The 72,089-nt window shown below is 36.4% G+C and overlaps 2 protein-coding genes and 1 pseudogene across 2 annotated transcripts; 2 read left to right on the forward strand and 1 right to left on the reverse strand.

Annotated features, from left to right (window-relative positions):
- The first annotated feature begins 5,569 nt into the window (after positions 1-5,569).
- LOC139867342 (uncharacterized) lies at positions 5,570-6,983 on the forward strand. Its single transcript, XM_071855711.1, has one exon. The coding sequence runs from the start codon at positions 5,701-5,703 to the stop codon at positions 6,718-6,720; it is 1,020 nt and encodes a 339-aa protein (XP_071711812.1). The 5' UTR covers positions 5,570-5,700; the 3' UTR covers positions 6,721-6,983.
- Positions 6,984-21,044: 14,061 nt separating this feature from the next.
- LOC139867726 (senescence-induced receptor-like serine/threonine-protein kinase) lies at positions 21,045-23,461 on the forward strand (annotated as a pseudogene).
- Positions 23,462-24,451: 990 nt separating this feature from the next.
- LOC139866418 (probable LRR receptor-like serine/threonine-protein kinase At1g05700) lies at positions 24,452-41,726 on the reverse strand. The gene is made up of 14 exons (XM_071854654.1): positions 41,484-41,726; positions 40,106-40,196; positions 29,557-30,015; positions 28,962-29,440; positions 27,954-28,092; positions 27,772-27,843; positions 27,615-27,686; positions 27,438-27,509; positions 26,915-27,087; positions 26,615-26,820; positions 26,099-26,225; positions 25,954-26,016; positions 25,679-25,865; positions 24,452-25,091 (listed from the first exon to the last, which is right to left on the reverse strand). Exons 1-14 carry the CDS (start codon positions 41,569-41,571, stop codon positions 24,686-24,688), a joined length of 2,634 nt encoding a protein of 877 aa, XP_071710755.1. The 5' UTR covers positions 41,572-41,726; the 3' UTR covers positions 24,452-24,685.
- Positions 41,727-72,089: the final 30,363 nt, after the last annotated feature.

Genomic DNA, 72,089 nt, shown 5'->3' on the forward strand with positions numbered 1-72,089 from the left:
TTCTTTAATACCTGAGAATAAACATGCTTTAAAGTGTCAACCAAAAGGTTGGTGAGTTCATTAGTTTATCACAAACAATCATTTCAAATTATGTAATAGACCACAAGATTTCTATTTTCATTTTTCATAAACATCATCTCATATCACGCATTTCGCACAAACTGCATAGAGATAAAAATTATTCATATGGTGAACACCTGGTAATCGACATTAACAAAACGCGTCTAGAATATCCTCATCATTTCGGGACTCTCATCGGACATAATAAAATCGAAGTACTAAAGCATCCGTAACCCGGATGGGGTTTGTTAGGCCCAATAGATATCTTTAGGATTCGCGTCAATTAGGGTCTCTGTTCCCTAATTCTTAGATTACCAGACTAAAAAGGGTGATATTCGATTCGATAATCCAACCATAGAATGTAGTTTCGATTACTTGTGTCTATTTCGTAAAACATTTATAAAAACAACGCATGTATTCTCAGTCCCAAAATTATATATTGCAAAAGCATTTAAAAAGGGAGTAATGAAACTCACGATACGATATTTTGTAGTAAAAATATGCATACGACGGAACTGAACAAAGCAAGGTTGGCCTTGGATTCACGAACCTATAACAAGTATATATATTAACACATATAATCACATAAATTCTCCTACATAATATTTATATATTAAGTGTTGTAGTTATATATACTTTATTTATATTTTATATCTTCAGTTATATTTTATATATAGTTATTTTGTAAATAATCAATATTCATACATATAGTTATATTACAATATATATATATATATATATATATATATATATATATATATATATATATATATATATATATATATATATATATATATATATATATATATATATATATATATTTGTAGTTGGTATTATATCAAAAATCAGTAATTTATTATATATAATATTTATATAATAATGTTATTATGTTTGTAGTAATAATAATAATACTGTAATAATAATAATACTAATGATAATAATAGTGATAATAAAAATAATGTAAATAAAATTATATATAAAAATCATGTTAATGAAATTAATAATAATAATGATAGTAATAATGATAATAATAACGATAGTTATAATTTTAATTAAAAAGGTTAATTTTAATGTTAATAATAATAATAACAATAATAATAATAATAATAATAATAATAATAATAATAATAATAATAATAATAATAATAATAATAATAATAATAATAATAATAATAATAATAATAATAATAATAATAATAATAATAATAATAATAATAATAATAATAATGATAGTAATAAGTAAACTACCTCAACAAAGTAGTTCTAAAAAAAATGCCCAAGTCCGAGTTTGAACTCGCGACCTCCCGTTAACATCCTTAACCAAAGCTCTGTCTGTTTCATTTATGATTAATATGATGCTTATATTTTATAACCCCTTTTCTTCCTGTTTCTCTTCCTTCTTCTTTTTCTAAAAAAAAATTGCCACAATCGGGACTTGAACCCAAGACCTCTCATATAACACAAACACTCTTAACCATCCGTCCATCTGTTTCATTTCTGTTATTATTACCCTCACTAATTTATTTAACTCGTATTGACTGTTTTTTCCTTATTTTATCTTCAATACCATATTATCATCATTATCATCATCAATATCACAGCTCAACATCATCATCTAAACATCATCAACCTATTCGTTACCCATCAAAAAAATAAAAATATATCGTGTATGTTATTATCATCAACATCACCTTTATGATCCTAATGTTCATCATCCTAATCAATCTCACAACACCATCATCGTTTCACCGTTTACGTTTATCATCATCTTCAGGATCATTTCTTCCGTTAGACAAAAGCAACCCAATTGGCTCATAACAATGGTACTAGCAGTAGCACAATTCGACTGAAACAGTAACAGAAATAGTAGAATGAAACAACTTCCTTTCGATGGACTTGGTTCGTTGAATAGCGAATAGAAAACAGAAGGCGAAAAAGAAGAATGGTCGTGTTTACTGTTGCAGCCACAATTTGATCATCATCTTGAAACATCATCGTTATTATGTACCACTGTAACATCATTACTTTAATCGTCACTCACCAACATCGTGGTTATCATCTTCATCGTGCATCATTTTAACCATAATATCATCACTTTACTCGTCATCATCACTTCGAGCAAGTACATCATCATATTTCATCGTTGTACTCCTGTAACATCATCATTTCGCTAATGTTCTTCTTCTTTATATCTCTGAACCAGAAACCTAAACTTACAGCAGCAACAGGGGTACTTCATGGCGGACTTAAGTGGGTATAGGATATGATGAAGGTGGTGAAGGTGATAGTTGATCGAAGAAGAAAAAAATAAAATAAAATAAAAATTGTTGCTAGTGCTCCAGTTATGGTGGTGATGGCCTAGGGTGGCGATGGTGGTTGCAGGTGGTTGAGGGTGGTGATGGAATGGTGGAGGTTGTTCGTGGTGGTGGGAGGCGACCGGTTGTGGTGTTGGAGAAGATGGAGCTCGAATGTTTGGTGGTTATCATCTAATATGCATAATATATATACATACATAAATATGATATTATAAATTTAATAATATAATTAAGATTACAACTCACATGCGTAAACAAAGACACAGTTAAACTGCCGACAGTTTTAACGGGTAATATTTCGTACTCCATTGTTAATCAGTGGCGGATAAACGTTTCCAGAAAAATCTCATATTTTTAAATTAACTATGTTTATTTATTTTGGTCATTATGGTATAAAATTCGAGCATAAACTATTAAATAAAAATTACATTAATTATTCACTCCCAATCCCAAGTAAAATATAAAAAGTTTTAAAATTTAATAAATAGCTCCTAAATACATTTTTACTAAGCCTATAATTTATAAAACCCATTTTCGGATCACCGTTTATTTTAAAATTACATAAATTCCTTTTTAACTCCTTTACTATCCATCGAATGACAATTGAGCGCTACCGTCGTTTATTAAATAACTTCGAAATCACAAAATATATATTCTATATAATTTATTTATATATATATACTCTTTAAATAATAATTATTATATATTATTATTATTTTTCAACATTGATTATAACAATTACAATATATAATATTTCATTTTATAATATATATATATATATATATATATATATATATATATATATATATATATATATATATATATATATATATATATATATATATATATATATAATTATATGCATATCTATATATTATATATTAAACTAATAATATTAAATATACTGATATTATTTTATATATTTATTTCCAACAATTAAATCATATATTATTATATATATCTATTTACAAATTAATTGTTCGTGAATCGTCGAAATTGGTCGAGGTTCAATTGAATTCATGTAAACAGTTCCAAAATTTTAAGACTCAACTTTACAGACTTTGCTTATCGTGTCGAAATCACATAAAGATCAAGTTTAAATTTGGTCAAAAATTTCCGGGTCGTCACACTCCATTGGCACTTCAGCTATTAATTTGTAGTTGTTTTTCTTGTCACAAATAACACATGATTTGTCTTCGAAGAGTAAAGAGTATCCGTGCTCCATCATTTGACCAACACTTAACAAGTTACTTGCTAGGCTTGGTACTAGAAGAACGTCATTAATAGATCGAGTGACGTTATTAGTTTGAACAGTAATAGTACCCTTGCCTTTAGTATCAACAAGCGCTCCATTCCCTAGTTTGACGCGGGACTTTACGGAGGTGTTGATACTATGAAATAGCTTTTCATCTCCTGTCACGATCAACCAAGTATCGTTCCTCTGTTTATTTGTGACATGACAGGCATAAAATAGCTGATTTTTGTTCTCCGGTATATCTTCACTTTCTTCTGTGAAGTTAACTCGATGATTTTGTTTTAAACGACAATCTTTTTCTAGATGCTCAAATCTTTTGTAATTATTGCATTGTGGTTTTCCTTTGTGAAAATAATCTTTCTCCAAGTGGTTTGTCCTTTTGCAAATACCACATGGAGGATAGGTTTTTCTTCTCGGATTGAACCCGATTTTGGGTTTTTCTCCTCCTCTCGAGTTTTCTTGAAAGTTTCTTTTCCCCTCAGTATTAGATTTTTGAGACCTTAATTTGAGTTTAGACTGAAAGACACTTTCAAGTGAGTTTTCACTACGCCGACTCAGTCTAGCCTCATATGCTTCAAGAGAACCAATTAATTCCGGTACTGACAGAGTCTCGATGTCTTTCGACTCTTCGATAGCAGTAATGACATGATCGTATTTTTCAGTCATACTGATAAGTATTTTTTCTACGATCCTTTTATCAGTTATAGAATCTCCATAGGCTCTCATTTGATTTACTATTTCTTTGATTCTAGAGTAGTAGTCTTTAACGGTCTCGCTCTCTTTCATATTTAAATTTTCAAAATCCCGTCTTAGAGTTAGTAGTTTGACGGATCTTACCTTGACGTTTCCTTGAAATTCTTCTTGAAGTATTTTCCCCGCCTCCATGGCTGTCGTAGCTCCCATGATTCGTGGAAAGATAGTCGGTGTCAAGGCTTGTTGAATATATCCTAGAGCGGCAGCATTTCTTACAACATTTTTGTTGTATTCTTCCTGTTCTTCCGGGGACAGAGTTCCGACGTCTTTTGGAGTTGTAAACCCGACTTCGACAATATCCCGTAAGCTTTGTGCTTGGAAATATGTCTTCATACGGATACTCCAAAAATCATAGTTGTCGCCATCAAAGATGGGGACGGAAATATTGTATGCACCAACGGTAGTCATGTGTACTTGAATGAACGCCCAAACACGGCTCTTGATACCAGTTGTTAGAATTGTAGTGTATTTAGATTAAGTTATTAGTTTTAATTTAGATGTTTATAGTGATGGATGTTTATGTTATGAGGGGATTTTTATAAATGTTGAAGACTTGTTTTGAAAGAAGTGATTCTTTATTGCTATTAAATTGTGTTGTATTTTTTTTTTTTTGTACATCTCATTTCACAACATCACAAGCCTATTTATAGGCATCATATACATTGGCTAGAACTATCTAGCAATTTTTAATTTTTTTACTAACTAAACTTCTAGCTAATTCTTAGATAATATCTTCCTCAAATATCTATTATATGTATCTTCTACCAACTTCTAGTTTATACATTTCTAAATATCTATTACTAGTAAATATCTAATACTAGTAACTATTAGTTAATTCTAAATTAATTTAGAAAAACATTAATATTTCAAAAAAAAAAAAAAAAAAAAACTAGGTAATACAAATAATTTAATAAAAAGTGGCCCCACCGGTCCTTACAAAAATAAACCTCATCTTTTTATTACTATTTCTCTAAGAAATTAGTACTTTTATACTTTCAAGTTGTTCCAATTGCCCGTATTTGTGCTTATTTCCCACTTTATATATATAAAAATCCTACATATCACAACTACACCATCAATGTGCATCCATGCTCAAACACACAGTCTCCTACTTTTGTTCATTGACTTCTCCATTTTTTTCAACTTTTCCAAGTACTCTTTATTGATCATCGTCACAAGAATTACATGTACGTTACATTATAATTCAAACATCCTTCATCGTTTGATCCAATTCGTCGATCATATCCTTTCACCAAAATTTCTCACGAAGAGTAAATCTAGAGCTTATCCCACATATAATCAACAATCAGACTTATTATGGAAGATTTGATTTGGGATACAAACATGTCTTTCCCATGGAGTAACATTACTAATCAACAACATCAAGAAATCGTAGAAAGCTTCATTTTGGGCTCAGAAGACATCTTCTCGAGCCCGATCCAAGATGCTAGAAAAACGGACTCAAAGATATGTTCGAGCCCGTTAACTAGCACCAACGGGCCAAGTCAAGATTCCTTAAATGCAACCTCAAGTTATGGTCTTGGTTCTATTAGTCAATATTGGCCTCAAGCTTTGTCTCATGCCAATAACATTAACGAGTGTAATAATGTAATTCCAACCAACAACACCATCGCAGCAGCCACACACACATCACCGGAGCACAAGGATGGCATTTCCGTAATTTTCTCGGATTACAAAAATATATGTAACACTAACTATAGTATTTCGTCGGGAGATTCCGCCACAAAGGATAGCGACGATGGCATTGTTTCGCAATGCTCACTAGCTAAAAGACCAAAAAGACCCAGATCCGATCCGGGTCAACCCGTTTCTTCAAATATAAATTTTGGGCAATCTTCGGAACCCGACGAGCAGGATTCCGAGGCGATAGCCCAAATGAAAGAAATGATATACCGAGCGGCGGCTTTTCGGCCGGTGAGTTTCACTGATGATGAGGTGACGGAGAAACGGCGGAGGAAAAACGTGAAGATATCGAGTGATCCACAAACGGTGGCGGCACGACAACGGAGAGAAAGAATTAGTGATAAAATTAGGGTTTTACAAAAACTAGTTCCTGGTGGAAATAAAATGGATACAGCTTCAATGCTTGATGAAGCTGCTAATTATTTGAAGTTTTTGAGATCACAAGTGAAAGCATTGGAGCAATTGGGGATGAAGATTGATTATCTAGGTTGCGGTACAACTAGTAATGCATATAGTATAAGTAATGGTATTCAGGGTGTTAGCAACAACCCTAATGTGACGGTGGGTGTACCATTTCCCATGCAGACACATTTTTTACTACCTCATCAACAGATTTACCCTAATTTATCATGATGAAGGACTTGTACTACATGCATTAGAGAGTGTACTAGACCAATAGGAAAAAAGTTTCTGTAATGAACCTTTCCCAATAAAGATTCAAGAAAGCTAGTTGACCCAAGAATTGAAATCATGATACGGTTATGATCACTTCATCATGATCATGATGATTAACTTAAAAAGATTTTAGAGATTAATGGGATTTGATCATAATTGTGTCATAATTGTACTACGTATTTCTCTGTGTTTTGATCTACTTTTTGTTATCACTAATTGCTGTTAACCCTTTTTTTACTTTAATTATGTCTGCATAATTATTTGTTTTTCTGCAGCAGGAATGCACGAGTTAATATATATAATTTCTGTATTTTATAATAATCCTAGAAAATATAAAATTTGCTTCATTTCTTTAGTGTGAAAATAAGAAATTCTCAATTTCATAATTAATTAGTAAATTATCATTTTTTATATCTGAGTAATACTTTTACCATTTTATCAAAGTATATACATCTACTAATAATCAATAATCAAAGGGGTACATGTTGTCGAACCAATTCTTTGACCAGACCATCAACTTTACAAGACAAAAAGCTTACACAATACAAGTGAGAGTATTCGATGCCAACAACTTGTTTTTTTAAAAAAAAAAAAGAAAAAAAAAAACAATACAAGTAATTATGGTACTTATGATTATGTGGAAAGGGAAAAGGTAATTGTATAATTGAAGTTGTAAAAGTTACGGAGTGATCATTGTAAATGAAAGGATTTTATTTTTATTTGTATTGTTTTGGAACGAACCTATATATAATTATATATGGAAAGTAGAGTTGGTTTTTTTATTCTATTTTGAAGTATTACTAATAACAATATAAATATAAATATTTTTATTAATATTAATAACATACTAATACTAATATTAATATATATCTTTACCAAAAAAGTTATTAATATGTTAATATTGAAATTAATATTAATAAATACACTTTCTATTCCAATTTATTATTCACAAATAAAAAATATACAATTTAAAAAATATCATTACTGGACTGTATTCGTTTTACAAATTCACCTCTTACTTGGAAGATATATTTATATCTTACATGCATATACTAAAACCATAAAAGAATTATCAATTTATAAGTAATAAATGATTAATTTGAAACAACGATAAATAACGTACAATTAATAGAATTATGACCGAGAGAGCAATAGACTATGGAGAGATGCATATGTACATGGATGTGGGGGACATTGTGTGTGAAGTCATGAATGGGGCCTTGAGCCCATGGTCAGAGCCGGTGGTCCTTGTGTCCCACCTTGATCCAACCCGAATTTAAGCGTGCCCCTCGATTATCATCCCTCTTTCTATTGCCTACCACATGCCTTCTTTTCTTCTTTACATTTGTTTATTTGATTTTATCTTAACATATGTAAAATTCACTTTAAATTTAAATAGTTATTTAAGCTCGTGTATTATTAAATTATAAATGAAATATGAATATGAACTATACCCTTTTAAATCATTCTTAGATTATTATTTTTACTTCAATGTAAATGAAGGGTAATTAAAAGCTGTAAATGATATATGATTTAGTGATGTTTTTTTGCCGATTTTAAAGTTTTCGACGTACATAATACATTTAGCTCGAGTTGGACTAATTGAATAATCGAATTGGAATGGGTTGAATAAACTGAATAACAATTGCCAAATTGAAGAACACACATAATTAAGTATTTAAGTTGATCGTACTTATTATTTTCCATTGCGGATTTGCAGTTACAAAAAAAAAAAAAAAAAAAAAAAAAAAAACTTAGTATTTGCCATTGTTATTGAGTTATTATCATATTATTTAAAAAAGGATAACTCAAACACCCCATAACAAAAAAAAGTTCACGAATATTTATATTGTTCACCATTTGATTTGAAACTATAACACTAATTACGTTAGGCTAATGATCCTTTGGTTAGTATGATATTGATTAAATGTTGATCTTTGTTTTAGTCAACTACATACACCGATTTATGATGATCGACTATAAGATAAGGGATGATAAGATGGAAACGATAAACTTGTCGTACGAAATAAAAAAGGTAGGATAAGATCATCAACTACGATGACGTCGTCTATTAAAACCCTCAAGTGACATTTGGATAATAAAAATTAAACGGTTTAAACAAAACTAGTATAAGATGCATGTATGAAAAGACTTTGAAGATATCCATTTACTCTTTTGTGGAGTTTTTAATAAATAATAATAGAGTAACATAACATATACGTATGACTTTTTATACGTATACGTATCTTATGACCGTTTCAAATATTTGGTGAAGATCATGTTATGATCTCATTTTTCATGATTGACATTGACCATGGAGTATGACTTTTTATTCAGTGTGTTATGATTGGATCAAAATAAAGAGGTAGTTTGCGTGGTTGGGGTTTCTTTACTATTTTTGGAAACTTCCGTTAAACAGATGGTCGATCATTTACGTCTACATTATTACAGTATTGATTATCTATCTAAATACGATTTTTATTAACTACAACTGGTATAATAGGTTATTTAGTTGTGCCATATTATTACAAATTGATACTCTCTAATTCTATGACATCAAATCTCCAAGAAAATTGACTAAGAAAGAGAGTTTTATTGACTGAATTTTTACATAATGCTTTCTGTTACAATCAATTGCTATTTCCCTGTACATCGACGTCATTAACCCTATTAACAAACTATGCTAATCGACCTCTACTGACACGTGGACTCTTACAACTAATTTCTGTTATTAATGACCAGCTCAACGTTCAACGGATCCATGTGGTAATCTTCGGACCATTTTGGTAAGCCCAGTTTCCTCTTGGGCCTTCTGTCTTCAACTGGATCACTTTTATTATTTCTTTTTGTGCTCAATTCTTCCTATGGCCCAATAGCTGTATCACAAATATAGTCATTAATTTACGGTTTTTTTTATAATCTATCTATCTATTCTATAGTTAATATTAAAATCCTATAATGATGATGTCATTATTAGACTAATTCCTTTATTAAGAAAAAATTAAAAAGAAAAAGAAAGAAATCTAAGCATGGTGGGTGATGTTATTAATCTAAATAATTTTGAATTAAAAGTAAATCTTATTAATTAGTTATTATTATTAAATCTTATTAATAATATTTTAATTATTAAAATTTTTTAATTTTGAATTATTTTAATTAATTATTTTGAATTGAGTACGAGAAGGTATAAAAGCTAGGCAGAAGAAAACCAATTCTAGATTTATATTTTAATTTACATTTTTAAAATAAAATGAAAACCAATATTATCTCTTATGATTGGATGTAGATTGTTTAATATGCATTTTAGGTGTTTGATGAATTGTTCAACTGACGAGTTTTTAGTCGGACTCTCTGATTCCACGGGTCATTAAACTAAATAACTTTAGCATTTACGTTCACTTAATACCTAAAGCATATCATTAAACTGTTTCATTTAAAAAAACCGTGGTTTCACGGATCATTTCACTAGTTATGAAATAATTCCTTTTTAAGCACTTTAAATACATTTCTATTTTGAATCGAATATTTCGTTTACAGAATCAAATTAGTTATTAGTAAAATTTGATCTCTAATCTAATGATATATTTTTATTTCTTATCAATTACATCTTGAAATAACCATGCAGGCTTGTCTGAGTGATCACTGAATTGCCCGATGAAGCACACCACTCGAGTTATAATCTTGGAAAGCCATTTCGTTCAAAAAAGAGAGTATGACTAGAGGGTGCGCCTTGTGCGCAATTCGTCCAAACGCAGGTCTCATACTCAGGAGGCTTGAAGCGTCTATTTTAGAGTTTTTACACAAAAAAGAAACATCTTGAAATAGGATGCATGCATTGTTTAACAACATCACATTATTTTCTTGAAAGACTAATTTAACATATATATTACGGGGGACATGGCTCTATTAATCGAGTCAATAGCAAGCTGGAGACTTGACTGCCACATAGAACCTAAATCAAATGTCAGGCAGGTTTAAAACTCATGAAAATTAGATTATACGATTTTCATGGTGTCTCACATTTTTTTCTGTTTTGTTTTGTTTTTTTTAAACCTACTTATTGACCGTATGTTCTTTCGGAAGCAATCTTTCTATCCATAGAACTTTGAGAGAAATGACTTTTTCAAAATGATGGTCGACTCAATGGTATATATTGTCTTTTTTTTTAAAATTTTTAAACAAGTGTAAATTGGCCAATTTTTCTATACTACGTAGTAGTTTTTAAACTTGTGTATATACTAAATTTATTAAATTTAAATGTTTAGATTGGTTAACCAGCTTTATCCAATTTTCTATGGTAAAAACATTTCTTTTATTAGTTGTATGTAATGTAAGGAAGTTGTGAAGTGGTTAAACGGTTGGTGGCCTGCTTCATTTAGTTCTTTAGGGGAGGTCAGGAGTTCGACCCCCGTTGGCTACATATTAACCTACAATTTCATCTTTGTCATGAATTATCACCCATGATACTTTTCCACAACGTAGTTGGGGGCGGGTATAACAACTGCGAGAGATGATCGTGTGGGTGATTAAATTCCCTCAGGTGATCCTCAACTAACTGCTTTCTAAATAAAAATGTAATATAAGCTTAGGATTAAAATATGTTTTATGCAATAACTGATACGGAGTATATTGCTACAGTGTTCAAATATGTTACTTTGCGCGATCAAATTTGTATATTGCATCAACATTTTTTAATAAAAATATTGACGTACAAGTTACAAAAAGGAGTGTGACTAGAGGGTGCACATAATGCGCAATTCACCCGGTACTAGGTCTCGCGCTCGCGGCGCTTGATTACCCGAGGTTTTATCTTCTCTGTGGGAGCCAATATGCTCATTCATAGGAGAGTTTACTCGCTTACCTAAAAAAAAATAAAAATAAAATATATTTCTTATAAATGGTCGTCTGTGGTTCGTTTGAAAATGGGTCCGGAAGAAGCCCGTAAAGATCAGGCCAGAATGTTGGCATGGGCTTTAATGATTGAAAAAGATGATTAGATTTACAATTATCAATCCAACACTCATTAACCGAAAGGATTATCCACAAGACAAAAATCAATTTATGCCAAGTCAATGACTATGACCATAACATTCCCATTCCCACTTATCAAATCAATTATGTTATTCACAAACACAATCTCCCATTTCTTAAACTACTTAAATATGCACTATTCAACATCTCAACACGTAATCAACTCAAAATATGAACCACACATCTATAAAGAGACATCTAAATATCCTAGATGGGTTGAGATAATGAAAATTGAACTACACTCTTTTTTTTTTTTTTTTTTTTGAACGGCGATTTTTTTGGTATCATTAGATCATTTTTTCAACGACCCTCATCATTTGCACGTAACATACACGTTCGGGCGGAAACCCAAACCCGATCGACGGTACCCGGGAACACATCCATTCGGGCAGTGGTTCCGGGTAGGTGTCCGTGAACGAATCCGGTAAAACTTCCCTATAAGGTCAATACATACCACCATTATTGGTGTTCAATTGGTTTAAAGAAAATCATGTCATCCCTAAAGATCGAACCCATGACCTCTCCCTATCCCATAACACAAAGTACATGGGGAGAACTGTTGGGCTACACTTGGTCAAATCACACGCAAGAGTTAACCACACTTCCAACACACAAATCACCCATAGGCTATAAATTGGTTTATAGGATAACACACAATGCATATGGATTTATGAAAGATTTAAAGCCAGTTAGTGACAAAAGGCTATACACAACAAGAAGGACTAAATTTCAAAGAAACTTTACACCTGTTGCAAAAATGGTCACGGTTAGAACTCTATTGACTAGAGCAGTTTTCAAGGATTGGACCATTAAACAATTAGATGTCAATGATGCATTCTTGTATAGAGCTCTAAATGAATGAAGAGGTTTACATGTCTATCCCAAGTATTCCAAACCTACATGCCACATCGGTATAATCCTGCCATAGTGCCATGTATTTACCTAGTTATGTATATGTATCTCTACTGGTTATGATTATTTGGTTTTGAGAAACAGAACTACATTTCTTCTCATTCATGATTATACTTCGTATATTAAGATATCCTTTTTTTTTTTTTTTTTTTTTTTTTTTTTTTTTTTTTTTACTTTTTGCTGAAGGAAGCAACTCATTAAATGACGTTACTTTTTCGTTGCTATTGATTGGTCTTAGAAAATTTTCTATATATCAGTTAACTTTTAATTAATATATTAATTTTCTATCATTGAGTTACTTACCAATAAGGTGATATGTAATGTTATTCTAGTTAATTTGCTGCTGGATCATTCTAGTTTGGGTTAATTTGAGTTCATTAAGATTTTTTTAACTCATCAAACTTTACCGGTTGCACATCAAACTATATACATTATCTCCATTTGATAGTTCTGATTCCATATTTGACTTTTCATTCTCAAATATACCATGTAAAAGTAACAGAAGCTATTATGTTAAAAAAAAAGCTGTATAATAAGTACAGAAAGTTCTGTACAACATATAGTTAATAGTTTATACATTGGCTGCTGGCTAATCATACAATATTTGGTTAACGATAAATATTAAATAGTCGAGCATCTTTCCAAAAGCTTAATCATCAACCAAAGAACTGTTCAACATATAGTTAATAATCTCAAAAACTAACAGCTAATCTTGATTAGTGGCTAGCATTATCAACAATTGCTTAACTGGAGCTAGTCAACCCCCTTATATACAAGGAAAAGTCAAATGTTAGTTAGTTATTAAACACTCACAATACAACAACAATACGTGCTAATAACATTAATGATAAATAATAATATTTTAAATTATACATACATTAAGTAGAAATGTTTTGAGTCCGTATAAGATTCGTCAGACGAGTGAGTTTGTACACCGAGTGAAGATGTTACAAGGTTATCTTTCAGTTTTGGTTCTTGGTCTGTTTCTTACATTTGTATCGGTCCGTACTGTTAAAATACAATGCAAATTTAGAATAATATGAAATTAGTTAATGTATATGGGTAAAATATCTAGATATTAATATGTATATGAAAAATATCTAGATATTAAAATGTAAGGAAAAATCTAGATATTTATGTGTGTAAGAAATATCTAGATATTTATATGTATAAAAATATCTAGATATATCCATGGAAATATCTAGTTTCTAGAAACTTCCATGGAGTAGTATAAATATAGGTGGGTGTTTCATTTGTGTAAGGTGTGAAGTTGTGAGAGTGAAATAAGAAGTGAGTTGTGAAGAAGAGAAGAAGAGTGTGAGTTAGCGAAAGTAGAGAAGAGAAAGCTTGTAAGTAATATTGTAATTGTAATTTAATATAAGTGTTTTTGTTAAGTTTCCCGATCAAGCCTTAGTTTGTGTTTAAGTTCTTAGTGCACTTTTGTTGTTCTTATTATATGGTCGGCTCTGCCGCCTAAGTAATACATGGTCGGTTATACCGCCTAAAGATATATGGTCGACACTGTCGCCTAAGTACATTGTGCACTAAGGATTTATAAAATTAAAGGCTAACCAACGTCAAAGTGTTGGTGTAGTGAGTCTAGTATAGTCTAGGTCCTCTATAGTGGGTGTGTTGGGCTCGTCGAAGCCTCCAACAATTGGTATCAGAGCGGGTCGTTCGGGACCATTGCTAGTGGAGGTACTCATCGGTAAACGTTGGACGTTTACATCGACTTGTTTTCACCAAGGCTCTAAGGGAGATTCTGTCGGAGCACAGTTAGGAACTGTGAAAGCTCATCGGTCAGGGACCAAGCTTATTGGACGTTGGACGTCATGATGGCAGATCTTGCAAGTACGAGCAGTGGAATCAAGAGTCTCAATAACCACAACTATGGTTATTGGCGGACTTGTATAGAATCCTACTTACAAGGACAGGATTTATGAGAAATAGTTGCTGGCAGTGACACAACGCCTCCACCGAAAGAAAATGCCGAAGCCTTGAGAAAATGGAACATCAAGGCCGGGAAGGCTTTATTTATTTTGAAGACTACAATCGAGGAGGATTTATTGGAGCACATTCGTGACGAGAAAACACCAAAGGCCGCTTGGGAAACTTTTGAAAAATTATTTTCAAAGAAGAATGAAGCACGCCTCCAGCTCTTGGAAAATGAGCTCGCAGGTATCTCACAAGGAAGTCTATCTATTTCTCAGTATTTCACCAAGGTGAAATCTATTTGTCGTGAGATATCTCAACTTGCTCCTGAAGAGAAAGTGAGTGATGCAAGGATGAAGAGAATTATCATCCATGGCTTAAGATCCGAGTATAATGGATTTATAGCCGCTGTGAGAGGATGGCCTACTCAACCATCATTAATAGAGCTGGAGAATTTATTGGCTAATCAAGAGGCATTAGCCAAGCAGATGAATGAAGTAACCATAAAAGACGGAGAAGATGCACTCTTCACTAATAAGAAGAAAGCAACATCTCGAAGACAAGAGGCGATAAAAGAAAGTAAGACATATGGGTGGAAAGGTCACCCAAAATCAAAAGGCAACGCTTCAGGGGGAGCTCAACAAAGAAGAAGAGATCATCGCTAACAATACGGGGAAAATGATAAGAGAAAGAATGGTGAATGCTTCAATTGTGGCAAGAAGGGTCATTTTGCTCGAGATTGTAGATTCCCCAGAAGGCGAACTTTCGAAGGAAATGTGTCCGCCGCAAGAGATGAGAAGAAAGAGGTCACATTTGAAGCAACCATTAATGAGGAAACATGGGATGCAGAAGCTGAACTCTCTGTTGAAGCTGACATAAATGATCAAGCTCTTACAACAACTTTAAAGTCAAAAATAAACTACAAAGATGATTGGATCATCGATTCTGGGTGCTCAAATCATATGACCAATGATGAGACGAAGCTGCAAGAAATGGAGGATTACAAAGGAAAGAGAGTCGTGTTGACAGCAAACAATTCAAGGTTGTCTATTTCTCACATTGGAAAGACAATAATTCCAAATGAAGGCGGCTCTCATAAGCTCCAACTCGAGAAGGTGTATCTTGTCCCTGGCCTAAAGAAGAATTTACTGTCAGTATCACAATTGACAGCAGAAGGGAATTATGTGCTCTTTGGACCAGAAGATGTGTCCGTATTCAAGAGAGTGAAGGTGGTTGGCAATCCAATTATGCAAGGAAAAAGAATAGAGTCGGTCTATGTACTATCTGCTGAAACAGCATATGTGGATAAGACTCGAAAGAATGAGAAGGCTGATCTGTGGCATGAACGTCTTGGGCATGTGGGATACAATAAGTTAAAGGAGATGATGGTGAAACGCATAGTAAATGGGCTTCCTCAAATTGATATCCGAACAGATACAATATGTGCTGGATGTTAATTTGGCAAAGCTCACCAATTGCCATTCAAGGAGTCAGTGCATCAGTCCAAGACACCACTAGAGCTAATACACTCAGATGTCTTCGGCCCAGTGAAACAAACATCACTTGGAGGTATGAAATATATAGTGACATTCATTGATGACTTCTCAAGATATGTGTGGGTTTACTTCATGAAGGAGAAGTCGGAGACTTTTCTGAAGTTTAAGAGTTCAAGAACAAGGTAGAAAGTGAGCTCAATACTAAGATTCGATGCTTACGCACAGATAATGGAGGAGAATATTTATCAACCGAGTTCAATATCTATCTTGAGAAGTACAAGATCAGAAGGCAATTAACTTCCGACCAAAACTTCCGACCATCTTTCGATACATGGTAACATCTTGAAGACTTTTTCCTTTATCTGCTCGTAGTTTTGTATTCGGATCCATCGGAGTTGAGATAGGTTTGCAATTAAGCATTCCATACTTTTGTAAAAGATCTCTCGCATATTTCTGTTGTCCCAAAAATAATCCTTCTCTTTTCTGCTCTATTTCGAGTCCAAGAAAATGTTTGAGTTCTCCAAGCTCCTTCATATGAAATCTGATAGACAGATTCTCTCTTGTTCTTTGGATCTCCTCATAGTGATCTCCCGTGATGATTAAGTCATCCACATATACTAGCACTATGGCTAGTTTTCCTTGATCTTGTTTCACAAATAAACTAGAATCTGAAGGAGCAACTGTGAAACCACTTTGTACTAAGAACTCGCCAATCTTCCCGTACCAAGCTCTTGGAGCCTGCTTCAAGCCGTATAGTGCTTTCTTTAATTTGCAGACATGGTCAGGATGGGACTTGTTCTCAAAGCCTCTTGGTTGCTCCATATAAATTTCTTTGTCAAGTTCTCCATGTAAGAAAGCGTTCTTGACATCCATCTGCCACAGCTTCCAAGATTTGCTAGCGGCTAAAGCTAGTAGAGCTCGAATTGTTGTGATCTTCGCCACTGGACTAAACGTTTCTTCATAATCCAGCCCATATTGTTGAGAAAAACCTCTAGCAACAAGTCGAGCTTTATACCTTTCAATGGAGCCATCTGATCGAGTCTTCACCTTGTAAACCCATTTACAAGATATTGGTTTTACATCTTTTGGCTTTGGAACTAAACTCCATGTATGGTTTTCTTTTAGTGCATTAATTTCTTCTTCCATCGCTTTATGCCATTCTTGACTTTGTGCTGCTTCTTCATAAGTGGAAGGCTCAATAGGTATTGATTCATCCACATGAGCAGCATTGGCATACCTCGGATTAGGTTGCCTCGGCCTTGTTGATCTCCGTAATTCTTGCACATGCTCTTCGGCATCCATTTGGCTTGGACGAACCTCTTCGGATGTAGATTGATGTACCCCAGTTTTCCATGGACTCGTTTCCTTAGAGTACGATCCATCTCCTTCTTTAATTGGATCCGATATGTGCTCTTTATGTTCTTCTTTTTCTTCTGGACCTTCTTCTAATCCATAAGATTCTGGAAGCTCTATCTTTTGAGGTGACCACCATGAAGACGCTTCATCAAATACCACATTTCTTGAAGTATGGCACTTTCCGGTATTTGGATCACAACATCTCCATCCTTTTCTTGATTCATCATAACCGACAAAAATGCACCGAATTGCCTTCTTCTCAAATTTGCTTCGTAGATGATCTGGCACGAAGACGTAGCATACACATCCAAAAACTTTGAGATGGTTGACGGTTGGTTTGATCTTCCATAATCTTTCATATGGTGAAATACATCCCAACTTTGTTTGTGGGAGTCTGTTAATCACGTACGATGCCGTCCTCATACATTCAGCCCAAAATCTACCAGGTACATTCTTACCATGAAGCATACTTCGACAAGTTTCGGCAAGGTGGCGATTCTTGCGTTCCGCCACTCCATTCTGCTGTGGAGTATTGGGGCAAGTTAATTGCCTTCTGATCTTGTGCTTCTTAAGATAGATATTGAACTCGGTTGATAAATATTCTCCTCCATTATCTGTACGTAAGCATCGAATCTTAGTATTGAGCTCACTTTCTACCTTGTTCTTGAACTCTTTAAACTTCTGAAAAGTCTCCGACTTTTCCTTCATGAAGTAAACCCATACATACCTTGAGAAGTCATCAATGAATGTCACCATATACTTCATACCTCCAAGTGATGTTTGTTTCACTGGGCCGAAGACATCTGAGTGTATGAGCTCTAGTGGTGTCTTGGACTGATGCGCTGACTCCTTGAATGGCAATTGGTGAGCTTTTCCAAATTGACATCCAGCACATATTGTATCTGTTCGGATATCAATTTGAGGAAGCCCATTTACTATGCGTTTCACCATCATCTCCTTTAACTTATTGTATCCCACATGCCCAAGACGTTCATGCCACATATCAGCCTTCTCATTCTTTCGAGTCTTATCCACATATGCTGTTTCAGCAGATAGTACATAGACCGACTCTATTCTTTTTCCTTGCATAATTGGATTGCCAACCACCTTCACTTTCTTGAATACGGACACATCTTCTGGTCCAAAGAGCACATAATTCCCTTCTGCTGTCAATTGTGGTACTGACAGTAAATTCTTCTTTAGGCCAGGGACAAGATACACCTTCTCGAGTTGGAGCTTATGAGAGCCGCCTTCATTTGGAATTATTGTCTTTCCAATGTGAGAAATAGACAACCTTGAATTGTTTGCTGTCAACACGACTCTCTTTCCTTTGTAATCCTCCATTTCTTGCAGCTTCGTCTCATCATTGGTCATATGATTTGAGCACCCAGAATCGATGATCCAATCATCTTTGTAGTTTATTTTTGACTTTAAAGTTGTTGTAAGAGCTTGATCATTTATGTCAGCTTCAACAGAGAGTTCAGCTTCTGCATCCCATGTTTCCTCATTAATGGTTGCTTCGAATGTGACCTCTTTCTTCTCATCTCTTGCGGCGGACACATTTCCTTCGAAAGTTCGCCTTCTGGGGAATCTACAATCTCGAGCAAAATGACCCTTCTTGCCACAATTGAAGCATTCACCATTCTTTCTCTTATCATTTTCCCCGTATTGTTGGCGATGATCTCTTCTTCTTTGTTGAGCTCCCCCTGAAGCGTTGCCTTTTGACTTTGGGTGACTCTTCCATCCATATGTCTGACTTTCTTTCATCGCATCTTGTCTTCGAGATGTTGCTTTCTTCTTATTGGTGAAGAGTGCATCTTCTCCGTCTTTTATGGTTACTTCATTCATCTGCTTGGCTAATGCCTCTTGATTAGCCAATAAATTCTCTGGCTCTATTAATGATGGTTGAGTAGGCCATCCTCTCACAACGGCTATAAATCCATTATACTCGGACCTTAAGCCGTGGATGATAATTCTCTTCATCCTTGCATCACTCACTTTCTCTTCAGGAGCAAGTTGAGATATCTCACGACAAATAGATTTCACCTTGGTGAAATACTGAGAAATAGATAGACTTCCTTGTGAGATACCTGCGAGCTCATTTTCCAAGAGCTGGAGGCGTGCTTCATTCTTCTTTGAAAATAACTTTTCAAAAGTTTCCCAAGCTGCCTTTGGTGTTTTCTCGTCACGGATGTGCTCCAATAGATCCTCCTCGATTGTAGTCTTCAATATAAATAAAGCCTTCCCGGCCTTGATGTTCCATTTTCTCAAGGCTTCGGCATTTTCTTTCGGTGGAGGCGTTGTGTCACTGCCAGCAACTATTTCCCATAAATCCTGTCCTTGTAGGTAGGATTCTATACAAGTCCGCCAATAACCATAGTTGTGGTTATTGAGACTCTTGATACCACTGCTCGTACTTGCAAGATCTGCCATCATGACGTCCAACGTCCAATAAGCTTGGTCCCTGACCGATGAGCTTTCACAGTTCCTAACTGTGCTCCGACAGAATCTCCCTTAGAGCCTTGGTGAAAACAAGTTGATGTAAACGTCCAACGTTTACCGATTTCCTCCACTAGAAATGATCCCGAACGACCCGCTCTGATACCAATTGTTGGAAGCTTCGACGAGCCCAACACACCCACTATAGAGGATCTAGACTATACTAGACTCAATACACCAACACTTTGACGTTGGTTAGCCTTTAATTTTATAAATCCTTAGTGCACAATGTACTTATGCGACAGTGTCGACCATATATCTTTAGGCGGTATAACCGACCATTTCATACTTAGGCGGCAGAGCCGACCATATAATAAGAACAACAAAAGTGCACTAAGAACTTAAACACAAACTAAGGCTTGATCGGGAAACTTAACAAAAACACTTATATTAAATTATAATTACAATATTACTTACAAGCTTTCTCTTCTCTATTTTCGCTAACTCACACTCTTCTTCTCTTCTTCACAACTCACTTCTTATTTCTTCTCTACTTCACACTTCACTTACTCACACCTTACTCACAAATGAAATCAACACCCATATTTATACTACTCCATGAAAACTTCTACACACTAGATTTTTCCATGGATAAATATCTAGATATTTTTACCACATAAAAATATCTAGATTTTTTCATTTTAACATCTAAATTTTTCTTCATATATATATTAATATCTAGATATTTCTTTTATATTTTAATATCTAGATATTTATATACATTACTAATTCCATATTATCTAAATTTGCATTGTATTTTAACATTACTCTCCTAACCATTCAACACAAATCATATCTAAAACACAATCAAAATTTTTTATTCTTGTATCAATTCATTTAAAATATTAATACATTGATTTTACATCATTTTTAGAATCCATTCAGAATGATTATCATATATGTATATTGTCGTAACCAAATTCTATCAGAATCTTTGAAGCATTTAGATTTTGAACCATTCAGTACTTAATCATCATGTTTTATCAAACGCACTCTTAGGCTCATATACTAAAGATTAGACTTGCAAATTATTTTATATGCATTCACTTCTTTATTATGCTGCTATATTTGATAATAGCTGCTGCAATGTTGAGCATCAAGTCAGCTTATAAAGTAACAAAAAACTGGCAAGGAGAAATATGTGCTCCATGTGATTTTGTGTGGGATGCTGTTAGATGCAGTTACAGTGATACTGTGTCTCCAAGGATCATTGCCTTGTATGTATACAATTTCAAGTCTCTTCGATATAATATTTCGATAAAATTTTAGTAAATATTTGACATCTAAAATCAGGAACTTGTCTGCTAGCGGATTGAACGGAGAAATAAACCCTCAATTAGCTAATCTTACAATGATACAAAGCATGTAAGCTAATAAGTTGACTTATATTTATTAATAAAACTGATATTTCTGTAGAAGTTAACTGTTACAAATCTATATTGTATTCTCTCTAGGGATTTGTCCAGCAATAACTTGACCAGAAATGTGCCCGCATTTCTTGCCGAATTAAACTTTCTCAAGGTCCTGTAAGTAATCTTCCCATTGAAGTAACATTAGAAGCATGCATTATTGGTTAATTACATGAAATGGATATAAAAATGTTTAATTGATTATTGATTATAGAAAATTAAAAGAAAACCATTTCAACGGGCTAATTCCAGCAGAGCTTCTACAAAAATCAAATAATGGATCATTGTTATTAAGGTTTGATACTGATTTTAGAACATCATATCTGAAATTTCAATAATATATTGCTTTATCAGTTAACATGTATTCTTTCTAATTTACGATCAGCTACCATGGCGATGGTAAAAGTGATATTAATGCAGTTGGTTCGTGTATCACAAATCATTGTGAAAACAAAAAAAGCAAGAAGAATAACAAAACTATTATTTTAGTACTAACAATAGTTCCTCCATTCTTCTTGATCTTGACTGCACTAACCGTCATTTGGGTGATTAAAAAACGAAATACTGGAAGTATAAGAAACGCAAGCACGGAATTGGAAATAAGAAAATAGCAGTTTAACTACTCAGAGGTACAAAGTATGACCGACAATTTCAATGTTGTTCTTGGAAAAGGAGGATTCAGAACAGTTTACCATGGACATATTGATGGCATACAAGTTGCTGTCAAGATTCTTTCTGAATCATCGCTGTAAGGGGACAAGGAATTTCAAGCTGAGGTAATAACATAATTGGTGCAATAAAATGCTTGCAATTAATATTAGCAAACTAAATTCTTGTATCTTATGTTCAGGATAATCTACTCCTGAGCATTCATCATATAAATATAACTTCACTCGTTGGGTACTGCAACGAAGGCAGCCACAAGGGAATCATATATGAGTATATGGCTAATGGGAACTTAGAAAGCCATATATTCGGTAATTTGACAATTTCTCATCGTTCAAAAGAGTACCTCTTTTATATCCGTTCTTTTCACCTTGAGATGGGTTAAAACACATCTATTTTTAAGTGTATGAAGCTATTATTGATTTACTAATATTTCAAATTTCTTTAGCAGATGGAAGTTCCAGTCTCCTAACTTGGGAAGAAAGATTACAAATAGGATGTGATGCAGCACATGGTCAGTTTGCATTAAATTTCATATCCTACTTGCTTGTATGTTTTGCTTCTAAGGGAAAAGGGTCGTAAACTGTCAAGGAATAAACTGGTTAGGCTGCACATATCTGAGTAAAAATAACATCCTTCCCGGGGTAGTCTGAATAGGAAAAACCTTATATGTATACCCTTTTATCCATTTTGATCATTAGGAGTTTCAATTTAATAATAAAAGTATTGTGTTTTTTTTAGGGCTAGAGTGTCTGCATCATGGTTGTAAGCCAGTGATCGTCCATAGAGATATCAAGTGTACCAATATCTTACTTACTGAAACACTTCAAGCAAAACTAGCAGACTTTGGGTTGTCTAAAGCTTTCCCAGCCGAAGGTGGGTCCCATATTTCAACAGTAGTTGCTGGCACTCCTGGTTACCTCGATCCCGAGTGAGTATTCCTAATCTTATACACTCAAAAGATAAATGTGTTCTTATCCATATATGGCTTGCAGGTATTACTCATCATACATATTGACCAAGAAAAGTGATGTTTATAGTTTCGGGGTTGTGCTTCTAGTGCTAATTACAGGTCAACCATCAGTAACCAAATATGACAATGAAAACATTCACATTACTCGATGGGTTAGTTTAATGCTCGCAGAAGGAAATGTGAATAATATCGTTGATCCAAAGCTAATAGGGGATTTTGACATCAATTCGGCATGGAAAGTGGTAGAGTTGGCAATGGCGTGTGTTGACCAAACACCAAACAGAAGACCAACCATGAATGAAGTGGTGACGGAGTTAAATGATTGTTTGGCGATGGAGAGAGAACGTAAGGAGACCAAACCCAAAACGTTAACTGGACTCATGTCTCTTAACCTCGACAGTGCACATGATCCGAACCCAAGATAGTGAAACCAAGATATAATGTTATTTGTGTAATGCTCTATTTTTCTGAATTTGTTCTTAAGGTGGACATGTATATTCAAGTGTTTGATTTCTCTTAACAAAATACTGGAGTATTTTGATTGATTTCTGGATCCTTTTTTTAGTTGGAATGATTCTGCTCCAGCCCACTAACCATCATTTTCGACTAATGTACATGCTAATGATCAATATCGAGCATGTTGATATGTTTGTTCTAGGTTTTACTACTGGCTACGAACTAATTGTCAATCGAGGACTCAAAAATAAGAAGAGAGTTATGGCGGGTTTTCATAGGAAAGGATTTGAATGTTCTCAAATATACACCTTTATGCAAAAATAAGAAAAAATAGCCGAATAGGACCCAAAACTAGTATTTTAGAATAGGTGAGGTTTTCTAACTCTCCTAATTGGTGATTATATAATAAAATACTGATTCACGACTTTCTAAAAAACGATGAATTTCATGTTCAAATCATACATAATTGAACTGAAATCGCTTAATACGGACGATTAATCTTATAAATGTGATGTTAATCACATCATCTACGTCAAAACAATCATTTTCAAATTAATTTTGATTTCATAATCAAGTTGAAGAACGAAGAAGTTTGCATCTTCTCTATAAAAACACATCCATTAAACGAAAACAATCTTCGTCACACCTTTCATTATCAACAATAACACATACAGAAATTCATATATTTTTCCAAAATTAATAAACAATTTTGGCTGCACACAAAGTGTTTGATAAAGTTGTAAGAGTTGATTTTCATATATGAGTTTCGTATATGATTTTCACGAAATAAACACAGGTGATTGATTCACAACTGCTTTTATTGAATATGAATGTGCAGTCAGATTATTACGTTCTTCATTCTCCGATATTTAAGTAATTACTGCCTGAAGATAGTAGTTATGGCACCGATGCAGGCTCTACAAAGTTCACGGAGCAGTTAAGTTAAGCACTTGTAACAATCAAAATTATAAGCTATTATCTAGTCATATAAATTCGTCAATAAATCATAGTATCCTACAGAGTTTCAGTTGAACTTTCAAAAGTATCAAAGTATAAGTAAATTATACCTCGTTACAAACTACAGAAGCCATCAATTATTCTACTTCATTTTTTTTTTACTTAATGCATACACAATTCAAGTGAAAACAGAGCCTTTTAAACCGAAGTCAAAGAATCACAACATAAAGATATCATTATCTTGGGTTCGGATCATATAGGCTCTCCAGATTAGGAGCCATTAGTGTAGCCACGTAGTTCCTTGGTTCCATCTCTTGACGAGCTCTCTCTGTCACCAAACAGTCATTTAACCTCATCACCACTTGGTTCATGGTTGGTCTTTCGTAAGGTGTGTCAACAACACATGACATTGCTAGTTCAACTGCCTTCCATGCTGAGTTTATGTCAAAATTATCAAGTAGCCTAGGATCAACAATGTTTTTCACATCCCCGTTTGTAAGCTTTAAATGGACCCATCGACTTATGTGTATTTGGTCATTGTCATATTTCATTATTGCCGGTTGGCCTGTAACTATCACCAAGAGTACAACCCCAAAGCTATAAACATCACTTTTCTCAGTCAATTGTTTTGATGTAAAGTACCTGCAATTTAGAATAATCCAATTATACTAAGGTACTGTATGTTTTCTAAAAAAATTTTGTCCAAAGATCTGTAGATCATGTCCGTAAAGAAGATGTAGCCTAAAGGTTTTTTGCTGAATAGTGAAGATTGTTTGTTTTTACGTCTTTAAAATAACTTAATATTATCTGCGACACTTAGAATCATGTTTATAAGTGTGCGAGGTTGCAGACACAATAAAATATTATCTTATCATATGTTTTCAGGAAAACAAACAAATCTGCAGTATACACTTCTGGACTCGCACTCGCAGACATAAGACATAATAAGATCTGCAAACTGGAAAACAAACACCGAAAAAACCTAAAAGATTCATTAGCAAGCTGAAACGATCGAGAAAGATTCAATTTATAAAAAGGAAAAAGTTTAAATTTTTTTTCTTAATATAAATGCAGGGGATGTACCCCGAAGGTGTCCAAAACCTAAGGTGCAATTTCACATCCAAGAGATATAAGTTACAACTAAATGGGAGGTTTTTTTTTTTTTTTTACTCTAATTGATTTATATTGTCGATAATATATGTTATACATATAAAACCAAGAGAACTCACTCGGGGTCACAGTATCCAGGAGTACCGGCAACTTCTGTGGAAATATGTGTACATTCTGTTTTAAAAGCTCGTGATAAACCGAAGTCTGCTAGTTTTGCCTGAAATGTTCCATCCAGTAAGATATTGGTACACTTGATGTCTCTATGGATTGTCGGTGGCTTGCAACCATGATGCAGGTACTCGAGCCCTGAAAAACACGAAACTTTATATGGTTTACCGTCTTATAATCGTATGGATAGTAATTGTAAGTATAGCCAAAAAAACTTAATACTTACCACGTGCTGCGTCACATCCTATTTGTAGTCTTTTTTCCCAATCCAAGTTGCTTGAACTTGTATCTGCTCAAGTGATTATAGTACTATCAGGACTTAAAAAGGTTAAAGAGTTAACTCAAATTATCAACTATAATGGAGTATATACCAAAGAGATGTTTTTCCAAGTCCCCATTAACCATGTACTCGTAGATAATTCCTTTGTGGTTGCCTTCATTGCAGTACCCAATGAACAAAGTTAGGTTTTTATGGTGAACCTTCGACAACAGATTGGCCTGTACACCATAGGAATAAAATAAAGAATGTCACACAATTTAATACACATTTACTTGTTGCCGATTCCCATTAATTGGAATAGGTCTTCCATGTTAAGGCCGGTTACCCTGCAAGAAGATTTTTCACTCATATGTACGCAACCTAAATGGACATCATGTGACCCTTTTCCCTGACCACCCAATATATTTACCTAACTAAGCTTAAACGTGTGAGGACATCATATATCCTTACCACTCGCCCTCTCGGTAAACCGAACATGAAAAACCTTGTAACTTAGCTTTAGAGGAGGTAAAATGGGCGGGAAGAAAATTTCGAAACCAGGTCAAAGTTGTATTTATATATGAGTGTGTGCATGCAAAAGGACCTTGCTGCTGGAATTATAAGTTACCTCAGCCTGAAATTCCTTGTCCCCTTGGAGAGATGTTTCCGAAAGCATCTTGACAGCAACTTCTGTATCACCAATATAACCATGGTAAACTGTTCCGAAACCTCCTCTACCGATCACAACCCTGAAGTTGTTTGTGATTTTCTGTATTTCTGTGTATGTGTACTGTAGTTTTCGTACTTTTAGCTCCATATATCTTCTCCATTTACCTACATGTAATAAACGTCCGTGATTTGAGCTTGTCATCATCTTACATGATTGTGCGAGTCATGTTTGATTAATATATAACTGTGTTTCTCGTACCTCTTCCTTTGTATCGTTTAGACACCCAAATGATGACGAGTGCAATCAATATTACAAAAACTAAAGCGGCAGTAGCAATTACTACTGGTGCGATAATTTTGTTAGCCTTGTTGTTTTTACACCGATTTGGGTTGCAATAACTTGTGGTACCACCGGCGCTCCCATCATCGAAACTGGTTTAAGATTCGGTTTAAAAATGTGTTTCATTGGTATAACTTTTATCAAATATTATATATCACAATTAAGAATATTTAAATTCAAAGTTATATAAGAAAGACTCAAAAAGTCAGACAATAATTTTGAAAATGGATGAAGTATCAATTTCAGTCCACGCCCTGTAAAAAGATGTAGAAATTTTGATTTTATTTGTAGTATATTTTTCCTTTGGATTAGATATACAGGGCGAAAAAATATAAACTTGAAGTCTTTCTTTACACCGAGAGTTAATAATATTCTTAGTTAAAACGATACTCCGTATAAATATATATAAATGTAAGGTCAATTATGATGTAGGGCAGCAAACCTTAAGAACAATGATCCCTCTGACAGCATCTCTGCTGGAATTGGCCCGGTGAATTTGTTCCCTTTTATATATCTGTACTCAAAAATATTACTCGTATTAGACAGAAAAAGTTGCTGTATATTTTTTTGTCTATACACACTTCAAATCAGATACAAGTTCAAAGGGAAAATAACTTACAGGAACTTTAGCAAGTTCAGTCTCAATAGTAAATTAGGCACTCTTCCTGTTAAGTTATTGTTGGACAAATCCCTGAAATAGTTTTAGGAGTTGATTAATTCATTATGTTGTAGCCGTAGATAGATTAGCTTTTCTATAAATGCATGTGTTCACTTACAATGTAGTTATCATTGCGAGGTCTTCTATTTTAGGATCTATTTCTCCATTCAGTCCACTGCTAGATAAGTTCCTAATTACATTTTTACAATTATATTTAAAACCTGTGAGTAATTTATAGCTACTACAAGAAAGATTATTATAATACATAATATTCACAGGTCTTGAAAATCGAATGCTTACAATAATATGATTCTAGGAGATTCACCATCATTGTAGCTACATCCGATACCATCCCAAACAAATTCTCGTGGAACACATGGATCTCCTTGCCACTTTTTTGATACTCCATACTTTGACTTAATGGCCCAAATTGCAGCCACTAATTTCCATTTTAGAAATAGTTAGTAATAGTAATAGTAATATTTAGACATATCAAATAGTTCTTATCACTAGTATATCAATAGTGCCCTTGGATCGGTTTCAAGGTTTCCTCCCGGGCAGCGATGGGGGCGGGGTTATTATCGATGCATCGGCATAGTCGAAACGGGAGATGATCGCAACGGGTGGTTTAGTCCCCCTCGGGTGATCCAATCGCTGTTAAAAAAAAAGTATATCAATATATAAGATCTAGATTTTTTTTAACGGCATGTTAGGAGTCACTGACGGGGCCAGAAGCCACACACACGATCATATCTAGACCACATGTGAGGTGGAAACCCATAAGACAAAATCTAGAGAAAACCCCCCTTAACTGCCTCTGAAAGGCACAATTTGAAGATGACTCGCCGTGGATTTGAACCCACGACGCTCTCATCCCCTGAACCCGGATACTCCTGAGTAACAATGTTTTGTTAACGCAAGCGGTGAATATTTAGTTTTTTTTTTTAAACAGCGATTGGGATCACCCGAGGGGGACTGAACCACCCGTTGCGATCATCTCCCGTTTCGACTATGCCGATGCAGCGATAATAACCTCGCCCCCATCGCTGCCCAGGAGGAAACCTTGAAACTGATCCAAGGGCACGGCCAAGTAAACAAAGCCCCCACCCCCCACCCCAAACGATATGGGAAAGATGGCATGGGTGGATACTTCATGGCAGGATGAAATTGTGTTTTTAATATGTAGCCAACGGGGGTCGAACTCCCTACCTTCCCTAAAGGAGGCATGTCACCAACCGCTGGACCACATCACAACTTCACGGTGAAGATTTAGTTATTATTAAATCAAAGTACGAATTCTACACATACCGTCACGATCATCTGTTTGCCTTTGTGGGAGGATCTTTATAGTATAAAGTTCGAGAGCGTTGATGATGGGAGGAAGAGTTGAATCTGAAGTCTTAGTTAGTGTTATCTTATATTTTGGTGCAGCGTTTTGAGGACTTCCGCTGCTGATAGTGGTTCTGTTGAGATATTCGGGTGAGAGATTTTCATACCATAAGTATTCATTCAGATAGATGTTGAATCTTCTGGTCTGGTTTCTTTTCAGTATTTCAAGTTCAGAAAAGTGTAAGAAAATGACAAATAAATCGGTTGCATTTCGAGGAGTCCAATAAATGTTATATGAATCATTTCGGTTTTTTGGCGTGATACCGGTACTCATGACCTCCGATGGCGGGTAGGGGTCTCCAGATGACACTGTAGAAACTTCGTTTGTAGTGGATAAGATATTACCATCATTATAAAAAATTGGTTTCCATATTCGATCATACTTGTCAGCATGATACCTACGAACATTGAAAATCAAGAAAAGGGAAGTTAATTAATATGGAGTACGTTCGCATTGATTTGATACATATTTTGATTTCAAATGCTGAAAAATTAAGATGGTTTAATTACTTACCTGACTTCTGCTTCTCCATCTCTGGCACCTCTATTTTCACGTACGAAATGTTTCAGCGATCCAAAATCAGTTTTTGTGTACATGTCACTTGCTAAAAGCCGTAGTTCAATAGATGATATGAAAGGCGTCCCATCGCCTGTATTCACTAGACAAACATGTATGTAATCTGAAGAAGAGACGTGTATGATCTCTATGTATCCTTTTGTATCTTCCGAAGGCAATGCTATTGTATCCCAGTAATTAGGTCCAAGATAGACATCAAATTTCGGGATTCGATTGATAAAGTCATAATTCCCATACATAAATAATGCCCTTATAAGATATCGGTTACCCTTTCCCTGAATTGGTGTTAGGGTGTAGCAGTTTCTTATGTTTTGTGGAAAACTTCTGAGAGTGTTTAAATATGTATAAACGGGTGAACTGTAAATTGGCAAAACGTTATGGGTATCACCACTGTCTATCAATAATGATACCGCAACCCGCAGGCGCACCGCAAATGTATGCGGACAATCACTATTGTGCGTATGCGTGTTCTTGTGTGCGGTATGCGGCGTGCGAATGCCTTTGTTCCCGGTACGGCGGTTGCTTAGCTGTCAAGTAAATATATTTTCCATAATTATATCCGTGATTCGGGGGAGTCAGTTATGGATGAGATTATCATGATCTGGGACGGTTCTAGAATTAGGGTTTGCCTATAAATACAAACCCTAATCATCATTCACCAGACAAAGCACATTACGTAACCATCGCATACGGTACACATTACGTAAAACAGCATCATTCAGCATCCTTTCAAGGTTAACAGTATCATGACTTCCGAGGAATCATCGGAACATACCCAAACAGACGTTCAGAACGCACCGTCTGGTAGTCAACATACACCGGTTATGACTACGGAGGCCGCTACTCAGGCGGGATACACGATATACCCTCCACCTATATCCGGCGAACCCTTTCAGAGGTACAAGCCGATATATTCAGACGGGGTCACACCGGCAAGAGCAAACTCACCAGTCACAACCACGCGGCTGGACTTTTCGTCAGTGGATCCAAGGGTCATCTTTGCGGGCGTTGGCGGTGGAACAACGGGGCCGCATGTGGTTTGCTGCGGCCAGGTACCTATTTACAGTACCACTGTTTCAATACCTCTGCATACGCAGAGCATCCAGCAGAATTCGTCACTTACACCGTTGCAACCTTGGCAACCACCGGGCCCAGTTTCACAATTTTTAACTCCTGCGGATGCGCAGACGTTACTTAATAGTTGGGGATTCGGGGTCATCCCAGATGCGAACTCTCATTGGGCGCCGATAACAGCGCAGCAGTAAAGCACAGCGCATACAGTTGGGCTTTTAAGTGTGTATCCTCAAGTTTCGCAGATATCTGCGCCACAGGTTTCGCTTCCTTTACAGCCACCTGTGTACTCTGCGTCTTCAAGTTATCCCTCTTTTCCAACGCAGCAGCCTTGGTCATATCCGCGGACGCAGGGTCAACCTTGGCAAAATGTTCAAGGGCAGGCAAATCTTGCAAGTCAATTCATGCAGGCCGCACCTCCCGATATGGTTCACTTATTTTCACAACCTGACTTTGTTCAGGACATGATGAAGCGTTTCTTTGCAAATTTGAAAGGGGATCCTGTTAAACCACCCTTCGAGCTACCGACTACCTTTGACAAGTTTCCTCCGCATATATCCGCGTACCCGTTTCCATCAGCACCAAAGATACCTAGCACGTTGGGTACTTACAATGGCCTGACCGATCCAGATGATTTTTTACAGCGCTTCGAAGGCGCAATGCGCACTCAAGGCTGGGTGGATCCGGTTGCGTGTCAGATATTTCCTATGACACTACAGGGTATTGCTCGTGAGTGGTTTAATAAGTTGCCGGCGGGTAGTATTGCCGGGTTTATGGATCTGCGGACGAAGTTTTTACTGCAATATCAGAATCAGAGACCACGCAAGCGCACTCACATTGAATGCCATGACATCGTGCAGAAGCCCAAGGAATCTTTGGGCGAATTTCTCACAAGGTATACTAATGAGTGCCTGCGTATACCAGATCTCAAACCAGAGCAACAGATTTCCGGACTCATACATGGTATAAACTCAGAACGTCATCCAACACTGGTAAGGCGTCTGCGCCATACAGTCCCAACAACTTATGCCGAGGCGCTTAATGAATGCCACGACTATATGCGGAGTGGCGAAGATAATAACATTCCAACAGCTAGCTCACGCAACGAGAGAAAGGACGATGATGATCGTTCGCGCGACCAAGGTCGCGGTAACAACTCTCGTGGAAGGTATCCTAGCGGTGGTCCAATCAGGAATGATAAAGGGAAATCAAGTGGCAATTATCGAAACAATAATCAGCGCGGCATCAATAATCAGAACTATGCACTACTAAAAAGTTTGTCCAAAACGCCCAAGGAAATTTTGGCAACGGAGCCAGTATGCGCGACCTTCGCGGTTCCAACTCCGCTTACAGAATTTGGCAAGCGGGACAAAACAAAGTATTGTGAATTTCATGACGATTATGGTCACGACACCAATCGATGTAAAAATTTGATGGAACGGGTTCTGGAAGCGCTTCGCGCAGGCAAGTTGGATCATCTAAAACCACCTAAAAAGGACAAGGGAAAGGCCGCAGAAGAGGCTCCGAAGTCTAAGACTTTCGCGTGGTAGAAAGTTGACAAAGCGAAAAATGCCGACTTAACCATTAACATGGTTGACGCAGAGAAAATCAGCCAGCGGAGAAAGTACAACGATCATCAGGATTGGGAGCTTCTCCCGATCACTTTCCCTCCTGTAATGTCAATTGATTCTATTAATGAGCCCATTATCATCAAGTGTCGCATCCCCGATTGCGGAATCCAGGTTAAGCGCATGCATGTTGACACTGGCAGCGGTGTCGATATTATGTATGAGCATTGTTATCGTTTCCTTCCGGCAGAAGTCAAAGCGCAGTTACGTCAGCCTGACATTACGCTATCAGGGTTCTCTGGAGAAAACTCGTGGCCGCTAGGCCGAATAGAATTAATGATAGAGCTTGCGGATGACAGGAACCCGCAGATGATCAGGCGTGAATTGGTCGATTTTTATGTGGTTCGTTCAACTTCACGATATAATGCACTGCTAGGGAGAAACTTTATACGGCGTTTTAACATTATCCCATCGGTAGTGCATGGTTTGATTAAGTTTCCCACAGTAGGAGGCGTTGCCACAGTTGCGTCACATCAAGCAACCGAGCTGTGTGGCTCTGTCGCGTCTGTAAGCGCTCCTAGCGTAGGAGAGAAACTTGCAAACTGTGCAGTAATAGCAAATCGCTTGCATCCGGATAAGCGAATTAAAATCGGCGCAGGCTTGTCAGCCGAAACGAAGGGCAAGTTGCATGGAATACTGTCAGCTAACGCAGATATTTTCGCATGGTGCGAGTCAGACATGACAGGGGTTCCGCGGGATATTGCGGAGCATAAGTTAAACGTTAATCCATCATTGACACCCGTTAGGCAAAAGAAGCGGCATATGGCCCTAGACCGCAGTGATTGGTTGTGCGCAGAGGTGGACAGCCTTGTCAAAGCAGGCATTCTGCGGGAAGTGCGTTATCAGACATGGGTTGCAAATCCTGTGTTGGTAAAAAAGGCTGACGGTAACTGGAGGATGTGCGTTGATTTCAAAGATATCAATAAGGCATGTCCCAAGGACAATTACCCTCTCCCGGAGATAGACTGGAAGGTAGAATCACTATCGGGATTTAGGTACAAGTGTTTTCTGGACGCGTACAAGGGTTATCACCAAATCTTAATGGCTGCGGAGGATGAGGACAAGACTGCTTTTCATACGCCGCAGGGTATTTATTGTTACACGAAGATGCCTTTCGGTTTAAAGAATGCTGGCGCGACCTATCAGCGTGTAATTGACGCAGCATTCAAGCACCAAATCGGTAGAAATCTTGAAGCGTACGTCGACGACTTGGTAATTAAAAGTAACACCGAAGAAGACATGCTCGCAGACATCCTGGAAACGTTTGCATCTCTGCGCAGGATCAACATGAAGCTTAACCCGCTAAAATGTAGTTTTGGGGAAGAGGAAGGCAAGTTTTTAGGTCATGTGGTGACAGCGCGGGGTATCAAGGCCAATCCCAAAAAGATTGAGGCCATTGATAATTTGCCATCTCCGAAGACAAAGAAAGATGTGCAGAGTCTAACGGGGAAGCTTGCGGCTATCACACGGTTTCTGTCGAAAGCCGCAGAACGACAGTTGTCATTCTTCAATACTTTGAAAAATTGTTTGAAGAAAAAAGACTTCGTATGGACTCAGGAAGTGGAATCAGCCTTTCAGGAGATGAAAAAGGTGCTTGCAGAATTACCAACACTTACTGCGCCAGTATCAGGAGAAACGCTAACGCTGTACCTCGCGGCATCGAAGGAAGCTGTCAGCTCAGTCCTCATCGCGGATCGCGGAAAGGTAATCCATTAATTTACATGCTTTATTTATATCGCAGAAATTTAACGACTGAGGTTTTTCTCAGACGCAAATGCCGGTCTACTTCGTAAGCAAGACGCTGACATCAAGCGAAGTAAACTACTCACCAATAGAAAAGCTTGTATATGCGCTGGTCCATAAGGCGCGGCGTTTGCGCCGATATTTTCAAGCACATCCAATCGTGGTTCTAACTGATCAACCAATCAAACAGGTTGGTAAACGCCTACTTTGCGGCAATGACCGGGGTTACCGCATTGACTAACGCAATCATTTTTCTTTCAGGTGTTGTACAAGCCTGAGATTTCTGGCCGAATGGCTAAGTGGGCAGTTGAATTAGGTGAACATGAAATAAATTTTTCTTCGCGCAGTGCGGTTAAGGGTCAAATACTTGCTGATTACCTAGCGGAATTACCTGCGGAGGTCGAGGCATCAGCAGAACATCAGGATCCACCTGCACCAACTTTGTCACCATGGGAATTGTACACCGATGGTGCATGCAGCGCATCTGGTGTAGGTGCCGGTGTAATTTTAACAGGCCCGGATGGCGAAGAGCATACATACGCACTGCGGTTTAATTTTGCTGTTACAAACAACGAAGCAGAGTATGAGGCTCTGTTAGCAGGTATGCGCATTGCGCATAGGTTAAATGTTAAAATTTTGCACGCTTATGTGGATTCAAAGTTAGTATGCAGTCAAGTCAGCGGAGATTTCGAAGCGCATGACATAGCCATGCAGCAATATCTATCGCTTGTTCACAACCTCGCTGACCAGTTTGAAGCTTTTCAAATCTCCCACGTAATGCGGGGGCAAAATAAGAAAGCGGATGCGCTAAGCAAACTGGCTGCCTTGGCTTTTGATCATATGGGGAAGAAAGTTCTAATAGAAGAACTCAATGCAAAATCCATTGTTATGATGCCTTTAGTAGCACCAGTTGAGGAATCAAGCTCAACATGGATGACGCCCATCGTGGCTTTTCTGCGGGATGGCACTTCTCCTGCAGATTCCGCTGATGCAAAGAAAGTCCGCGTTAAGGCACCGCTGTATGCCCTTGAGGGTTACGTCCTATATCGAAAGAATTATTTGGGACCGCACTTAAGGTGCATTGGCCCGAAAGAGGCGGAGGAAGTTGTACGCGAGGTGCATGAGGGTGCATGCGCACTCCATTCGGGGCACAGGTCCATTGTGTCAAAAATAATGCGGCTAGGATATTATTGGCCCACCATGTACGCGGATACTGCGCGCATAGTTAAGCAATGTGAATCATGCCAAATACATGCACCTATTAGCAGAGCACCTGCGCATCCAATGATACCAGTCTCCTCACCGTGGCCATTCTGCAAATGGGCAATCGACATAGTCGGACCATTCCCAAAAGGCCGAGGTAATTTTATCATTTATTTTCTAAACATGTTACTCACATCAGTACCTTACGCACATTCTGCACACGCAGGAAACATCAAATTCTTGATTGTTGCAATCGACTATTTCACAAAGTGGGTCGAAGCGAGACCGCTGGCAGCAATCTCAGGAAAAAGGGTGCGAAATTTTGTATGGGAAGACATCGTCTGTCGATTTGGTATACCAAATGAAATTGTTAGCGATAACGGTACGCAGTTCGCGGGTGACCCTTTTCGCAGCTGGTGCGCGGAGCTTAATATTAAGCAAACTTTTACATCTGTTGCGCATCCGCAGGCGAATGGCCAGTGCGAAGTCACCAACCGGGATATAGTAGCTGGAATCAAAGCTAGGTTGGGTCATGGTCGCGTTGGTTGGGTGGATGAACTACCGAAGGTTTTATGGGCACATAGAACAACACCCAAAGCAAGCACTGGTGAGACCCCGTTCAGTTTGGTCTATGGATCAGAAGCTGTTGTACCCGCATAAATTGGGGTACCAACGTTCCGCATACAAAATTTTGATGAGCAAAATAACTCTGACGCTTTGCGGGAAAATCTTAATTTGCTGGAAGAACGCAGACTCTCTGCGGCTGTCAACGAAGCAAATAACAAGAAAAAAATTGCAAAGTACTATAATCAGCGTGTGCGTTCGCGCTCTTACAAGTGCGGTGACTTGGTTTGGCGTCAGAACGACGCAAGTCATGCGGAGGATACTGGGAAACTGGGCCCCCGTTGGGAAGGTCCATACAGGGTAGCGAAGGCAAGCAATACCGGGGCGTACCATCTCGAGACATTAGATGGAAAACCTGTGAAACGCACTTGGCATGCGACGTTATTGAAAAAATGTTATATGTAGCTAGGTGGACCTGATCACTCCAGTTTATTGTAGCACATTATTTTTTCTATGTATTTTCCGTCCGTTTGGATGTGTCGCGGTTGTAATTGTGATTAATGCCAATTAAATATTTACTCGCGCATACTTTTGTTGTTTAAATCTTTTTTGTATGCGGTTCCTGCCTACTTAAGGGGTGTCCTCTAGCCCCCGTGCGGCAGAAGCCTGTTTGGTTACAAGGCTAGACGCTAACGGCAGGTAAAGGGAATTGGTTTTCCCCTAGCCAAGCGCCACGCAGACTAGATGGCTGCAAAGTCGACTTAAAAAATTACAAGCATTGGTTTGCTTGTGCGTAATTACTCTCGCATTGGTTTGCTTGAGGAACTCAAAGCATAAAAACATTGGCTTGTTTTTAGTTGCGTTGCTTACCATACAGCTATAGTGCACCTCTAGTACATGACAAAGCGATAACGCAGTAGCTTTCGAGTCTAAATTATTAAAGGGTAATTGTTAAAGTATTGGTTTATTTTACGCAGTAATACCCGCATACGCATGAGTTTTGGTTAACTATGCGCATGGGCATGCGGTTCACCTTTTGTTTTGATTCGCGATATATAAACAAACAAACTACGCATGCATAACAGTAAGTTACATATACATTGAATTAAGTTATTACATAAGTGGTAATTGTTTCAAATGCCTGCCCGACACGGGACTTAGGGCTCAAAAATACATTTACAATTGCCTGCCTAAGCATAGGACTTACGGCGCAAACCATCACAAACACAAACTAAAAATCCTCCTTGAGAAACCCATCAATCGGCATGTTTGGGTCCGCCGCAAACGCATCGATTAGAGGGATAGGAATGGTGGTGGTAGCATTCTCCGCTTCCAGCAATGCCGCAGCCGTACCCTCCTTCAATTTCTTCTGCACAGCGTCAGGGTACGGTGGTGTGAGGCTGCAGGCTTGAATCACCTCTAAGACTGCCTTGTTGACTTCGTGGTCTTTCACCGCGTCAACATAGGCATTGAACTTATCGGTAACTGGCCCAGAATCCATCACCTTTTGCGCAATGGTGGGGAGTGCAGTGCGCAGCTTCGCCAGGTCCGCCTCTGCCAGCTCGCGGTTGGTTACCGCGTCATCCCTTTCCCTCGTCACCCTTTCCAGCTCCACCCGCAGACGCTCCGCCTCCCCCTTGGACTGGTCAACCGCACCAACCAGCTCGCGGTTTTTCTTTCTCTCTTCAATCAGTGCAGTTTTGGTTTCCGCCGCGGTTAACTCCACCGCCTTGCGCGCTTCTTCTGCGGTGTCCCTGTCTTTCTTCACCTGATCAACCCCCGCTTGCAGCAGCCCTAGCTCTGTTTCTTTCCGCAAGGCCACTTGATACAAGTTAGTCGAACGGCGGGCTTGATCTGCAACCATGCCAAAAAAGACAAGGCCGTTTTGGACGAAGGCGTTGAGCGCCTGATTAAAAGGCAGTGCGGCTAGTTAGTTGTGGAACTCAGCCGGGAAGATTTGTTGGAGGAAGGCGGACTGCTCTGCGGCGTTTTCCGCCGATAACTGGGTAAGCTGCGCCAGGTTTGCCAATCGAAAGTTACCGTGTGGTGGGGTTGGTGTGGACTCGGAGTCCAGGTGTATCGTCTTATCCTTTGACTCGGCAGTAGCTTCGAGGTCCGGATTGACCCGCGGTGGGGTGTGATGAGTTTCTTCCGCATGCCCTGCGTATTAATAAGTGGTTATATAAATGCAAACTTAAATGTGCGGTATGCGTGAAAGCTGAACTCTTACCAGATGGGGGAGGTAGATCCGCAGAACGGGGTTCGATGGGAACGAAGTTATCGTTCCGCTTGTCCTCCCTCTGTTTGGGAGTGAGTTTCTTCTTCCTCTGTTGGGATTGGGAGGCTTCGGCGGCCTTGCGCTTATTGCCGGAGGTGGCAGGTGCATTCTCGCCAGTCTTCTCCTGCTCCAACGGTTGGTTCACATTCTGTTTGCGGAAGGCGATGCCCGCAATCTCCTCCGCAGTCAGTACTCTCTTCATCTTCATCTCTGCAAACATGCACGCATGCGTTAGAACACATAAATATCAAACTGTTGTTAGTACGTGATTATACTATTCCTACCCTTTCCATCCGGTCCGACTATGGCTGGACGCACATCCTCCCATGGCCAGTGTGCGGATATCTTCCCTAGCCGCAACATCACGTTCCTGTATGACCGGTGCACCAGCTGTGCGTTAGCGCACTCCGTTAACAGCTTTGTTTCCTCGTCATCAAGGATCGGGGTTTTGTTCACATCCTTTTCCACCTTCTCGCACCATATAAGCGTTTGCGGAAAAGCGGTACCAACTACAGTTTGGTCAATGAAAAAGAAAGATTCTTTCCAGTTACCCGCATTCGACTTTGGGGTTTTGGTGAAATTTTGTCGGGCGAAGAAGGTGAACCAGGATTTGTGGTGATTGGCTAGGCGGTATAGATGACAGAAAACTTTAACCAACGGTACCCTGTCGATTGCGGCGCACCACATTTCAAAAAGAACTATTTTGCCTATGGCATACGGGTGTAGTTGCCCTAATCCCACTCTGAAGTGATCTAATACGCCTAAGAAGAAGTCAGAGGGAGGAACCCTAAAGTTACCATGCTTGAACGCATGTTCATAGATGGCCACTTTCTTCTCCGGTGGCTCGTGAGCACGCTGATGGGGTAGGGGTGGCACCGGATTGTACTTGGCTAAGGGAGGATACTGTTTCACTAAGTAATCTATGTGCTTCTGCTCTATAACAGACTCTACGCTATCTACATACGTCTCGTTAGCTTTAGTCATTTTCTAGGAGTAATCGGATGAATACTAACCTTTAAATGGTGGCCGGAATGTTCGATTTTTGATCGGAATTCAAATTGGCAGCGTAACGAGGAAGCTTGAAGCAGGAAAGTGGAAATGAGCTGCAAAATGGGGTATTTATAGGGAAGATTGGATGGAGTGGTGTGATCGTGGCTGTACACGTGTTACGCAATCGACGGCCAGCACTTTATTTATGCGCGTGGATGCCAGTTGGGTATGATTACATGTACGCGCGTGGTTGGCACGCGCCTGACACACTGCCACTTTATGTCATGTCCGCCGAATGGGCTTCTGCGATTGTGACAGGCATTTAATGGCATCGAGGCGCACGCGGAATATTAAATGCTAGCCGTTTTCTTGTTTTTTTCCTTTCTTTCGCTTAATAGTTTGATATCATACGCCTCGCGCCATATAACATCAAACTGGGGGGACATAATGATACCGCAACCCGCAGGCGCACCGCAAATGTATGCGGACAATCACTATTGTGCGTATGCGTGTTCTTGTGTGCGGTATGCGGCGTGCGAATGCCTTTGTTCCCGGTACGGCGGTTGCTTAGCTGTCAAGTAAATATATTTTCCATAATTATATCCGTGATTCGGGGGAGTCAGTTATGGATGAGATTATCATGATCTGGGACGGTTCTAGAATTAGGGTTTGCCTATAAATACAAACCCTAATCATCATTCACCAGACACAGCACATTACGTAACCATCGCATACGGTACACATTACGTAAAACAACATCATTCAGCATCCTTTCAAGGTTAACAGGTTAGTCTTTTGTAAGCTAGTACCTACGACCTTATTTGGGGCCTTCCGATCATCGGCCGCTATCGAAGGTGGACTTAATCACTTGGCCACCCCGCCGACATCATCATGTCGGCCATTGTTATTCACGGTAGCCGGACCGGAGAGCCACGTTCTAAGATCCTTAAATCCCTCTTTACGTATTGAGCAGGCATATTAAACCCCACGGTTAAAATATGCATGATCAATCAAGTTGGCATCTGATACGTAATTTATTCCTGTTAAATTATCGGTGTAGGCTGATCCGTTCGCAAGCCCACAGTCTATGCTTATGAATCCTGCATTTAATTAGTAGAAGGTAGATGATCAGAATCAGAAGTTTATTAATGTTAGAGGTGGAATAACCGGTGGACAACTCAAAAGTAAATGTGTCGGTTATGATCAGTTAAAAACAGATTTAGAAGTTTATATTCACTAGTAATAACTTTGATTCACTATCTATATATCTGTTTTAATTACCTGTTCCCTTCTTGCTTAAAAGTGGTATATTGACGAAGGAACAAATCGGCCATTCACCCATTAAGTTTACATGGGAGGACGATTCATGTTTTATATGTGGATTAATAATTACGTTTCACGTGACTGTTTTTGACATTTTTTTTATGACCGTCTTCAAGCCTAGTGAGTTTGAAACTGTCAGTAGGCCATCTTGATGATGGTTACCCACTCAATATAGATAGTTCCAAAGTACCACTAATAAAGAGAGAATTAATACTCTTGATTGCCTCATGTGCAAATCTTCACTAGCAGCATATTTTGAAGTAGTAAAGACCGGATGAATAAACTGGTTAGGCCACGTAGTAAAAAAAATACTCCCATTTCCCCGGCTAGTTAAAACAATAAAAACTTTTTCGTTACCCATATTTAGGGTATATATGTTTCCTCCGGCAGGATTGAGTAATCAAGGGCGATTCTATATATAGATATAGAGGTGTGGGGTCCTATGACCCCACTATCATGTAATTTTTTTTTATTATCTAGTCTTTAAATTGTATAGGACACCACTAAATTTAGCTATAGGACCCCATATAATTTCAAAATTTGTGTTTTTCTAGAGGTAAACAACAATTAAAGTATCATTTAAATATAATTAGCTTCAAAAATTTTTTTGGGACCCCAATGAGATTTCATCCTAGAATCGCCACTGTGAGTAATATTTGTGGTTGTTATTGTATCTTTTGTAAAGAGAATTAAAAAGAAGTTAGTGGTTGCATAATTTTTTTTTTTGAACGGCAAGCTTGCATCAGTCCGGACCGAAGCCTAGTCATCATTTGCACACACACACGCGTTTGGGCAGGAAACCCGAACCACACTCAGGGGATCCGACCCTTAAACCATCCCATACGGGGCAGGCGGGCCGGACCTTAGTCCCGGAGCGGGTCGGTAAAACCTTCCCTTTGGGCCACCCTCAAAGAATTTCTTTCAAATAATATCCTTTGTAGGTGACGAGGCTCGAACCTGAGACCTCTAGCCCGGCGGGGGTGCTAGGCACCACCACATGTCCACTGAGCCAAAGCTGCGGGGACTAGTGGTTGCATAATTACTTAAAGTACGATTGCTGTTACCTGATTGATCATCTTGAGCTTGAATGAGTGGTGTAAGAACTAAAGTAACAAGAACCATTTTAGTGAAATAAACTTTCCACGTCTTCATTACACCTTTGAAGTCTCTAATAACATAATGCCGTGCATCTTATACATGTAAATGACCGGCTTTTACATTTGACGAACTAGCTACAGGACAATAACTGAGAAATTTCTTTGATTCTGGCTCACCCCTTTCTACAAGCTGAACTTGACTTACTTTTGTAACCTGTGGTCAACTTTGTTATAAAATTCTATAAATAATAAATAATATTGAGGTTGCCTATCTTAAAGTATGTTGTTTGTGGTTCATGTTCATTGAAGTCTATTCTAGTATTTTTGTTTGTTTTGTTGCAGCACTTTGTATGACGTATGCTTTAAATATGTGAGAATTATGACATGAGTATAATAGACCCTATTAATTTGCACTACTTAGCTACTTTTATAATATGGATTTTACTAATGACGGTCTTTAGAGCGGTCGTTAACATCCATAAAATTCTTGTACAATCCATTAACTTTTATCATGAAAATGATAGGTAACCGCCGTGTACAATAGATATTTGCATACTAACGACATCTCTAAGGGCTGTCGTTGGCAAAATTCTTAAAAAAATGTTGAGGTAAACTATTAGAAGATATTCATATAGCAGACTTACGTATGAAAAAAGGACCAAAAATCATATGTTGATTGATTTCTGGGTGAAACTTGACAAAATTTTGGAAAGTTTTATGCTTAAAGACAAAATGTTAAGTTGTTACTATATGTGACTTTGAATTCAACAAAAATTGATTGACGATCGTTGATATTTTTAATATGTGGAATTCTTTATCTTTTTTCAATTTAATTAAAAGAACGCGATAGTAGACTTTATGACCGTTTCTAAATATCAATTCTACGTAAAAATTGGTGCAGTTTCATAACTCAACGTTTCAAATGGTTGATGACGATTGACGACCGTTGATCATCTACCCTACGTTGGTCACATATAGGGATCCTATTTCAAGATTCTATTTTGAAGAGAAAAAAATAGGACAAATTCGATTTAAAGTTAACCTTTTCACGAGAGTACTAGTAATACCGCAAGTTGTTGCAACCCAACTTGGTATATAAACAAGAAGGATAACAAATTAATCGTACCGGTAATTGCTACCGTAGCTTCAGTTTTTGTGATTTTGACTGCATTCATCATTGTCATTTGGATATCTAAAAAACACAAAGGAGACGATATGAGAAACACTATTATATATTTTAATTAAACACAGTTCACATTAATGTAAGATGAGGACAATGTTGAAAGCTTCGACGAGCCCAACACACCCACTATAGAGGATCTAGACTATACTCACTCACTACACCAATACTTTGACGTTGGTTAGCCTTTAATTTTATGAATCCTTAGTGCATAATAATACTTAGGCGACAGTGTCGACCATATATCATTTAGGCGGTATAACCGACCATGTATCACTTAGGCGGCAGAGCCGACCATATAATAAGAACAACACAAGTGCATTAAGAACTTAAACACAAACTAAGGCTTAATCGGGAAACTTAACAAAGAACACTTTTATTAATACAAAATACAATTACAATATTACTTACTTACAAGCTTTTCTTCTCTACTCACACTCTTCTCACTTCTTACTTCTTCTCTACTTCTCAACTCACTCTTTTCACAACTTCCTCACAACTCTCACAACTTACTTCACACTCTACAAATGAAATCCTCACCCCTATTTATACTACTCTACGGAAGTTTCTAGAAACTAGATATTTCTATGGATATATATATAAATATCTAGATATTTTTATACATATAAATATCTAGATATTTCTTACACACATAAATATCTAGATTTTTCTTTACATTTTAATATCTAGATATTTTTCATATACATATTAATATCTAGATATTTTACCCATATACATATAATAATTCCATATTATTCTAAATTTGCATTGTATTTTAACACTCCCCCTCAATGCAAATTTTCTTCCAACGATGTCTTGCAATGCAAATTTTCTTCCAACGATGTCTTGCAGACCATTCCAAGTGCTTCTCTGAATTTTGTAAACTTTGGTTTACTTAGGCTCTTGGTGAATATATCAGCAACCTGTTCATCTGTCTTTATTGGCATCATCTCGATCTCTCCTTCAAGGACCTTCTCGCGAACATAGTGATAGTGCACTTCTATATGTTTTGTTCTCGCATGAAAGACTGGATTTTCTGCTAGACGAATAGCTGATAGGTTATCGCAGCAAAGCTTTACTTGATAATCTGTTGATTGATGAAGATCTTCCATTAGTTGCTTCAACCACATAATTTCTTGTGTTGCTGATGCTGCCGATCGATATTCTGCTTCAGTGCTTGACAAGGATACTGTTGGTTGTCTCTTGCTGCACCATGATATTACTCCCGATCCAAGACTAAACATGTATCCAGTTGTTGACCGTCGTGTATCATAGTCTCCAGCGTAATCGGCGTCACAATATCCAGTCATGTGACATTCTTTTGTTTACTTGTATAAAATACCAAAGTTAATAGTGCCTTTAACATACCTTAAGATGCGTCGTACAACATCAAGGTGAGACTTCTTTGGATTGCTTATGTATCGACTAACCACTCCAACTGCATAAGATATATCTGGCCGGCTTAGTGTGAGATAAATAAGACTTCCGACCATCTTTCGATACATGGTAACATCTTGAAGACTTTTTCCTTCATCTGCTTGTAGTTTTGTATTCGGATCCATCGGAGTTGAGATAGGTTTGCAATTAAGCATTCCGTACTTTTGTAAAAGATCTCGCGCATATTTCTGTTGTCCCAGAAATAATCCTTCTCTTTTCTGCTCTATTTCGAGTCCAAGAAAATGTTTGAGTTCTCCAAGCTCCTTCATATGAAATCTGATAGACAGATTCTCTCTTGTTCTTTGGATCTCCTCATAGTGATCTCCCGTGATGATTAAGTCATCTACATATACTAGCACTATGGCTAGTTTTCCTTGATCTTGTTTCACAAATAAACTAGAATCTGAAGGAGCAACTGTGAAACCACTTTGTACCAAGAACTCGCCAATCTTCCCGTACCAAGCTCTTGGAGCCTGCTTCAAGCCGTATAGTGCTTTCTTTAATTTGCAGACATGTTCAGGATGGAACTTGTTCTCAAAGCCTCTTGGTTACTCCATATAAATGTCTTTGTCAAGTTCTCCATGTAAGAAAGCGTTCTTGACATCCATCTGCCACAGCTTCCAAGATTTGCTAGCGGCTAAAGCTAGTAGAGCTCGAATTGTTGTGATCTTCGCCACTGGACTAAACGTTTCTTCATAATCCAGCCCATATTTTTGAGAAAAACCTCTAGCAACAAGTCGAGCTTTATACCATTCAATGGAGCCATCTGATCGAGTCTTCACCTTGTAAACCCATTTACAAGATATTGGTTTTACATCTTTTGGCTTTGGAACTAAACTCCATGTCTGTTTTTCTTTTAGTGCATTAATTTCTTCTTCCATCGCTTTCTGCCATTCTCGACTTTGTGCTGCTTCTTCATAAGTAGAAGGCTCAATAGGTATTGATTCATCCACATGAGCAGCATTGGCATACCTCAGATTAGGTTGCCTCGGTCTTGTTGATCTCTGTAATTCTTGTACATGTTCCTTGACATCCATTTGGCTTGGACGAACCTCCTTGGATACAGATTGATGCACACCAGTTTTCCATGGACTCGTTTCCTTAGAGTACGACTCTTCTCCTTCTTTAGTTGGATCTACTATTTGCTCTTTACGTTCTTCTATATCTTCTGGAACTTCTTCTAATCCATGAGATTCTGGAAGCTCTATCTTTTGAGGTGACCACCATGAAGAAGCTTCATCAAATACCACATTTCTTGAAGTATGGCACTTTCCAGTATTTAGATCACAACATCTCCAACCTTTTCTTGAATCATCATAACCGACAAAAATGCACCGAATTGCCTTCTTATCAAATTTGCTTCGTAGATGATCTAGTACGAAGACGTAGCATACACATCCAAAAACCTTGAGATAGTTGACGGTTGGCTTGATCTTCTATAATCTTTCATACGATGAAATATATCCCAACTTTGTTTGTGGGAGTCTGTTAATCACGTATGAAGCCGTCCTCATACATTCGGCCCAAAATCTTCCTGGTACATTCTTACCATGAAGCATACTTCGACAGGTTTCAGCAAGATGACGATTCTTATGTTCTGCCACTTCATTCTGTTGTGGAGTATTAGGGCAAGTTAATTGCCTTCTGATCTTGTGCTTCTCAAGATAGATATTGAACTCGGTTGATAAATATTCTCCTCCATTATCTGTGCGTAAGCATCGAATCTTAGTATTGAACTCACTTTCTACCTTGTTCTTGAACTCTTTAAACTTCAGAAAAGTCTCCGACTTCTCCTTCATGAAGTAAACCCACACATATCTTGATAAGTCATCAATGAATGTCACCATATATTTCATACCTCCAAGTGATGTTTGTTTCACTGGGCCGAAGACATCTGAGTGTATGAGCTCTAGTGGTGTCTTGGACTGATGCGCTGACTCCTTAAATGGCAATTGGTGAGCTTTCCAAATTGACATCCAGCACATATTGTATCTGTTCGGATATCAATTTGAGGAAGCCCATTTACTATATGTTTCACCATCATCTCCTTTAACTTATTGTAGCCCACATGCCCAAGACGTTCATGCCACAGATCAGCCGTCTCATTCTTTCTAGTCTTGTCCACATATGCTGTTTCAGCAGATAGTACATAGACCGACTCTATTATTCTTTCTTGCATAATTGAATTGCCAACCACCTTCACTCTCTTGAATACGGACACATCTTCTGGTCCAAAGAGCACATAATTCCCTTCTGCTGTCAATTGTGGTACTGACCGTAAATTCTTCTTTAGGCCAGGGACAAGATACACCTTCTCGAGTTGGAGCTTATGAGAGTCGCCTTCATTTGGAATTATTGTCTTTCCAATGTGAGAAATAGACAGCCTTGAATTGTCGGCTGTTAACACGACTCTCTTTCCTTTGTAATCCTCCATTTCTTGCAGCTTCGTCCCATCGTTGGTCATATGATTTGAGCACCCAGAATCGATGATCCAATCACTTTTGTAGTTTATTTTTGACTTTAAAGTTGTTGTAAGAGCTTAATCATCTATGTCAGCTTCAACAGAGAGTCCATCTTCTGCATCCCATGTTTCATCATTAATGGTTGCTTCGAATGTGACCTCTTTCTTCTCATCTCTTGCGGCGGCCACATTTCCTTCGAAAGTTTGCCTTCTGGGGAATCTACAATCTCGAGCGAAATGACCCTTCTTGCCACAATTGAAGCATTCACCATTCTTTCTCTTATCATTTTCCCCGTATTGTTGGCGATGATCTCTTCTTCCTTGTTGAGCTCCCCGAGCTCCCCCTGAAGTGTTGCCTTTTGACTTTGGATGACTCTTCCATCCATATGTCTGACTTTCTTTCATCGCATCTTGTCTTCGAGATGTTGCTTTCTTCTTATTGGTGAAGAGTGCATCTTCTCTGTCTTTTATGGTTACTTCATTCATCTGCTTGGCTAATGCCTCTTGATTAGCCAATAAATTCTCCAGCTCTATTAATGATGGTTGAGTAGGCCATCCTCTCACAGCGGCTATAAATCCATTATACTCGGACCTTAAGCCGTGGATGATAATTCTCTTCATCCTTGCATCACTCACTTTCTCTTCAGGAGCAAGTTGAGATATCTCACGACAAATAGATTTCACCTTGGTGAAATACTGAGAAATAGATAGACTTCCTTGTGAGATAACTGCGAGTTCATTTTCCAAGAGCTGGAGGCGTGCTTCATTCTTCTTTGAAAATAATTTTTCAAAAGTTTCCCAAGCTGCCTTTGGTGTTTTCTCATCACGGATGTGCTCCAATAGATCCTCCTCGATTGTAGTCTTCAATATAAATAAATCCTTCCCAGCCTTGATGTTCCATTTTCTCAAGGCTTCGACATTTTCTTTTGGTGGAGGCGTTGTGTCACTGCCAGCAACTATTTCCCATAAATCCTGTCCTTGTAGGTAGGATTCTATACAAGTCCACCAATAACCATAGTTGTGGTTATTGAGACTCTTGATACCACTGCTCGTACTTGCAATATCTGCCACTATGACGTCCAACGTCCAATAAGCTTGGTCCCTGACCGATGAGCTTTCACAGTTCCTAACTGTGCTCCGACAGAATCCCTTAGAGCCTTGGTGAAAATAAGTCGATGTAAACGTCCAACGTTTACCGATTTCCTCCACTAGAAATGGTCCCGAACGACCCACTCTGATACCAATTGTTGGAAGCTTCGACGAGTCCAACACACCCACTATAGAGGATCTAGACTATACTCACTCACTACACCAACACTTTGACGTTGGTTAACCTTTAATTTTATGAATCCTTAGTGCATAATAATACCTAGGCGACAGTGTCGACCATATATCATTTAGGCGGTATAACCGACCATGTATCACTTAGGCGGCAGAGCCGACCATATAATAAGAACAACACAAGTGCACTAAGAACTTAAACACAAACTAAGGCTTAACCGGAAAACTTAACAAAGAACACTTTTATTAATACAAAATACAATTACAATATTACTTACTTACAAGCTTTTCTTCTCTACTCACACTCTTCTCACTTCTTACTTCTTCTCTACTTCTCAACTCACTCTTTTCACAACTTTCTCACAACTCTCACAACTTACTTCACACTCTACAAATGAAATCCTCACCCCTATTTATACTACTCCATGGAAGTTTCTAGAAACTAGATATTTCCATGGATATATATATAAATATCTAGATATTTTTATACATATAAATATCTAGATATTTCTTACACACATAAATATCTAAATTTTTCTTTACATTTTAATATCTAGATATTTTTCATATACATATTAATATCTAGATATTTTACCCATATACATATACTAATTCCATATTATTCTAAATTTGCATTGTATTTTAACAGACAATCTTAAGTCACGCTCACACGTTTATTATATGCAGGTGAATGGAAAGAGTTAAAATTACGAAAACAACAATACACATACACAGAGATACAAAGCATCACAAACTAGTGAAACTACTTCATGTTTGTCATCGGTACTGGTGGAAGAGAGGTAGCTTACAATTCTAGCAGTAAGGTCCTTCTGCCCATTTGGACCTGATTTTCAAATAGAATTGCCTTCCCAATTTACCACCTCTAATTTGTATAATATTTTTATACCTATGAACTGACAACAACAACAACAACAACAACAACAACAACAACAACAACAACAACAACAACAACAACAACAACAAAACTCAATCCCACAAAAGTGGGGTATATAGAGGTAACATGTAGACAATATTTCCCATATTCTAGAATAAAGAGAAGTCATTTCTCCACACAGAGTGAAACAATCTAAGAGTAGAGAGAGTCCTCCCTCTCAATATTCTATGTATAGAGAGATTGCTCATGAATGGACCTCCGGTCAATAAGTATGTTAAAAAATTATATAGAAATAAAAATAAGTGTGAGACGACATGAACATGGTAGAATCAAATTTCCATGAGCTTTAAACATGTCTGAAGTTTAATTTAGGCTTTAAGCGACAGTCAAGCCAATAAATCAATATTTGTTGTTGACTCAATTAATAGAGCCATTTAACTATGAACTGAAACTTGGAATCTATAAACGCTTACTATGAGATCCAACATAATTGTGGTCTAGTGATAAGACGATATGATGTCCCCACTCACAAGATGTCTCAAGTTCGAGCTTTAACATCTGGGGTGGCAAACCCCTTTTAGGCCGCGTATATATGGGTCATAAAAGAATCCAGCTTGCCGGGTAACCTTAACATGGAAAATCTCGTTCATTTTTTGGGGATTCGGCAACTAGAGAACGTTAACTGAAACTCTGTAGGATACTAGGATTTATTGATAGATTTAGATGACTAGATAATAGCTTATTATTTTGATCGTTACCTGTGTTTTCTCTCGAGGCAGATTGATACGATGTATATTATCCATATATGTTCAACTAGATAAATTTGGGACCGCGCGTTGCAGCGGTTGCATTTAGATATACATTGCTTCGTACATGTTTGTAGTGTCGGGCGATATTATGTACAAAGCTAATATTATCTGAATAAGTCCTCAAACTGACTATGCGTGATGTCAAAGCTAAGGGATACGAAATAGTTTATATTTTACTAGGAAAAACTATTAAATACGATAAAATTTTATACAAGATATTTATTTATTTATAGAATGGATATACTTAAACCTTGCTACAACACTTATAGGCAGTGTACCTAATCGTACAGTAGTGTAGTTTTTAGTAAGTCCGGTTCGTTCCACAGGGAATCTTTTTTAAACAAAGCTCAACGCTATATTAATTTACTTTTATAAAAATACAAACATATATATAAGTAATATTATTATTATAAAGGGGGGTTTTTACCGTTTAATGACCGGTTTGTCGATTTTAAGACTTTAGTCGCAGTTAAAACCTAATGTAAAATATAAAATAAATATAAGACTTAAATTAAAGCGTAAAGTAAATAACGATAATGAAATTGCGAATAATAAAAGTGCGATAAAATAAACTTGCGATAATTAAAAAGGACGATAATTAAAAGTGCAATTAAATAACAATAAATAAAAGTGCGATAATTAGAAGTGCAATTAAATATAAAATAAAGGAAATTAAATATGAAATAAAAGAATTATGCTTATTTAAACTTCCGTAATCATGATGTTTGACGTGTTGATTTTAGTTTTATGCCCATGGGTTAATTGTCCTTTGTCCTGGATTATTTAATATGTCCGTCTGGTTTTTGTCCATAACAGTCCATCAGTCGTAAATATAAAGTGCGAGTGTCCTCGTCAAATTATTCTTATACCCGAAGTTAAATATTCCAACTAATTGGGGATTCGAATTGTAACAAGGTTTTAATACTTTGTTTAATGAATACACCAGGTTATCGACTGCGTGTAAACCAAGGTTTTACTACTTTGTTAACAATTACACCAATTACCCTTGAATGTAATTCACCCCTGTTTCAACAAGTTTATTAACTATTAATCCATTTCCGTGTCCAGTTAAATGAACGATTATTCGTACATATAAATACCCCGCCCATCGTGTCCGATCGAGTGTATATGGTAATTTATAGGGACGCCCAATTTTAAATCTTTATATTAACATTAACAAACTATCATTTAGTTAAACAAATATAAAGCCCATTAATAGCTCATAGTCTAATTTCCACAAGTGTCGTTCTTTTGTCCAAACCCCAATTATGGTACAAAGCCCAATTACCCAATTTTAGTAATTAGCCCAACATCATGATTACTTCGTTTTAAATAAGCATAATAATAACTTAGCTACGAGACATTAATGTAAAAAGGTTGAACATAACTTACAATGATTAAAAATAGCGTAGCGTTACACGGACAGAATTTCGACTTACACCCTTACAACATTCGCTAACATACCCTTATTATTAGAATTATAATTAAAATTAAAATATAAATTATAAATATATATATATATATATATATTTTACGTATGAGAAGAAGAAGAAAAAGATGGATAATTTGCGATCAGAATTCGGTTGCTTTTATAGGAAAAGTCGACTTTTGGGGCTCCGCGACTCGCGGCATTTTTGCCTTCAAACTCCGCGAGTCGCGGAGAATGAAATTACAGCTCAGTCCCTTGGAGTCTTTCTCTGTCGACGGTTTTTATTTATAAATATAATATATATATATAATTAATATAATTAATTATATATTATATTATATTTATATACATAGTTAACTTGTAATTTTTAGTCCGTTGCGTCGAGCGTTAAGAGTTGACTCTGGTCCCGGTTCCGGATTTTCGAACGTCCTTACGTACAATTTAATATCTTGTACTTTGGGTTTTGAATCTTGTACTCTTGTAATTTCGAGACGTTTCTTATCAATAATTGGAACCTTTTTTATTGTCTTTTGTACTTTTGAGCTTTTTGGTCGTTTGCGTCTTCAATTCGTCGAATCTGTCTTTTGTCTTCACCTTTTATTATTTAAACGAATATCACTTGTAAATAGAACAATTGCAACTAAAAGCTTGTCTTTCTTGAGGAATAATGCTATGAAATATATGTTCGTTTTTAGCATTATCAAATATTCCCACACTTGAGCGTTGCTTGTCCTCAAGCAATATTGTCTTGAAATACTAGAATCACTTCTTTATTCTTCACACTTTGTACATCAGTGATTTCTATACGGCGGTATAAACAATGGTAGTAACGATATGGTTTACAGTCCCACATGACTATAAAAATTTAGATCCATTAAGGAAATTGGATCTTTATGAAAACATTTGATCTTTTGAAAATTAAATCTAGTTTTTACCCTAGATAAGTTTTCCGGGATAACCCTTTACCGGTGTTTGCAAAATATTTTTGTGGGTTTGGTGGGGTTCAGATTTAAAAATTTTAGCTCAAAACTTGCGGTTTTGTGTCACCCACTTGCTAACCTTGTATTTGGAAAGCAACACGTCCAGTTTACTTGTCCCGTATATTACCTTTCGGTAAACTACCGTCCGGTTGAAAGGAAAGCGTTGAACAAGCAACTGTTAAGGCAATGTCCCCTGACATGCTTTTAATTATGGTCTATAACGTGTCAGACGCAATTACTATCCTTGGTAGGAGCAATAGTAAAGCTCACCCTTATAATTTTTCGGTATGGCACAAGGTCCTGTCTTTGACCACTATGCAACCACCGTTCTTACGGTTGACACCCGATTTAGTTCAGGTGACCTAATGAATTCCAGGTGAATTCCTAGGATTTTACGTTCAATGGTAATGAACGCATTGAAAATAGGTTTTCAGAAAACAAATCGGTTTATAATTTTGATCAAAATATTTTCTCGTTCAAGCTCGAGTTTAGATATCATTGAATTCCATGAGTTTGTAATTCTCAATCTTTAAGGTCAATCTCAAGGATTGAGTGATATCAGTCTTAAAAGCTGATTTTTAATCTTTAAGGAGATTATCCTTTCTGGGGATCTGATTCATTAGTCTTGTCCAGCTAATTTGCATGGTGCCCCCCCATTGTACGAGATAAATCCTTCTCATGGTTAGGATAAATCTGACCACTTGGCGACCCTGTTTAATGCTGAGGTCCGTGGATTTCCTGCTAATTTTAGTGATGACTTTTCTAGATTTTTCGTCAACCTACAGCTGGTCTGGACGATAACTTCTTGACCTAAATCAAGAAGCGCGTGTCTTTTTCGGAAGACTTTACTTCCTTTTAATGATGGAATTGATTCATCGTGTAGATCCATCTCTTCTTTTCTTTCATCGGGTAAAACAGTTTAGTTTAGTCCAAAGCAAAAGTATTTTTAGTTATTTGTTACAGATATATGTGACATATGTTTAAGATAACTTGGTAAATTTTCCCACACTTGGCTTTTATTTTCCTTTTTATCGTCCTCTATTCCATTTTAAATGAATTTTAACATTTTAGTTTGTTTCTCAATTTATGTCCTTTCCGAGGTAACAATAATTTCGGTGTTAAAACCTAGTTTTATCGTTCATAAATATGTATAAACATGATTTTGAATTCATTTAATTGAAAATTTTGAAAAATTTTACTAGAATTGGGTAGTCAGTATATAAGACTAGAGCTGTTCTTTTTTTATCAGAGAGCACTAGATTCTAATACAACTACTGCTTTACTAGTATTTTTAATGGTAACCAAGTGTTTAAGATAAAAATTTTAAAATCCGAAAGAATTTAACCCCTTCCCACACTTAAGATCTTGCAATGCCCTCATTTGCAAGAAATCAGTAACAATTTAAATTATTGAGGGTGATTTGTGTGAAAATGATTAAATTTTTACCAAAGTTTCCAAATATATTGGCGTTTGTTTGCTGAATGATAAATGGTGCACATCATTTGTTCATTCCGTCTTGTTGTTATTTCACATATATTTTGCATCTTGTCGTCAAAATTAGTTGCTTTTGCTGAACTTAATGCCAGTCTTTGAAAATGCGTTGTTTTACCCTGTTGTGTACATAAGATAAACTGCAAACATATATACATATTTTTGAAGTTTGGTATATTACCCCACATTCAAAAATTATTAAAATCTAAGAATAAAAGTTAGATAATTATAAAAATGATTACAATATTAACAAAAGTATTAAACGTATCAATAATTACAAATTACAAAATAAAAAAAAAAAAAAGTAAACTAAGGATGATATTGGTACCAATAGGGGTTCCAGGCATAACCATAGGTGCTATAGAATGCTTCGGCAGGGTCATACGTAGGATATGGTGGCTGCATCTCTATAGACCAAGGAGGGAAGATGGGTTTCGGTGTAGGAATATAGTTTCTACCTATATGTTGGCAATGAGCTATGATTTGGTTCTGATGAACTTGCCAATCTTCAAATGCTCTCTGTCTAGCATTTTCGTATTCCTGAGAAGCTATAAACCTTTACATTTCTTGCATTTCATTCCCCCCTCCTACATTACCTTGCTGCTGGTTTCTCTCCACCTGTGGATGTCTACCATGGTATAGTACTGCGGCGTTATTTCGCCTCTTCAAAACTTTCGCACCATGGTATACATTTAAACCTATAGTATCGCGGGGTTTCGGTTCTTCTACTAATAATCTCCCCCGACTTATATCCACACCGAGATATTCACCAATCAAAGTAATAAAAATACCACCTCCTATTATGCTATGCGGTCGCATCCCCCGAACCATAGCTGATAAATAATAACCCACACAATACGGTATACTTACAGTGCTTTGTGGGTCTCGAATACACATATGGTAAAACAAATCCTGTTCATTTACTTTTTCCTTGTTCTTACCCCTTTGTGTAATCGAATTAGCTAAAAACCTTTGTATCACTCTTAATTCGGCTCTATCTATATCCAAATAAGAGTAATTTCCCCCTTTGAAACGGTGATGGCTTATCATTTAACTCCACACACCGTGTGTATCAAAATTTTCATCTATCTTTCTACCGTTTAGTATCAATCCTCTACAATCGGCAGACGCTAACTCCTCAGGCGTATATATACGTAAAGCCTGAGCCATGTCCAGTAAAGACATGTGGCGCATCGAACCACCTAACAAAAATCTAATAAAAGAACGATCGGTTAAACTAGCTACCCGATCATTCAACTCTATACTACATAACAATTCTTCACACCATACTTTATATACAGGTCTACGTATGGTGAATAAACGTACCCAGTCATTAAAAGAAGAATTACCATACCTCTGTACAAGTAATTCCCTAATTGGCCCGGCCAATTCTACAGCTTCTAAGGGTCCCCATTCTATGACCCTCGGTACCTCAACAACCTTAGAATGAAGAGTATGCAAACCCCTTTGATATTTTGGATAATCTATCCAAAGTCTGTTAAATCTCAGGTTCGGGTGCAACTCTTCCAAGTGCATATCAGAAAAGGTCATGACTGGATGAGGTATATCCTGCTTGTAGTAGTTATCCACCTCCTGTTGTTCCAAATTCTCAGCAGGAGCATTGCGGGCTTGGGATGAAGATTCACCCCTTTCATTCTGCAAAACACATCAAACACAATTTTTTGTGCATCCAAATATGCATTAGTGTCAGCAAAATCATCAATCAAAATAATTACAATGACATTATCAATTTATATCAAACTTAAGCTCATTTTCATATTTTCATCAAATCTACACTTTTTCAAATAAGCATATACGAAAATGTTCGCCAAGTTCATAATCATTCAACTCAAATAACATGTCAAAATAATCATTACTAGCAATTAAACAAGTTTCAAATGGCATTATCTTTCAAAAATCAAGTTCATGAATTTTAGACTTGAAAAAGTCCACTTTAATTCTCAAAATCATGTTTAGGCTCAAAGTTTGGATCATTTAACTACCTAGACATGTTACACTACTCAATTTAGCAACAATTCATGACAAAAATCGGCCATAACCTGTTTATATCAAAAAGCCCCAAATTTCTCAAGAACACAAACCCTAGATTATTCAAAATTTGAAGTTTAAGGCTTCTAATCATGTTAAATAGCATCAATCTAGGTTATACAAGCATAATACATAAACAATTAAAGCATAATTACACTAAAAAGCATCAAAATCAAATTGGGAAAAAATTGCTCAAGAACACCAAATTTCGGATTAAATGGTGTTTAGGTGTAGAAATTTACCGTTTTTCTTGAGTAATTCTTAGATAGCATCCTTCTCAACATGATTTTAGCAAAAAATTTGATGATTAACGGTTAAAAATTGTGATTTTGGGGTGTATTTTTCGGGTTTTTGTGGAGTATGTTCGCAGTTATTTTTGAGTTGTGGAGTGTGAAACTGAGCTGTTGCAGCTCTTATTTTTTTTTCTGTAATCCGGTCCCTCCGCGAGTCGCGGAGATTTAAGCTCCAAACTCCGCGAGTCGCGGAGTTTGGTATTTTTTTTTTTTTTTTATAATCATTAACTTATTAAAACAATTAAGTAATTAATTTTAAAATTTTGTTTCCCTTGTTATTTAGGACGAGGTCGTTTCGGATCGATGTCCTAGTCCGTCCCTCGACAAAATTTTAAAATTTGTCTTTTTGTAGCGATTGTTTTAAAAGCTAAGATTTTTTGGTTTTTTTTTTTTTTTTGTTTGCATACTTTAATTCAATAAGATTTAAAAATAATGATAATAAAAGTTCTCGTCCCTCCCTCGGGTAAAGCAATTTCGGTTCAAAGACCTAGTCTTCAACTTACGACGAATTTTAAAAATCATATTTTTAACTTAATGAGATAGAGTAAATTTTTGTTTTTAAATTCACACAACTTAAATATAAAATTCAAAATTAATATTAAAAATTCACACCAAACTTAAAATTTGAAATGCATAAAATTAAAAATTTATATTTTAAAAATTAAAAATTCACACCAAATTTAATTTAAAAATTTATAAATTCATATCAAACTTATATTAATTTTTCAAATATTTACAATTTTAAATATATTGTTTTTACAAAGTTTACAATATTAATTTAAGATTTAAATATTAATTTTAAAAACATGGTAAAAATAAATTTAAAAATCTTTTTGTCTTTTTATCCCACTTTAATAATCAAATATTATCAAAAATATGCGCCCCTCTTTTCGGTAAAGTAATTTCGGTTCCAAGACCTAATTTAACTCATGACGAATTTTTGAAATATTTTGGGTTGATTGTTTAAAGATATTTATACCTTAAGAATAAACGTTAAATTTCGCAGTGATGTAATAAATTTTTGAATGATATCAATAATTTCGGTCGCCAAACCTAATTTTATTTAATACCAATTTAATACTTTTTAGCGAACAAATTAGCGTTTATTATCAAAAGGTTAAAAATAAAAATAAAAATAAAAACTGTACAGACATACCTGTGAAATAGATTTCTTAGTTATATGATCTATCCCATTCATAAGATAGTCGGTTTAATTGATTTTCCATGGCTACATAGGCGTAACCTCGAGCATTCAGTGTCTTTTCTTCTAAACATATGAACGGTCCGTCTCTGCATAAAGTAACAAATTCGGTATTTGAATAGGTTTGATTATTTGAACATTTACCTCCATGTGACCATTTTCCGCATTTGTGACATCTTTCTAGGTGTCGTGCTCTTCTTTTCGCTGCGGATTTTGATTTTCCTTTACCAAATTGTAACTTATTATCTTCGCATCTGGATTCTTTTCTAACTCCGTCCATTCTTTCTCTGATTACTGATACTAATTCACTCGGGAGTATGTCATTATTACGTTTAGTGATCAAAGCGTGTAGCATTAGACCATGGTTTAGTTCACAGGCAGTCTTCATTTTGTAAAAACCTAAAAAAAATAAAAATTCAGAATGGGGGGAGAAGACTAGTTCTTTAGGGTCTGCTAGGGAAAGACCATTCGGGTTCCATTTTCGAGAACTACACGAAAACAGACAATCTAACTCTAACAGAAATACATATTATCCTTTAAAGACTTGATTCTCCCCACACTTAGTTAGCTGTGGTGTCGAAATTGTGATTAACTTCGTTGTCGACTTCCATCGGACCATGTATGTAATGTTTAACTCTGTGACCATTAACTTTAAATTCAATCCCATTTGAATTTATCAATTCTATCGTTCCGTATGGGAAAACTCTTTTGACTATGAATGGTCCAGACCATCTTGATTTCAATTTTCCAGGAAATAGCTTGAATCGTGAATTGAAAAGAAGAACTCTGTCTCCTTCTTTAAATTCTTTTGAACTTCTGATTCTTTTATCATGCCATTTCTTCGTTCTTTCTTTATAGATTAACGAATTTTCGTATGCTTCATGTCTTAATTCTTCTAATTCGTTTAGTTGACTTAATCGTAGATGTCCAGCTTCATGTAAATCAAGATTACATGTCTTCAAAGCCCAAAATGCTTTGTGTTCAATTTCTACTGGAAGATGACATGCTTTTCCATAAACAAGTCTAAAAGGTGTGGTTCTAATTGGAGTTTTGTAGGCTGTTCTAAAAGCCCAGAGTGCATCCTCCAATTTAATGGACCATTCCTTCGGATTTGATCCTACGGTTTTCTCTAGAATACGTTTTAAAGCTCGGTTGGTATTTTCAACTTGTCCACTTGTTTGTGGATGATATGCGGTGGAGATTTTATGAGTTACTCCATATCTTTTAAGAACTTTCTCAAGTTGATTATTACAGAAATAAGTACCCCGATCACTTATTAAAGCTTTCGGTGTTCCAAACCTTGCAAAAAGACATTTTAAAAAGTTGACTACAACTCGTGCATCGTTAGTTGGGAGAGCTTGTGCTTCCGCCCATTTAGATACATAATCAATGGCTACGAGTATATATAGATTATTATGAGATTTTGGAAATGGACCCATAAAGTCAATACCCCAAATGTCAAATACTTCACATACTTGGATGACATTTTGTGGCATTTCATCACGTTGACTTATTTTTCCGGCCCTTTGACATGCATCACAGGATTTGCAAAGAAGGTGTGCGTCTTTGTAAATTGTAGGCCAATAGAATCCAGCATCATAAACTTTTCTTGCTGTTAGTTGAGGCCCATAATGCCCTCCTGTTGGTCCTGTGTGACAATGGTTTAAAATTTTACTAGCTTCATCTCCAAATACACATCGGCGTATTATTCCATCGGGACAACTTTTAAACAGGTGTGGATCTTCCCAGAAATAGTATTTTATATCACTGAAGAATTTCTTTCGTCTTTGGTACGATAATCCTTTTTCAAGGAATCCACAAACTAAGTAGTTTGCATAGTCTGCAAACCATGGGATTTCATTATAATCTATCTTCAATAGATATTCATCAGGAAAGTTGTCTTGTATGGCCGATTCATTTAGAACTTCTAATTCGGGATTTTCAAGACGAGAAAGATGATCAGCGGCGAGATTTTCTGCTCCTCTTTTATCTCGGATTTCAATATCAAACTCTTGTAAGAGTAAGATCCAACGGATTAATCTTGGTTTAGCATCTTGTTTTGAAAATGGGTATCTAAGAGCAGAATGGTCGGTATAGACTATCGTTTTGGATAGAACGAGATATGATCGAAATTTGTCAAAAGCAAAGACAATAGCAAGGAGTTCTTTTTCAGTAGTTGTATAGTTCGTTTGTGCTCCTTGTAACGTCTTACTAGCATAATATATAGGTTGAAATCGTTTTTCAATCCTATGTCCTAAAACGGCTCCCATTGCAAAATCACTTGCATCGCACATTAGTTCAAATGGTAGATTCCAATTTGGTGTTATCATGATCGGCGCATTAGTGAGTTTCTCTTTAAGAATATTAAAAGATTTGATACACTCATCTGAAAAGATGAATGGCGCATCCTTTTCTAGGAGTTTATTCATAGGGGTGGCAATTTTAGAAAAATCTTTTATGAAACGTCGGTAAAAACCGGCATGCCCTAGAAAACTCCTAATTCCTCTAACATTTGTGGGATGTGGAAGTTTAGCAATTACATCTACTTTAGCTCTATCCACTTCAATTCCTTCTTTTGAAATTTTATGTCCAAGAACGATGCCTTCTTTAACCATGAAATGGCATTTCTCCCAATTAAGTACTAGATTTGATTTTTCGCATCTAATTAGCATTCGTTCCAGATTAACTAGACATGATTTAAATGTATCACCGAAGACTGAAAAGTCATCCATGAATACTTCCATGCATTCTTCTATCATGTCGTGAAAAATCGCCATCATACACCTTTGAAAGGTTGCAGGGGCGTTGCAAAGTCCAAATGGCATGCGTTTGTAAGCAAAAGTACCATAAGGGTACGTGAATGTGGTTTTCTCTTGATCTTCGGGTGCTATTGGAATTTGAAAATATCCGGAAAATCCATCTAGAAAACAATAGTAACTATTTCCGGCTAATCTTTCCAACATTTGATCAATGAAAGGTAAGGGAAAGTGATCTTTTCTGGTGGCGTCATTTAATTTTCTATAATCAATACATACACGCCATCCTGTTACAGTCCTAGTAGGAATAAGCTCATTTTTTTCATTTGTGATGACAGTCATGCCACCCTTCTTAGGCACGCATTGAACTGGGCTTACCCATGGACTATCAGAGATTGGATAAATTAAACCTGCATCTAGCAGTTTAATAATCTCTTTCTTAACTACATCTTGCATATTAGGATTTAGTCTTCATTGGCGTTGCACATACGTTTTATGACCTTCTTCCATAAGGATTTTATGTGTGCAATACGAAGGACTTATTCCTTTAATATCATGAATCTTCCATGCAATGGCTGGTTTATGAGCTTTCAACACAGAAATGAGTTGTGATTTCTCATTTTCAGTAAGAGAAGACGATATTATTACAGGTAATTCAGATTCACCATGTAAATAAGCGTATTCCAAATGGTTTGGAAGTGGCTTTAACTCTAATTTCGTAGGTTCTTCTATCGATGATTTATATCGATATCTGTCTTCTTCTTTTAGCATTTGAATTTCTTCTGTTGTTGGTTCATATCCATTAGCTATAAGTGTAGCTAACATTTCAGCTTCATCAATTGGTTCATTACCTTCTCCTAAAGAACATTCTCATGTTCCTTGTAATTCTAGAAATTCTTTTAATAATTCTGCATGTGCATCTATAGTTTGAATATAATAACATGTATCATCTGCAGATTGTGGTTGTTGCATTGCTCTATCAACTGAAAAGGTAACACTCTCATCCTCTATACTTAGGGTCAGTTTCTTACCGAACACGTCTATCATTGCTTTAGCCGTGTTTAAGAATGGTCTTCCTAATATGAGAGGAACTTGAGAATCTTCTTCCATGTCCAAAACAACAAAATCTACTGGAAATACTAAAGTACCAACTTTAACTAGCATGTTCTCCATTATCCCTCTAGGATATTTTATTGATCTATCGGCTAGTTGTATGCTTATTCTGGTTGGTTTCAATTCTCCAAGGTCTAGTTTAGCGTATAGTGAATACGGCATTAGATTTATACTAGCACCTAAGTCTGCCAATGCTTCTATTGAACTAAGACTACCCAGAAAACATGGAATTGTGAAACTTCCTGGATCAGATAGTTTTTCTGGTATTTTATTCAACAGCACTGCTGAACAATTAGCATTCATAGTAACAGCCGAGAGTTCTTCCATTTTATTTCTATTTGAGATTAGATCTTTCAAGAATTTAGCATATCTAGGCATTCCTGAAATCACATCAATGAAAGGAAGATTTACATTTATCTGTTTAAACATATCCAAGAATTTGGATTGCTCGGCTTCAAGTTTTTCTTTCTTCATTTTACTCGGGTAAGGAAGTGGTGGTTGGTATGGTTTAACATAAGGTTTATCCTTAACTGTGTTATCTTCATTAACCTTTTCAACTACCGGTTCTTTTTCCTTATCTTGATCAGGTTGTGGTTCTTGTGGAGTAGGAATGGCTTCATCAGAAGTTACAGGTATTTCAGGTGGTTTAAGTGTTATACCACTTCTTGTGGTAATGGCTTTAGCTGTTTCATTTCGGGGGTTAGCATTTGTATCACTAGGTAGACTTCCCGGTTTTCTTTCACCTATTAACCTTGCTAGGTTACTTACTTCTTGTTCCAGATTTTGAATAGAAGCTTGTTGATTTCTAAATGCTTGAGCATTTTGTTCATTGGTTTGTTTCTGAGATGTGAAAAACTGCGTTTGAGTTTCAACTAGCTTCGTCATCATATCTTCTAAATTCGGCTTTTTATCATCGGTTTGTTGTGGTGGTTTGTTTTGAAAATTTGGTCTTTGCTGATTGTAATTATTATTGGATACTTGTTGATTGCTAGGACCTTGTTGGTTGTTGTATGGAATATTTCGGTTATAATTCTGGTTTTGATTGTAAATCGGTCTTGGCGGTTGATAATTATTCTGATAATTATTTCCAGGCCTTTGGTTTATGTATGAAATATTCTCTCTTTGTTCCATTGTTAATTCAATACTGAGACAATCTTTTGTCAAATGTGGTCCTCCACACTGCTCACAACTAATTCATATTGAGTGAATATCTTTAGTCATCTTTTCCATTCGTCTCTCCACAGCATCTATCTTTGCGGAAATGGAATCTAAGTCATGGCTAGAATCGGCTCTAGTTGCTTTAGATGATCTAACGATGTCTTTTTCTTGGTGCCACTCATGTGAGTGGGAAGCAATGTTATCAATAATTTTGTAAGCATCAGTTTCGGTTTTCTTCATAATAGAACCACCAGCTGCTATATATATGTCTTTCCTTGTAGTGATGTCGCATCCTTGGTAGAATATTTGTACTATTTGACAGGTGTCTAAACCATGTTGCGGACATCCTCTTAACAACTTTCCATATCTTGTCCATGCCTCATATAGAGTTTCATTTGGTTTCTGTGTAAACGTAACAATTTCTGCTTGAAGTCTTACGGCTTTAGATGCAGGAAAGAATTGTTTAAGAAATTTGTCAACTAAAACGTCCCATGTATCAATCGCCCCTTCAGATAACGATTCCAACCAATCTTTGGCTTCTCCCTTTAAAGTCCAGGGAAATAACATGAGATATATCTGTTCATCCTCCACTTCTCGGATTTTAAATAGTGTGCAGATCCTATTAAAGGTACGTAGATGTTCATTTGGATCTTCCTTAGGCGCACCACTAAATTGGCATTGATTAGTCATCATGTGTAGAATTTATCCTTTGATTTCATAATCTGGTGCATTAATGTCTGGATGAGTAATTGCGTGACCTTGGCCAGTGCGTTTAGCTCTCATTCGGTCTTTCATACTTAAAGGTTCCAGATTTTCCATAATTGAATTTGTTGAATCGGTATCACTAGATGATTCTGATTTAATGGTTCGTTCCTCAACAATCTCTGTTTGAATGATTGGTGGCTCCGGAGGAAAGTTTAGTGGTTCAGGATCTACGAACCGTTCCTGAATATTCTCCGGATTCTCAATTGTGAGGTCGGGTTCAAAAAATGGATTATCGGAAATTTGAACTGAAGTACTTGATCGACTGGATGACGATTCTAAAGAAAAATCAACGGCGGTTATATTTGCTAAATGTCTTGATCGAGTTACAGGTGGTGAACGTACAAAAGGTGGTGAACGTCTTGCTCGGTGCATTCACTGAATATCCTATTAGTTTTTAAAAGGAAAGAAAAATTATAATAAGTTATCCAATCAATAGACTTTTCTGATTTTGCCCACGTTTCGAATAGCCAAAAGATGCAGCAGAGGGGCAGGATTCGTTTGGTCTCAATATAATTGAGGACTGTTTGGCTCCAATAACCCGGTCCACGTACAAATCCAACTATTACTACGAACCAGAAAATTTTGATGTCTATCAATTTAACTACTTAAAATAAATTTTCGTAATTTTAAGAAAATTTAGATAAGAAGTAGAAAAAATTCTAAGTCCTAAAAACTAGAATGGCGAGAAATAAGAGAGAAAAAGAGTTCGTCGCAAAAGGTCGAAAAAGAAAAATGGTTGAAAAATAAAAGGTGACGAAAAAAAATAAAAGAAACTTATAAAACTTAAAAATACTTGACTAACCTAATCTTATTACTACAACTAACTTAAAATTATAATCGCAAATTGAAATTACTAATTGGAATGATAATTGATACATAGTAAAAGGTGTCTAAAAATATTAAAGCTTACAGGAAAAACTAAATCCCAAATGGAAATAACTTAAAAAGAAACTAAAACTTAAAAAGGCGTCGCAAAATTCTAAAGTACCTAAATCTTAGTCTAAAGAAAAAGCACTTAAGGAATTATACGGCAAAGCCTAAAAATCTAGGAGTAAAAATGACTATAGCAAAGACTAAGTTTAAAACTAAATATGAGCTAAAAATACAAAAGTTATGCTAAAACGATTAAAAAGGGACAAAATATAAAAATATACAAAAAGTTGTAAAAAGTACAATTTTTATAAAAATATTATTTTTATATTATTTATTTAATAAAACTACTAATTTTACAATTTAATAAAACTAATTAATACTAAATACATAAATTAAATAAAAAGTAAAAGTTAAAATAAAATTAATTATAATAATAATAATAATTAGGGTTAATAATAATAATAATTATTAAATAACCCGTAATTAATGCTGAATTAGGGTTCTGTCGCGTGTCAGAGTCACTCCGCGAGTCGCGGTAATTAATGCAGAAAACCCCGCGAGTCGCGGGGTTCAGAAATTCAGATGACAGCTTATTAAATTCGACGCGTTTTTTCTTTATTTATTTATTTTTTTTTGTTTTTTAATTTTTTTTTTGTTTATATATAAAAAAAAAATATGTGTATAATAAAAACTTATATTTAAAACTTAAATAAAAATAGAATTACTTTATAATTTTAATAAATAAAATGCTTAAAACTAGATTTATATATATATATCTTTTTTTATGTTTTTTAAATAAAAACAAAATACTTAAATAAAACTTATGTTTTTATAAGATAAAAATACAGAAACTTTATAAAACTTAAATATTTAACAAAATCTTAAAAATACTTATATTTTTGTTTTTCTTTTTATATTTTTGAATAATTAAAACGTATTTTTACAAAAACGAATTTTTAATAGAAGTAAACTAAAAATCTTTTTTTTTTTATTAGCGTTGCGCTTCCGGCGTTTAGAAAGTTCCCCGGCAGCGGCGCCAAAAATACTTGATGTCAAAGCTAAGGGATATGAAATAGTTTATATTTTACTAGGAAAAACTATTAAATACGATAAAATTTTACACAAGATATTTATTTATTTATAGAATGGATATACTTAAACCTTGCTACAACACTTATAGGCAGTGTACCTAATCGTACAGTAGTGTAGTTTTTAGTAAGTCCGGTTCGTTCCACAGGGAATCTTTTTTAAACAAAGCTCAACGCTATATTAATTTACTTTTATAAAAATACAAACATATATATAAGTAATATTATTATTATAAAGGGGGGTTTTTACCGTTTAATGACCGGTTTGTCGATTTTAAGACTTTAGTCGCAGTTAAAACCTAATGTAAAATATAAAATAAATACAAGACTTAAATTAAAGCGTAAAGTAAATAACGATAATGAAATTTCGAATAATAAAAGTGCGATAAAATAAACTTGCGATAATTAAAAAGGACGATAATTAAAAGTGCAATTAAATAACAATAAATAAAAGTGCGATAATTAGAAGTGCAATTAAATATAAAATAAAGGAAATTAAATATGAAATAAAAGAATTATGCTTATTTAAACTTCCGTAATCATGATGTTTGACGTGTTGATTTTAGTTTTATGCCCATGGGTTAATTGTCCTTTGTCCTGGATTATTTAATATGTCCGTCTGGTTTTTGTCCATAACAGTCCATCAGTCGTAAATATAAAGTGCGAGTGTCCTCGTCAAATTATTCTTATACCCGAAGTTAAATATTCCAACTAATTGGGGATTCGAATTGTAACAAGGTTTTAATACTTTGTTTAATGAATACACCAGGTTATCGACTGCGTGTAAACCAAGGTTTTACTACTTTGTTAACAATTACACCAATTACCCTTGAATGTAATTCACCCCTGTTTCAACAAGTTTATTAACTATTAATCCATTTCCGTGTCCGGTTAAATGAACGATTATTCGTACATATAAATACCCCGCCCATCGTGTCCGATCGAGTGTATATGGTAATTTATAGGGACGCCCAATTGTAAATCTTTATATTAACATTAACAAACTATCATTTAGTTAAACAAATATAAAGCCCATTAATAGCTCATAGTCTAATTTCCACAAGTGTCGTTCTTTTGTCCAAACCCCAATTATGGTACAAAGCCCAATTACCCAATTTTAGTAATTAGCCCAACATCATGATTACTTCGTTTTAAATAAGCATAATAATAACTTAGCTACGAGACATTAATGTAAAAAGGTTGAACATAACTTACAATGATTAAAAATAGCGTAGCGTTACACGGACAGAATTTCGACTTACACCCTTACAACATTCGCTAACATACCCTTATTATTAGAATTATAATTAAAATTAAAATATAAATTATAAATATATATATATATATATTTTACGTATGAGAAGAAGAAGAAAAAGATGGATAATTTGCGATCAGAATTCGGTTGCTTTTATAGGAAAAGTCGACTTTTGGGGCTCCGCGACTCGCGGCATTTTTGCCTTCAAACTCCGCGAGTCGCGGAGAATGAAATTACAGCTCAGTCCCTTGGAGTCTTTCTCTACCGACAGTTTTTATTTATAAATATAATATATATATAATTAATATAATTAATTATATATTATATTATATTTATATACATAGTTAACTTGTAATTTTTAGTCCGTTGCGTCGAGCGTTAAGAGTTGACTCTGGTCCCGGTTCCGGATTTTCGAACGTCCTTGCGTACAATTTAATATCTTGTACTTTGCGTTTTGAATCTTGTACTCTTGTAATTTCGAGACGTTTCTTATAAATAATTGGAACCTTTTTGATTGTCTTTTGTACTTTTGAGCTTTTTGGTCGTTTGCGTCTTCAATTCGTCGAATCTGTCTTTTGTCTTCACCTTTTATTATTTAAACGAATATCACTTGTAAATAGAACAATTGCAACTAAAAGCTTGTCTTTCTTGAGGAATAATGCTATGAAATATATGTTCGTTTTTAGCATTATCAATGCGTATAACCATAACTTTTGTTATCTAGTCCATTGTCTACTACTTGAATACTTATTACATACATCTATGATGAATACATAATTATTACATAGATAGCTAAAGTTTTCTGGTACAATTACATTTGAGTGGTGGCAAATCTTTCTTCCTCTTTGGTTCAATTTCTGAAAGTAACGGCTTTTAAAATTCTTCAAGGCCATAAAAGTTTTTATGCAACGTAAGTAATAGATGTATCACAGTAGATTAATTGAAACAGAACGTAATAAAGATTAAAACTCCGTATTCACTTCTACGAAATATCATGTCCTAGTTTTACTTTTAAGTGTAAAACGTAATTATAATCGGTGAGATCTAACTCATCTTCATATCAGTTAAAGCATTTATTATTTTATAACACTTACAGGTTTGTGACTGTCCGGGACCTTCCTATGGCTATCTCTGATGCTTCTCGGTGTTCCTTCTCATGTTAGTTTCCTCCTTTTTGCTCCGACTTCTAAACTGTATTTGTACTTGCGTGTATCCGCTTCATTACCCATGAAGCGAAGAAACACCATGTAAGTTGGTGCCATTCCTATCCGAAATGCTTCAAAAAGTAGGCAGCAGTACTGACCAAAACAATTAAATACCTGCCAAAATGTTTCTAGTTAGACCTAAACAAATGACGTGTTGGAAGCTTCGACGAGCCCAACACACCCACTATAGAGGATCTAGACTATACTAGACTCACTACACCAACACTTTGACGTTGGTTAGCCTTTAATTTTATAAATCCTTAGTGCACAATGTACTTAGGCGACAGTGTCGACCATATATCTTTAGGCGGTATAACCGACCATGTATTACTTAGGCGGCAGAGCCGACCATATAATAAGAACAACAGAAGTGCACTAAGAACTTAAACACAAACTAAGGCTTGATCGGGAAACTTAACAAAAACACTTATATTAAATTACAATTACAATATTACTTACAAGCTTTATCTTCTCTACTTTCGCTAACTCGCACTCTTCTTCTCTTCTTCACAACTCACTTCTTATTTCACTCTCACAACTTCACACAACACAAATGAAATCTCCTCCCATATTTATACTACTCCATGGAACATTCTAGAACCTAGATATTTCCATGGATATATAAATATCTAGATATTTCTACAACCTACAAATATCTAGATTTTTCTTTTACATTTCTATTTCTAGATTTTTCTCTCATATTCTAATATCTAGATATTTTCTTATACATATTAATATCTAGATATTTTACCCATATACATTTACTAATTCCATATTATTCTAAATTTGCATTGTATTTTAACACTCCCCCTCAATGCAAATTTTCTTCCAACGATGTCTTGCAGATCATTCCAAGTGCTTCTCTGAATTTTTCAAACTTTGATTTACTTAGGCTCTTGGTGAATATATCTGCAACCTGTTCATCTGTCTTTGTTGGCACCATCTTGATTTTTCCTTTAAGGACCTTCTCACGAACATAGTGATAGTGCACTTCTATATGTTTTGTTCTTGCATGAAAGACTGGATTTTCTGCTAGTCGTATAGCTGATAGGTTATCGCAAAGAAGATTTACTTGATAATCTATTGATTGATGAAGATCTTCCATTAGTTGTTTCAACCATGTAATTTCTTGTGTTGCTGATGATGCCGATCGATATTCTGCTTCAGTGCTTGATAAGGATACAGTTGGTTGTCTCTTGCTGCACCATGATATTACTCCCGATCCAAGACTAAACATGTATCCAGTTGTTGACCGTCGTGTATCATAGTCTCCAGCGTAATCGACGTCACAATATCCAGTCACGTGACATTCTTTTGTTTTCTTGTATAAAATACCAAAGTTGATAGTGCCTTTAACATACCTTAAGATGCGTCGTACAACATCAAGGTGAGGCTTCTTCGGATTGCTCATGTATCGACTAACCACTCCAACTGCATAAGATATGTCTGGCCGGCTTAGTGTGAGATAAATAAGACTTCCAACCATCTTTCGATACATGGTAACATCTTGAAGACTTTTTCCTTCATCTGCTCGTAGTTTTGTATTCGGATCCATCGGAGTTGAGATAGGTTTGCAATTAAGCATTCCGTACTTTTGTAAAAGATCTCGCGCATATTTCTGTTGTCCCAGAAATAATCCTTCTCTTTTCTGCTCTATTTCGAGTCCAAGAAAATGTTTGAGTTCTCCAAGCTCTTTCATATGAAATCTGATAGACAGATTCTCTCTTGTTCTTTGAATCTCCTCATAGTGATCTCCCGTGATGATTAAGTCATCCACATATACTAGCACTATGGCTAGTTTTCCTTGATCTTGTTTTACAAAATAAACTAGAATCTGAAGGAGCAACTGTGAAACCATTTTTTACTAAAAACTCGCCAATCTTCCCGTACCAAGCTCTTGGAGCCTGCTTCAAGCCGTATAGTGCTTTCTTTAATTTGCAGACATGGTCAGGATGGGACTTGTTCTCAAAGCCTCTTGGTTGCTCCATATAAATTTCTTTGTCAAGTTCTCCATGTAAGAAAGCGTTCTTGACATCCATCTGCCACAGCTTCCAAGATTTGCTAGCGGCTAAAGCTAGTAGAGCTCGAATTGTTGTGATCTTCGCCACTGGACTAAACGTTTCTTCATAATCCAGCCCATATTGTTGAGAAAAACCTCTAGCAACAAGTCGAGCTTTATACCTTTCAATGGAGCCATCTGATCGAGTCTTCACCTTGTAAACCCATTTACAAGATATTGGTTTTACATCTTTTGGCTTTGGAACTAAACTCCATGTCTGATTTTCTTTTAGTGCATTAATTTCTTCTTCCATCGCTTTCTGCCATTCTTGACTTTGTGCTGCTTCTTCATAAGTGGAAGGTTCAATAGGTATTGATTCATCCACATGAGCAGCATTGGCATACCTCGGATTAGGTTGCCTCGGCCTTGTTGATCTCCGTAATTCTTGCACATTCTCCTCAGCATCCATTTGGCTTGGACGAACCTCTTCGGATGTAGATTGATGTACCTCAGTTTTCCATGGACTCGTTTCCTTAGAGTACGATCCATCTCCTTCTTTAATTGGATCAGATATGTGCTCTTTATGTTCTTCTTTTTCTTCTGGACCTTCTTCTAATCCATGAGATTCTGGAAGCTCTATCTTTTGAGGTGACCACCATGAAGACGCTTCATCAAATACCACATTTCTTGAAGTATGGCACTTTCCGGTATTTGGATCACAACATCTCCATCCTTTTCTTGATTCATCATAACCGACAAAAATGCACCGAATTGCCTTCTTCTCAAATTTGCTTCGTAGATGATCTGGCACGAAGACGTAGCATACACATCCAAAAACTTTGAGATGGTTGACGGTTAGTTTGATCTTCCATAATCTTTCATATGGTGAAATATATCCCAACTTTGTTTGCGGGAGTCTGTTAATCACGTATGAAGCCGTCCTCATACATTCGGCCCAAAATCTTCCTGGTACATTCTTACCATGAAGCATACTTCGACAAGTTTCAGCAAGATGACGATTCTTACGTTCTGCCACTCCATTCTGTTGTGGAGTATTAGGGCAAGTTAATTGACTTCTGATCTTTTGCTTCTCAAGATACATATTGAACTCAGTCGATAAATATTCTCCTCCATTATCTGTGCGTAAGCACCTAATCTTATTATTGAGCTCACTTTCTATCTTCTTCTTGAACTCTTTAAACTTCTGAAAAGTCTCCGACTTTTCCTTCATGAAGTAAACCCACACATACCTTGAGAAGTCATCAATGAATGTCACCATATACTTCATTCCTCCAAGTGATGTTTGTTTCACTGGGCCAAAGACGTCTGAGTATATGAGCTCTAGTGGTGTCTTGGACTGATGTTGTGACTCCTTGAATGGCAATTGGTGAGCTTTTCCAAATTGACATCCATCACATATTGTATCTGTTCGGATATCAATTTGAGGAAGCCCATTTACTATGTGTTTCACCATCATCTCCTTTAACTTGTTGTAGCCCACATGTCCAAGACGTTCATGCCAAAGATCAGCCGTCTCATTCTTTCGAGTCTTATCCACATATGCTGTTTCAGCAGATAGTACATAGACCGACTCTATTCTTCTTCCTTGCATAATTGGATTGCCAACCACCTTCACTCTCTTGAATATGGACACATCTTCTGGTCCAAAGAGCACATAATTCCCTTCTGCTGTCAATTGTGGTACTGACAGTAAATTTTTCTTTAGGCTAGGGACAAGATACACCTTCTCGAGTTGGAGCTTATGAGAGCCGCCTTCATTTGGAATTATTGTCTTTCCAATGTGAGAAATAGATAACCTTGAATTGTCGGCTGTCAACACGACTCTCTTTCCTTTGTAATCCTCCATTTCTTGCAGCTTTGTCCCATCGTTGGTCATATGATTTGAGCACCCAGAATCAATGATCCAATCATCTTTGTAGTTTATTTTTGACTTTAAAGTTGTTGTAAGAGCTTGATCATCTATGTCAGCTTCAACAGAGAGTCCAGCTTCTGCATCCCATGTTTCCTCATTAATGGTTGCTTCCAATGTGACATCTTTCTTCTCATCTCTTGCAGCGGCCACATTTCCTTCGAAAGTTTGCCTTCTGGGGAATCTACAATCTCGAGCAAAATGACCCTTCTTGCCACAATTGAAGCATTCACCATTCTTTCTCTTATCATTTTCCCCGTATTGTTGGCGATGATCTCTTCTTCTTTGTTGAGCTCCCCCTGAAGCATTGCCTTTTGATTTTGGGTGACCCTTCCACCCATATGTCTTACTTTCTTTCATCGCCTCTTGTCTTCGAGACATAGCTTTCTTCTTATTGGTGAAGAGTGCTTCTTCTTCTCCTTTTATGCTCACTTCATTCATCTGCTTGGCTAATGCCTCTTGGTTAGCAAATAAATTCTCCAGCTCTATTAATGATGGTTGAGTAGGCCATCCTCTCACAGCGGCTATAAATCCATTATACTCGGATCTTAAGCCGTGGATGATAATTCTCTTCATCCTTGCATCACTCACTTTCTCTTCAGGGGCAAGTTGAGATATCTCACGACAAATAGATTTCACCTTGGTGAAATACTGAGAAATAGACAGACTTCCTTGTGAGATACCCGCGAGCTCATTTTCCAAGAGCTGGAGGCGTGCTTCATTCTTCTTTAAAAATAATTTTTCAAAAGTTTCCCAAGCTGCCTTTGGTGTTTTCTCGTCACGGATGTGCTCCAATAGATCCTCCTCGATTGTAGTCTTCAATATAAATAAAGCCTTCCCGGCCTTGATGTTCCATTTTCTCAAGGCTTCGGCATTTTCTTTCGGTGGAGGCGTTGTGTCACTGCCAGCAACTATTTTCCATAAA

This window comes from Rutidosis leptorrhynchoides, chromosome 9, assembly GCF_046630445.1.
Source record: "Rutidosis leptorrhynchoides isolate AG116_Rl617_1_P2 chromosome 9, CSIRO_AGI_Rlap_v1, whole genome shotgun sequence".
Classification (NCBI taxonomy): domain Eukaryota; kingdom Viridiplantae; phylum Streptophyta; class Magnoliopsida; order Asterales; family Asteraceae; genus Rutidosis; species Rutidosis leptorrhynchoides.

Bases quoted from the DNA above. Each gene is read 5' to 3' on its own strand.
- LOC139866418 (XM_071854654.1), bottom strand. From the start codon at position 41,571: ATGAAGACGTGGAAAGTTTATTTCACTAAAATGGTTCTTGTTACTTTA. The intron at 40,197-41,483 runs GTAACAGCAATC...AATTAAATGCAG, and splicing joins AGCTCAAGATGATCAATCAG to GATTCATAAGCATAGACTGT. The intron at 27,088-27,437 runs GTTTGCTGCCCT...ATCTTAAACCAG, and splicing joins GAGGGATCATTGTTCTTAAG to TTTCGATGATGGGAGCGCCG.
- LOC139867342 (XM_071855711.1), top strand. From the start codon at position 5,701: ATGGAAGATTTGATTTGGGATACAAACATGTCTTTCCCATGGAGTAAC.